At 47.0% G+C, this 70,927-nt stretch overlaps 2 protein-coding genes across 6 annotated transcripts in view; both read left to right on the forward strand.

Annotated features, from left to right (window-relative positions):
- Positions 1–8,245: 8,245 nt before the first annotated feature.
- Positions 8,246–22,181, forward strand: SERPINB6 (serpin family B member 6). Of its 5 annotated transcripts, none has more exons than XM_055263043.2 (7): positions 8,246–8,365; positions 10,675–10,849; positions 14,420–14,566; positions 15,365–15,482; positions 17,168–17,310; positions 21,274–21,429; positions 21,644–22,181. In XM_055263043.2, the coding sequence occupies exons 2-7, from the start codon at positions 10,685–10,687 to the stop codon at positions 22,043–22,045; spliced, it is 1,131 nt and encodes a 376-aa protein (XP_055119018.1). In that variant the 5' UTR covers positions 8,246–8,365; positions 10,675–10,684; the 3' UTR covers positions 22,046–22,181. The 5 variants fall into 5 exon arrangements, with proteins under 5 accessions (XP_055119018.1, XP_055119015.1, XP_055119016.1 ...); XM_055263040.1 differs by having other exon boundaries at positions 8,349–8,774; XM_055263041.2 differs by lacking the exon at positions 8,246–8,365 and adding an exon at positions 8,522–8,651.
- Positions 22,182–58,279: 36,098 nt separating this feature from the next.
- The window catches only part of SERPINB9 (serpin family B member 9), a 15,952-nt gene continuing 3,304 nt past the window's right edge, over positions 58,280–70,927 (forward strand). The window contains exons 1-6 of the mRNA XM_055263422.2: positions 58,280–58,579; positions 61,474–61,651; positions 65,990–66,127; positions 66,657–66,774; positions 68,604–68,746; positions 70,717–70,872. Coding sequence (XP_055119397.2) covers positions 61,484–61,651; positions 65,990–66,127; positions 66,657–66,774; positions 68,604–68,746; positions 70,717–70,872 — 723 coding nt within the window. The 5' untranslated portion in view covers positions 58,280–58,579; positions 61,474–61,483. The remainder of the gene's footprint in view (positions 58,580–61,473; positions 61,652–65,989; positions 66,128–66,656; positions 66,775–68,603; positions 68,747–70,716; positions 70,873–70,927) is intronic.

Here is a 70,927-nt window from a genome sequence, read left to right on the forward strand (position 1 = left end):
TTCTGAACATTAAACACCAATGAATCACCAAGTTCCATGCAATAACAATTGCGAGTGTGATCGTCTGCAAACGGACGAGACGCCTGCCTTCAGCTCTCTAGTGTCCTCTAACAGTGGTGTTAACCTCTCCTCCAGCCACCACCTGGCACTGATAGCTTAGAGGCACCCTGAACTCAGTTTTCAAGACAGCTGCCTGGGAAATTTCTTGAGTGAAGGCGCAGTCCCTGAAAAGTTCTGAGGAAAACTAAAATGAGACTCAGAAGTCCATTGATTCACCCCTGCTCATCTTTCCTTCCTCACTCTGGGTCCAGAGAGAGGGCAAGGCTCTCCACCGGGAGGTTAACCCCAAGGGTATATTGCATGATTGACCAATTCCTTATTAAATGAGAAAGACAGAAAAGACAAAAATATAGAAGAGCCTGAATGTTACCTTCAGGCAGGAGGCTCTGGAGACGGGTTTTCCCGGGGTCTTTTTTGGAGAATGCCAGCATCCCCTCTCCTTTCCCCTCTGAAAATGGCTAAAGAGGGGAAGAAATGGCCTGTGCGCATTTCCAGTGGTGCCACATCAAACTGCTTTTTCACGTTTGATTACAGACAACGAAAACCCAGGCCTTTGTCCCATGAGCATCAGAACCACTCATCAGAGTAGTTCTCCAACTGTGCACTCATCTCATTTATTACTAAAAACGTGGTTACTTTTGGTTTTGGTTGCTTTTCATTATAAGCCTGTTAGAATACGATGTAATGAAAATGGGATAAACATGTATGAAACAACTTTATGCCAGATATGTCTCTCTAGGAGGATGCTGAGCTCAGAATTATTGACCTACGTAATTTGGAAATAGTTCTTCAACCTTATTTAAATCCAGGCGGGATGGCAGAGAATGCCAGACTACAGAACCCCTTCCTAGGTCTCCCTGCCCAGTAAACCTATTTTGAGAAGAAGCCATTGAGGTTAGGAATGACTTGCCCTTTGCTGAAGCCATATGGGCTCACACTTTCATTTCGTAGATACTAACACAATTGGTCAGGCAATGTACTCCATTGGTATCAGCCAATGCAATCAAACAAGGGAAAACGATTAGAGAGATGAACACTGGAGAAAGAAGTACAACTATTTATATTTATAGGTGATATAGTATAGCTATAGATGACTTAAAAGAATCAATAAAAAATACGAATAGAAAAAAAATTCAGTAAGGCAGTAGATTATAAATACATAAAAACAATTAATTTTCTCATCCACAAACAAGCTAGTTGGAAAATATAAGAAACTTGCTTACATACAATATCAACAAAGAGATAAAATAACTAGAAATAAACTAAACAAGAAATGTGCAAATCTTACATGAACAAAACTGAGAGGTGACAGCATGCTGACAATCCTCACAGCCCTCGCTCGCTCTCTGCGCCTCCTCTGCCTGGGCTCCCACTTTGGCGGCACTTGAGAAGCCCTTCAGCCACCACTGCACTGTGGGAGCCCCTTTCTGGGCTGGCCAAGGCCAGAGCCGTCTCCCTCAGCTTGCAGGGAGGTGTGGAGGGAGAGGCCCGAGCGGGAACTGGGGCTGCGCGCCGCGCTTGCGGGCCAGCTGGAGTTCCGGGGTGGGCGTGGGCTTGGCAGGCCCTGCACTTGGAGCAGCCAGCTGGCCCTGCCGGCCCCAGGCAATGAGGGGCTTAGCACCGGGGCCAGTGGCTGCGGAGGGTGTACTGGGTCCCCCAGCAGGGCCAGCCCACCGGCGCTGCGCTCGATTTCTCACCGGGCCTTAACTGCCTTCCCGCGGGGCAGGCCTCAAAACTGCAGCCCGCCATGCCTGAGCCTCCCACCCCCTCCATGGGCTCCTGTGCTACCCGAGCCTCCCCGATGAGCTCCACCCCCTGCTCCAGGGGGCCCAGTCCCACCGACCACCCAAGGACTGAGGAGTGCTGAGCGCACGACGCAAGACTGGCAGGCAGCTCTACCTGCAGCCCCGGTGCGGGATCCACTGGGTGAAGCCAGCTGGGCTCCTGAGTCTGGTGGAGACGTGGAGAATCTTTATGTCTAGCTGAGGGATTGTAAATACACCAATCGGCATTCTGTATCTAGCTCAGGGTCTGTGAATGCACCAATCGACACTCTGTTTCTAGCTACTCTGGTGGGACCTTGGAGAACCTTTGTGTCTAGCCCAGGGATTGTAAATACACCAATCCGCACTCTGTATCTAGCTCAAGGTTTGTAAACACACCAATCAGCACCCTAAGTCTAGCTCAGGGTTTGTGAATGCACCAATTGACACTATGTATCTAGCTACTCTGGTGGGGCCTTGGAGAACTTGTGTCCATACTCTGTATCTAACTAATCTGGTGGGGAGGTGGAGAGCCTTTGTGTCTAGCTCAGGGATTGTAAACGCGCCAATCAGCGTCCTGTCAAAACAGACCACTGAGCTCTACCAATCAGCAGGACGTAGGTGGGGCCAGATAAGAGAATAAAAGCAGGGTTCACAAGCTAGCAGTGGCAAACATGCTTGTGTTTTATTCTGCGTGGTGGGAGTTTTTTTTTTTCCTTTTTTTTTTTTCCTTTTTCTTCTTGTCTTTTTTTTTCCCTTTTCTCTCTTCCTCTCTTTGCAGTAAATCTTGCTGTTGTTAACTCTGAGTCCATACTACTTTTGTGAGCTATTAAAACTCATAGCAAAGATCTACGGTTTCACTTCTGAAGCCAGGAAGATCACAAGCCTACTGGGAGTAAAATGAATGATTTCAGAGGTGCCACCTAAAAACCTGCGACACTCACCATGAAGGTCTGCAGCTTCACTCCTGAGTCAGCAAGACCATTAAACCTAACAAAAGGAAGAAACACCACATTTGAACATCAGAAGGAATGAGTAACTCTTAATGTGGCACCTTAAGATCTGTAACACTCACTGAGAGGTGATAGCGTGCTGTCAGTCTTCACAGCCCGTGCTTGCTCTTGGCACCTCCTCTGCCTGGTCTCCCATTTTGGCGGCGCTTGAGCCCTTTAGCCCACCACTGCACTGTGGGAGCTCCTTTCTGGGCTGGCCAAGGCCGGAGCTGGCTCCCTCAGCTTGCAGGGAGGTGTGGAGGGAGAGGTGCGAGCAGGAATAGGGGCTGCGTGCCACACTTCCAGGCCAGCTGGAGTTCCAGGTGGGCGTCGGTTTGGTGGGCCCGTCACTCACAGCAGCCAGCTGGCCCCTGGCAATGAGGGGCTTAGCACCTGGGCCAGCGGCTGCGGAGGGTGTACTGGGTACCCCAGCAATGCCAGCCCACGGATGCTGTGCTCGATTTCTCACCCAGCCTTAGCTGCCTTCTCCCGGGGCAGGGCTCAGGACCTGCAGCCCGCCATGCCTGAGCCTCCCACCCCCTCCATGGGCTCCTGTGCTACCCGAGCCTCCCCGATGAGCTCCACCCCCTGCTCCACAGCGCCCTGTCCCATCGACCACCCAAGGGCTGAGGAGTGCAAGTGCACAGCGCGGGACTGGCGGGCAGCTCCAGCTGCAGCCCCAGTGCAAGATCCACTGGGTGAAGCCAGCTGGGCTCCTGAGTCTGGTGGAGATGTGGAGAACCTTTATGTCTAGCTCCGGGATTGTAAATACACCAATCAGCACCCTGTGTCTAGCTCAGGGTCTGTGAATGCACCAATCAGCACTCTGTATCTAGCTGCTCTGGTGGGGCCTTGGTGAACCTTTATGTCTAGCTCAGGGATTGTAAATACACCAACCGGCACTCTGTATCTAGCTCAAGGTTTAGCAAACACACCAATCAGCACCCTGTGTCTAGCTTGAGGTTTGTGAATGCACCAATTGACACTCTGTCTGGCTGCCCTGGTGGAGGCTTGGAGAACCTTTGTGTCAATACTCTGTATCTAACTGATCTGATGGGGATGTGGAGGACTTTTATGTCTAGCTCAGGGATGGTAAATGCACCAATCAGCGCCCTGTCAGAACAGACCACTCGGCTCTACCAATCAGCATGATGTGGGTGGGGCCAGATAAGAGAATAAAAGGAGGCTGCCCGAGTCAGCAACGGCAACCTGCTCCAGTCCGTTATCCACACTGTGGAAGCTTTGTTCTTTCACTGTTTTGATCTATGCTGATTTTTGTGAGCTGTAACACTCACTGTAAAAGTCCGTAGCTTCATTTCTGAAGCCAGTGTTAGACCATGAGCCCACTGGGAGTGAATGAACAACTCTAGACCGGTTTACCTTAAGAATTGTAACACTCACCATAGCAGTCTGTAGCTTCACTCCTGAGCTCAGCGAGACCGCAAACCCCCTACAAGGGAAAAACTGAACGCATCCAAATATCAGAAGGAACAAGCTCCGGTTATATACCACCTTTAGAACTATAACACTCACTGTGAGGGTCTGTGGCTTCATTCTTGAAGTCAGTAAGAGTAGGAACCCACCAATTCCAGGCATGTGACTGTTAAGGGTTTGCACCTTCATTCTTGAAGTCAGTAAAACTAAGAATCCACCAATTCGACGCAAAACTTCAAAGGAAAAAAATTACTTGAATGAATGGACCCAGCATGTTCTTGGGTAGAATGACTAAATAGTACAAATGTTAATTTATAACAGGGTAATATGTAAATTTAATGTTTCTAATAGATTACCAACAAGATGTTATTTTTATTTTTTTGAGACGGAGTCTCACTCTGGTGATCACTCACCTCTGCCTCCCAAAGTCCTGGGATTATAGGTGTGAGCCACTGCACCTGGTGTGTTTTGCTATAGTTTTATTTTTTTTAATTACATTTTTTTTGAGACAGGGTCTTGCTTCGTCACCCAGGCTTGAGTGTAATGGCACTATCTTGGCTCACTAACTTCTGCCTCCCAGGTTCAAGCAATTCTGCTTCAGCCTCCCGAGCAGCTGGAATTACAGGCACACCCCACCAGATCCAGCTAATTTGTATTAGTAGAGATGGGGGTTTCACTATGTTGGCCAGGCTGGTCTCGAACTCCTGACCTCAAGTGATCTGCCTGCCTTGGCTTCCCGAAGTGCTAAGATTACAGGTGTGAGCCACCATACCTTGCCAACAAGATTTTTTTCTTTAGAGCTAAACAAGTTGACTCTGAAGTTTGTATGGGAGAGGCCGGGCACAGTGGCTGACACCTGTAATCCCAGCACTTTGGGAGGCTGAGGAGGGCGGATCATGAGTTCAGGAGTTTGAGACCAGCCTGGCCAACATGTGAATCCCCATCTCTACTAAAAATACAAAAATTAGCTGGGTGTGGTGGCGGGCGCCTGTAATCCCAGCTACTTGGGGAGGCTGAGGCATGAGAATCACTTGAACTCAGGATATGGAGGTTGCAGTGAGCCAAGACTGCACTCCAGCTTGGGTGACAGAGTGAGACTCCAGCTCAAAAAAAAAAGTTTGTATGGGAGAAAAAGCAACAAGGATAGCCAGGAAAATCTGAAGCAGAAGAGCAGTAAGGAGAACGTGCTGCACGAGATATTAAATCATATGAGAAAACCTTTATAATTGAAAGAATCTGACCAACAAACCAAATAGAAAGTTCAGAATCAGATCGAAGTATATGTACCTATTTGATACATAACATAGGTGGCATGTGAAGACATTAGTGAAAATGGTTCTTCAGTAAACAGGTGGAAAAACCGAAAGTCACTTGAAAGCGAGTTAAAATTGGATCTATATTTCCCATACACCAGAATAAACTTTAAAGGGATCAGCAGTCTAAATATAAAAAATAAAACTGTACAAATACTAGAAGAAAACATTGGTGAACTCTATAATCTGGAGAATTTTTTTGTTTTTAAAGAGATTGCTCCTTGTGAATAGAGAAAGTTTTTCTAACGATGACTCAAAAACAATAAAGGAAAAATCATTAAAGTTGACTACATTGAAAGAGTGTATGCCAAAATTACCAGAAGCAATGTCAGAAAACAGATGACAAGCTGGGGGAAATATTCGCAATTTATATCACTAAAGACTAATTAAGCCACAACTAGGGAGGGGCGTGTGGTTTGCTACTGGCATCCACTTGGTGAATCTCTGCCAGAGATTTTGTGAAACATCTGTGATGTCAGGACAGCCCCCACAACCACAAGTTATCGTGTTCATGTGGTCAACAGTGTCGATGTTGAGAAACTCTGCCTTAGGGTAAGGACAGAGGGAGTAAAAGAGCTTGAGTTCTCAAAATTGAACTCATGTAAAACACCTGGCTAGCATTTTCCGTACTTCCATTTACACTAGATGTTTCTGTTTTTCAAGACTGCTCCGTCTGAGATGGCAGATGGAGTTTTCATACCTACTTGGCTAACCTGTCAGTACTCTGGGGTCTAATTCCTATGGGCCTGGAGAGAACTGGAAGTCCTTGAACACATGGCTCAATAGTGTGGGCTCTGCTCATTTATATATTTATTTTTAAATTTAATAGATATATATTTTAGTTTTTTATTTCCATAGGTTTTTGGAGAACACGCGGTATCTGGTTACACGGCAAGTTTTTTTTTTTTTTTTCTGAGAGGAGTCTTGCTCTGTTGCCCAGGCTGGAGTGCAGTGGCATGATCTCAGCTCACTGCAACCAACCTCCGCCTGCTGGATTCAAGCAATTCTCCTGCCTCAGCCTCCTCAGTAGCTGGCACTCCAGGTGTGCACCACCATGCCTAATTTTTTATATTTTTAGTAGCGACTGGGTTTCACCATGCTGGCCAGGCTGGTCTCGAACTCATGACCTCATGATCTGCCTGCCTTGGCCTCCCAAAGTGCTGAGATTACAGGCATGAGCCATCACGCCCTGCCAAGTAAGTTCTTTAGTGGTGATTTGTGAGATTCTGGTGCATCTATCACCTTAGCAGTATACACTGAACTCAATTTGTAGCCTTTATCCCTCACTCCTTTCCCACCCTTTTCCCCCAAGTCCCCAAAGTCCATTGTATCATTCTTATGCGTTTGCATCCTCATAGTTTAGGTCCCACTTATGAGTGAGAACATACAATGTTTGGTTTTCCATTCCTGAGTTACTTCACTTAGAACAATGGTCTCCAATCCCATCCAGGTTGCGAATGCCATTAATTCATTCCTTTTTATGGCTGAGTAGCATTCCATCGTATACGCATACCACAGTTTCTTTATCCACCCTTTGATCGATGGGCATTTGGGTTGGTTTCATGTTTTTGCAATTACGAATTGTGCTGCTATTAACATGTGCAAGTATCTTTTTTGTATAATGACTTATTTTCCTCCGGATAGATACCCAGTAGTGGGATTGCTGGATCAAATGGTAGTTCTATTTTTAGTTATTTAAGGAATCGCCATACTATTTTCCACGGTGGTTGTACTAGTTTACATTTCCATCAGCAGTGTAGAGGTGTTCCCTTTTCACCAAATCCACGCCAACATCTATTATTTTTTGAGTTTTTGATTTTTTGATTATGGCCACTCTTGCGGGAGTAAGGTGGTATCCCATTGTGGTTTTGATGTGCATTTCCCTAATCATTAGTGATGTTGAGCATTTTTTCATGTTTGTTGGCCATTTGTATATCCTCTTTTGAGAACTGTGTATTCATGCCAGCCCACTGTTTGATGGGATTTTTTTTTCTTGCTAATTTGTTTGAGTTTCTTGTAGATTCTGGATATTACTGCTTTGTCGGATGTATAGATTGTGAAGATTTTCTCCCACTCTGTGGGTTGTCTGTTTACTCTGCTTGACTATTCCTTTTGCCTTGCAAAAGCTCTTTAGTCTGCTTTTTTTTTTTTTTGAGACGGACCAGACTGGAGCGCAGTGGCGACATCTCGGCTCACTGCAACCTCTGCCTCCTGGGTTCAAGTGATTCTCCTGCCTCAGCTTCCCCAGCAACTGAGATTACAGGCACACGCCACTACACTCGGCTAATTTTTGTATTTTTAGTAGAGACGGGCTTTTGCCATGTTGGCCAGGCTGGTCTGGAACTCCTGACCTCCAGTGATCCGCTGCCTCGGCCTCCCAGTGTTGGGATTACCGGCGTGAGTCCCGCGCCCGCCCCTGGCTGGCTTCTTTGCCGCAAGCTGTTTTATCAGCAAAGTCTTTGTAACCTGTCTCTGGTCCGCTCATTTTTAAATGCGTGTTCTGCACTCCCCAATGAATGGCCATGGATCAGGAGCTGGCCCCTTTCTGGAAAAAGGCAGGCATTCAGTCTCTACAGAGGCACCATAAACACGCTGGTGGGGCCCTGCACAGTCGTCAAAGTCAAGGCCTCCAGGCAGCACTCGCGGCCCCTCTGGCCGGCGGGTGGGGTTGACCCGCAGGTCCCGCCCCGCCTCTCCCTCCGCGCTCCGGACGGGCGTCGCTAGCTCGGGACCCGGGACTCCGCCCGCCTCCCCGCGGGTATTTGAGGTCCGGGGCGGCTCCGGCGTCGCTTCCCGCTCTGGAGTACGTGTCTGGCTTGGGAGCCGCTCGGACACGCCAGCTTGGGTTTGTCGCTCCCAAGTCCGGAAAGCCGGGGGCGCGAGGGGGGAGGGGGTACGGTGGGGGTCGCGCGGGGCCAGGAACGCACGCGTTGGTCCACGGCGCGCGGGGACGCAGGAGCCCCGAGAATGGGGCGTGGCCGCGCGGGGCTGTGACCCCAGCAGTCCCAGCGGGGCGGGGGCCCGGGCGAGCGTCCGGCTTGGATTCCCTTCCGGAGCCTCGCAGCGGCAGAGAACGGCGACGCGGCCGGGTGAGTCGTGTGTGGCCGCGAGCCCGGTCGGTGACGCCGAGGACCCCGGGCGCATAGGCCCAGCGGCCACGGAAGAGGCGGCCGGCGCGGGATGGGGGCGGCGCAGAGCCTTCCGGGCCACAGGTGACCCCAGTCGGCCCCGCGGCCTCGGTGACCGCTCGCCCGCTCCGCGACCCGGAGGACGCGTGCTCAGTCTAGGGGCGCCGAGTGTTGGGAGCCGGGCGGGAGGCGGAGAGAGGCAGAGGGGTCGGCGCCAAACGCGGTCATCCGGGCCCCCTGCGTGTGTTCACTGGACTGGCCGTGCTGGGCTTGGCCGATTCGCAGCGTTTTCCAGACCTGTGGAGACAATCGTGTGGACCAGCCGCGATCTCCTTACCCCTCTGTGTTTGAGTTAAACTCCCTACAGGCAAACTATTACAAGCTTTGATGTCTTCAAGGCAAAGAGGAAACTTTAACTACAAATTGGCATTTAAATTATTTTCTTCCTTTTTTTTTTATTTGTCCTAAAGATTGGCTTTGGAAAACTGAGGTACAGAAAATTAATAATTAATGTTCACATGCTGTCAGGAATACTCAGATGCGAGGGGTGGGGGCACCTGAGTCCATTTTTTGGGCACTTTTGCTTTCTGGGATGCTCTCGTGCCTAAGGACAGCCCTGCAGCTGCTGCATCCTTTCTGGTGGGGGTCAGGCCTGATGCGATGAGATCTGATGTGTTCAGTGACCTTCTAGTTAAGGTCCTGGGCCGGCCTTGTATTGCTGGGGCTTTTATGTGTGCTGGGATTAACACCAGTGACTGCTGTTATCAGCATAGAGGGCGTTTGTTCTCATTTCAGGACCGTATCTGAGTAATTGCATCCATTGTGATGTGCCACCAAAGAGAAAAGTACTTTGGTCATACTCGACTATGTAAACTAAGTATTTTAAGTTACGGCCAATTCCAATGCATTTTATTACAATTCAGCATGAAACACTTAACACAGACCAGTAACAGTAGAGTGAAATTAGAATGAATAGAACCAACATTCTTTTCCATATATGTAATAATAAGGGCACCCAAGCAGATGTTGTACGGTCCCGTGGAAGACCACACACCTTACATTTCCAGGCTTACTGCACTTCGGATTAGGCCAAGGCATCCAAAGAAAGAAAATATATATATATATATATATTTTTTTTTTTTTTTGCCGGGCTGGAGTGCAGTGGTGCAATTTTGGCTGACTGCAGCCTCCGCCTCCCAGGCTCCATATCTGGCTAATTTTTGCATTTTTAGTAGCGATGGGGTCTCACCATGCTGACCAGGCTGGTCTCAAACTCCTGACCTGGTGATCTGCCCGCCTCGGCCTCCCAAAGTGCTGGGAGTACAGATGTGAGCCACTGCGCCTGGCCTGAAAATAATGTTTAACTCGCATTTATATGTTACGCTGCTCAGATATATTAAACACACACATACACAACACACACACACACACAGACACATACACATTGCACAAGGAAACAGAGGGACAAAGCAGGAAGTCCAAGTTTCCATTAAACCAGTCTTTAAATGGTTAAAATTAGTAGGCAATAAAGGCATCCTTAATAGAAGTTGAGAAGCACAATTCAATAGTGACAGCTAAAAAAATTTTTCAAATTAAAACAGTACATTTAAGCCCACAAAACACAGCAAAGAATACAAACATAGAAGCAAAAGTCATACATGCCCCTTCTATAATTCCGCCCCAAGGAAGTGACTCCAGGAAAGGGTGCCTCCTCCCGCACTTTCTCCACGCGCGGGCAGGCGTGCAGGGAGGAGTCCTCACAAAACAGGGCTGCATTTCACATAGAACTCTTTCGTTTTCCACACTTAACATTAGAAACACACAAAATAATGTGGAGGGTCCTAAAAAGAAACACCCAGAGTTCTGTGTGTGTTTCTGCTTGCCCGCCGAACCACAGCATCGGCGGTGACTGTCAGTAAGGCGCGTGAGATGCAGTCGCGTGGAAGCTGTGCTTATGTGATACTGATTTTAAATCTTGTTCCAGGTCTGCCATCATGGATGTTCTCGCAGAAGCAAATGGCATCTTTGCCTTAAACCTTTTGAAAACGCTGGGTAAAGACAACTCGAAGAATGTGTTTTTCTCACCCATGAGCATGTCCTGTGCCCTGGCTATGGTCTACATGGGGGCAAAGGGAAACACCGCTGCACAGATGGCCCAGGTACAGCTTCAGGGCAGCCACAGGTGCTGTTACCTGTCAAGTGAGCTGGTCCTCCACATTGCAGATCCCAAAGGGATTGCTCGAGATGGATGACTGTGCAGTATTGCGGGGTGGGGGTGGAGAGTTTACAGGGAAGGGCATGCCACCCAGGCTGGAGCACCCTGGGGACAACACCCTGAATGACCCACTGGGGTGGAGAGGGGGTGCCCAATTCAGAGGAATGAATGATTTCATCATCACATGGCTTAGCTTGTTTGCGAGTTTGTAGATGGTTGTAAAGTCACAAGGTTCAGGTTGAGTCCTGTGATGATCTTTGGGTACTGTCATCTGCTTTTTGGTGGTTAGGAGTCTTTGTTTTCTCATTTATGTGTAAAGCCTTCTTAGAATGGCATTTGTCAGCTAAACATGTTTTCAGTAGTGTTCTGGTTAGTTGTGTAACCAGCTCTCCCAGCTTAGCAGCTTTCGGGTTGTTGAATCCGGGCGGATTGAGTGGTGCTTCTGCACCACTTGGCACTGGATGGGTCCCTTGTGGGGCTGCGTCAGCGGGGGCTCAGCAGGGCGCTGGGGTGTTCTTCTCTGTGGCCTTCTCCACCGGGGCCTTCCACATGCTTCCTTCAGCAGGGTTGCCTTGGCTCCCGTAGGCCAGGCGGCTGGGTTCTGAGAGGAGGTGCTCGCAGAAGACAGGCTTCAAACAAGTGCCTATCAAGCCTCCACGTGTGCCCTGCTTGCCAAGGCCCCACTGCTAAAGGCAGGCGCATCTCCGCACCTGAGAGGGGCTGAGCGAGGGTGTGCACACCAGAGACGTGGCTGGTCGGGGCCACCCGTGACTGCTGTGGTCTGCCCTCTGGACCTGGTGGTTTCCTGGGAGTCTGAGATCCAGGTGTAGGCAGGGTTGGTTTCTCCTGCAGCCTTTCTCCTCGGCTTGTAGACACTGTTTTCTCCCTGTGTCGTCACGTGATCATCTCTGCGTGTGTGTCTGTGTCCTCGTCTCCTCTTTCTTATAAGGACATGAGTCCTATTGGATTAAAGCCCAACCTAACAGCCTTATGTTACCTTAATCACCCCTGTAAAGGCCCTATCTGCAAATGCAGTTCCATCTTGAGACACTGGAGTTGGGACTTCAGTGTGTAAATTTGGGGGGACACATGCAGCCCATCACAGTAGGTGTGGGAGGCATGTGGCCGTCACCAAACAGTGGCAATTCCCAAACCCAGCCTGGCACGTATTGTCCACCTCTGAGCCCTGGGTGCAGGGCGTTCCTTGATGAGCCTCCACTGCAGCTTCCCAGAATTGTCCCTTCTCCGCTGCTGCCCTGGCTGTGCTCTGCCCTCTGTGTCCTGGTGTTGGCTCTTGGCAGCTCCTTTCCTGTTCTGTAAGAAATGGCCCGTGCTTGCTGCCCTCCCAGCCTACCTCCCACCTGTAGAACGTGGGCACCCAGAGGCCTCCCTGCACTTTGAGCCGTCTCTCCCATTTAGTCCAAGCTGTTATAAGTGCTTGAAAACCACTGTGGGATTTCTATCAACTTAAAATTCTGCTTCCCTGGACAAAAGCACCCCCACTGAACCCCACCCCCATCCTGAGTGCTCCGTGTTGGGTTGGGAGTCAGGGTGCCAAGGGAGAGCCTGCCAGATGGTCTGTAAGATGCTGTCTGAATCTTCTAAGGTTTAACAAAGTGGATTTGGACCTCACCCTTGAGGCCATCAAATCTGGGATTTGATCTTTGCCCTGAGGCCATCTCTTTTAGAATCTTTTGCCAGCTGGAGAGGCTGCGAAGAAGAAACATTTTTATTCTCCACCCAGTACATCCTGGATTGGAAATAGTTCCTTTAAATTCTGCTTGAAAAGGGAACAGTTCCTTCATCTTTCTCTTCCCATGTGTTATCCTAGGCAGCAAAAAGAAGCCAGATTCCTCCATCTTTCTCTTCCCATGTGTTATCCTAGGCAGCAAAAAGAAGCCAGCTTCCTCCTGAACCCCTTAGCCAAATGCAGGAGTTCACGGGGGAAACACTCCATCCTCCCTGTCACTGCAGGTGACCTTCTTTCCACTTCTTCAGCTGGTACACACACAGCCCTCCTTTCTCCAGCCCCCAGGAGTCATTTCGTCCTGTCCGTCCAGACTCTGCCAGCTGCCTGGGTCCAAGGCCGGGGCCACATGTTTTAGGTTTTGGTTATGGCAGAATTCCACTTCTGGATGGCTGCATGTGTCAGCTGTTGTCACAAAACAAACCATCCCAAACTTAGTGGCTGGAAATAACAGTGATTGATTATTTCTCAGATTCCGTGGCCTGAGTGGGCAGGACTGCTCCCAGGAAGCAGTGCGGGTCACTCATGCAGCAGTTTCAGTGGACACCTGGCCCAGAAGGTTCAAGAAGGCCTCTCTCACGCCTGAGACCTCGATTCTTTTTTTTTTTTGAGACAGAGTTTTGCTCTTGTTGCCCAGGCTGGAGCACAATTGCATGATCTCGGCTTACAGCAACCTCCGCCTCCCGGGTTCAAACTTCAAGCGATTCTCCTGCCTCAGCCTCCCGAGTATCTGGGATTACAGGCATGCACCATCATGCCAGGCTAATTTTGTATTTTTAGTAGAGATGGGGTTTCTCCACGTTGGTCAGGCTGGTCTCAAATTCCCAACATCAGGTGATCCACCTGCCTTGGCCTCCCAAAGTGCTGGGATTGCAGGTGTGAGCCACTGCACCTGGCTGTAGGCCTTGATTCTTCAAGCAACTCTCCCCACAGGTGGTGGCACCTTCTCCAGGGCTTTCCATGTGGCCTTCGGCAGGATAGCTTGGACTTCCTTTTGTCGTGGTGGCCAGGGTACAAGAGAGTGAACATGGCAGCTGTCAGGCCTCTTAAAAAGGGCCTAGGCCTGGAACGGCATCACTTCTATTGAATGCTACCTACTGTATCATTAGTCAGAGCCAGTGACGGGCATTCCAGACCCATGAGCAGGAGGGAGCCTGCCCCTTCTGACACCAGGAGTGGCCTGCATTTGCATAGACAGGAGGTCTGGTTGGCACCCTTGTTTGCCACCAGACTCCAAGTACTGAGCATCAGGAGCCTGGGTTTGTGGAGGGCATTGCAGCTCATGCCAGCACTGACAGGGTACAGGGAGGGGCTTTCAAGACCCTTCTGGCCTTTAATCGGATGGATCTGTTTTTTTTTTTTGAGACTGAGTCTCACTCTGTCGCCAGGCTGGAGTGCAGTGGCACGATCTCGGCTCACTGCAACCTCCGCCTCCCAGGTTCAAGTGATTCTCCTTCCTCAGCTTCCCGAGTAGCTGGGATTACAGGTACGCACCACCAGGCCCAGCTCATTTTTGTGTATTTAGTAGAGATGGGGTTTCGCCATGTTGGCCAGGCTGGTCTTGAACTCCTGACCTCAGGTGATCCTCCCGCCTTGGCCTCCCAAAGTGCTGAGATTACAGGCGTGAGCTGCTGCGCCCAGCCTCAGATGGATCTTTTAAGCAGTAGTAAGGGTCTGGATGGTTGTTAGGCTGAGTTTGGGGTTGCCCCATTTCCTGAAGTCAGAGCATACAGAAATGATGTGTTTTCATTCTGTTTTTGATTTCAGGTACTTTCTTTCAATAAAAGTGGTGGTGGTGGAGACATCCACCAGGGCTTCCAGTCTCTTCTCACCGAAGTGAACAAGACTGGCACACAGTACTTGCTTAGGATGGCCAACAGGCTCTTTGGGGAAAAGTCTTGTGATTTCCTCTCAGTAAGTCATACTTGCTCTTATTCACTAAAGAAATAAAGGTGGCCAGGTGGTGGGGGCTGGGGTCCAGCAGGAAGTGTGTGGCTCTAAATGCCATTATGCCATACGTAGGCTTTTGTTGTTTGTTTCTTTTCACCTGCCAATATGTTTTAAATTCTCTGCATTTCAGTAAGGTGGATCTACTTCACGCTTTTGAACTGTCTTGTCAGCATATTCTCAGGCAGCTCCTTGATGCATGGCTGCTCCCTTAAAGGATCCAGCAGTTGGTGGAGTTTGTTTGATATTCAGAGACTGATTCAACTTAGTTTTTTTTTTTGAGGCAGAGTCTCGCTCTGTCACCCAGGCTGGAGTGTGGTGTGGTGGCCTGATCTCGGCTTACTGCAACCTCCGCCTTCTTGGATCAAGTGATTCTCCTGCCTCAGCCTCCCGAGTAGCTGGGATTACAGGTGCATGCCACCATACATGGCTAATTTTTGTATTTTTAGTAGAGACGGGCTTTTGCCATGTTGGCCAGGCTGGTCTCGAACTCCTGAGCTCACATGATCCACCCGCCTCGGCCTCCCAAAGTGCTGGGATTACAAGTGTAAGCCACAGTACCTGACCTTGACTTAGTTTTTAAGCTAGAATTAAATATAGCTAAAGGTAGGAAGTTGTATTTTAGGTTAAGTCTTCATATTTATTTGTAAATTATGTATGTCAATCATAAAATTATAGATTTTCTGATTTGGTGCAATGAAGAAGTAGGCTGTTGGTGTTCATCATTTTTGTAGCCAGGCAGTTATGTCACTCTGTCTATCCTAGTCTTTTAGAGATTCCTGCCAAAAATTCTACCAAGCAGAGATGGAGGAGCTTGACTTTATCAGCGCCGTAGAGAAGTCCAGAAAACACATAAACACCTGGGTAGCTGAAAAGACAGAAGGTGAAAATGTATTGTTATTCTACTTTTATAATAACATCTTAATCCATTTTATTGTCAGTTCCTTCACAAGACTGTCAATTGTAAACAGGAATTTTTTTTTTCTCTGAATAACTGCAAACTTAAAAAATCTGCTTCTGAAATCAGTTGCCATTATTTGACATTTTGGAAATGCTCAATGTGTTCTGTTCTTTCTGGTTTCTCCCTGTTTCCTTGGTGTACCCGTGATGTCTTTCAGTGTTTGGTGCACCTCTTCTGGACCAATCTACATTTTAATTTTGAGGAGGGAGTTAATGTGTTAATGTTAAGTTTTTCCTTTCAAAAATAACATAAAAAATTCACAGTATGGATCTCAAGCTGCCTCCCTCTTGGGTAGTACAGTCTACAGTTTTCATGCATTGCTGTGGGACACTGGGTCATGCCCTGGTCCATCTGTGGTTCTTTTTTTTTTTGAGACGGAGTCTCGCTCTGTCGTCCAGGCTGGAGTGCAGTGGCGCAATCTCAGCTCACTGCAAGCTCCGCCTCCCGGGTTCACGCCATTCTCCTGCCTCAGCCTCTCCGAGTAGCTGGGACTACAGGCGCCCGCCACCACGCCCGGCTAATTTTTTTGTATTTTTAGTAGAGATGGGGTTTCACCGTGGTCTCGATCTCCTGACCTCGTGATCTGCCCGCCTCGGCTTCCCAAAGTGCTGGGATTACAAGCATGAGCCACTGCGCCCGGCCCATCTGTGGTTCTTAAACTTTTTTTTTTTTTTTTTTTGAGACAAGTTCTCCCTCTGTCACCTAGGCTGGAATGCAGTAGCACAATCACAGCTCACTGCAGCTTCAATTCTTTTTTTTTTTTTCTTTGAGATGGAGTTTTGCTCTTATTACCCAGGCTGGAGTGCAATGGTGCAATCTCGGCTCAATGCAACCTCTGCCTCCCAGGTTCAAGTGATTCTCCTGTCTCAGCCTCCCAAGTAGCTGGGATCACAGGCATGCACCACCATGCCCGGCTAATTTTTGTATTTTTTAGTAGAGACGGGGTTTCACCATGTTGGCCAGGATGATCTCAATCTCTTGACCTCGTGATCCGCCCACCTTGGCCTCCCAAAGTGCTGGGATTACAGCCTCAATTCTTGGGCTCAAGCGGTCCTCCTGCTTCAGTCTCCCAAGTAATTGGGACTACAAGTAGCACCACCATGCCCATCTAATTTTAATAAATTTTTTTTTAAGAGACAAGGCCTCACTGTGTTGTCCAGGCTGGTCTCAAACTCCTGGCCTCAAGTGATCCTCACACCTCAGCCTCCCAAAGTGCTGGAATTATAGGTGTGAGCCACTGTGTCTGGCCTAACTGTTCTTTAAGCTTGTAAAGAACATCTTTTGACTGCCCACCTTTTTGATAATCCTTTAAGTTCCTGTCTTTACGTCATAGGCACCCATGATTGCTTCCTATCTCGTGTTATGAACTCATCCTGCATAATTAACATGTATTTGTTCACTTTGTGTGTTTTATTCAAATGATCATATTTTTCTTACCAGGAGATTTTGTTGCTTTGCTTTAAGGACACGTATCCCTTTCTATTTGGGGGACAGTGGAACTCTATCCGTGCACTTGACTGCTGAAGGAGAAGGCCCCAGCCAATTCCTGATGTGTTGAGAATCAGCAGCCGCTCCTATCTAACGCGGTCTTTAATTCTTCCGCTCAGGTAAAATTGCGGAGTTGCTCTCTCCGGGCTCAGTGGATCCATTGACAAGGCTGGTTCTGGTGAATGCTGTCTATTTCAAAGGAAACTGGAATGAACAGTTTGACAAGGAGAACACTGAGGAGAGACTGTTTAAAGTCAGCAAGGCGAGTAAGGTGCCGTGACAGGAGCAGCGCCTGTGTTCACACGAGCGTCTCCGACTCGCAGGCCGGCCTCTCGCGTCTGCACCCGTGGGGCCTTTCTGTCCCTGCCTCTCCTGCTTGTCATCCATCGGGTGGCCTCGTGTCCCTGGGCTCCTGGCATCCGCCCTGCCACCTACAGGGCAAGCCTGAAGCTGCAGCCCTCAGGCTCGATCAAGGTCTTAAAGCTCAGACTCCATATATGGTGTGCCATCTTCTAGCGGACATTTCCTCCTTTTCTCTAGCTTCATTCCCATCAGGACCTACACACTCCTTTCTTTCTGGAGGCGTCCCGGGAAGCTACCGCGCCTCCTGCTGGCCTCCGTGCCACACTGCAGGAGCGGAACAACTCACCCTGCTGAATTGAGGCTGAGCAGGGAGGACTGTCTGACAAGTGCCAGACACGTAGCTGGTGCTTAGTAAATGCTGAACCAATGAGTGATATTCAGTCCTCTCTTGATAGTAAGGATAAGTACAGATGTTTGTTTTAAAACCACCAAACCAAACACGTAGACACTGAGATTAACCACCTCCACTTGGAAGATGTCATTTGCTGATGGCCCTCTATCTTCCTCTCACTGAATCTTCTTTATTGTCTCTTGTTTTGTTTTTCTTTAACTATAGAGATTTTTGAACATAGACAAAGTAGACAGAATAGATTAATTACAGTGTATTCTTGATCATTGACCATAGTTAGATCTTTCAGGCTAACTTGAACTTGAGCCTTCAGTTTCTCAAGAAATTTATTTTCATTGTCTATTCTCCACGCAATTCAGAAAGAATTATTTTCTTTGAAGCTTTATTCTGAAATGAACTGTCCTATTTTCCCCTGGCAAAATAATTTCTCTCTTTAAAATTTCATGATTAACAAGATGTACGAGGGCTTTGTTTGATTACAGATAACAGAAACCCCAGTTCACCATGGTTTAGCTCCTAGGAGCTCACCTCCCCTGCCAGGAGGTCTGGAGGCAGGTGAGACCTGGGCTGGTCTGGCACTGGGGTGATGATCCCAGGGAGCTGGCCCCACCATCCTCACCATGTGGCCTTCTTCCTCATGGTCACAAGGTGGCTGAGCTGGCTTCAGCAGTCCGAGCGGCAGGGAGGGGGAGGAACAAGGGGAGGGGAGGAGAGCCTAAACCTTCCCCTTAGTGGTTCTGGCTTTCAGAAAGGGAAAGCTTCTTTCTATATGGTGTAGGTCAGAACTATAGGTCTTGTTTTTTGGGGAGATGTGGAATCCTGTCATGCTTTCCGAGCTCTGCAGTGAAGAAGGGTGAAGGAAGGGGCTGCAGTATTGAGTGTACCAGCCTGAGGGCAGGGGTGTACCTCCAAGGGCACAGATTTTGAGTTGATACAGATTCTTATTTTAATTTCATTTCCTTCCATATAAACTGGAACTTGTCTATATAATTGTGTATTTAGAGAATCATTCAGTCACTAAGGTTAGATCGTTTTATAAGATTGGAGGCTTTGGACCCTGAAGGGGTGCAGGGAGGAATTACTGAAGGCAGGGGCCAGCAAACTTCAGCCTACAGCAAAGCCAGCCCACCACCTAATTTTTTTTTAAAGGTTTATTGAAACACAGCCATGCTTATTTTTTTTTTTTTTATTTTTATTTTTCCAAGACAGGGTTTCTCTCTTGTTGCCCAGGCTGGAGTGCAGTGGTGCCATCTCGGATCACTGCAGCCTCCGGCTCCCGGGTTCAGGTGATTCTCCTGCTGCAGCCTTTTGAGTAGCTGGGATTACAGGTGTGTGCCACCACGCCTGGCTAATTTTTGCATTTTTAGTAGAGACGGGGTTTCACCACGTTGGTCAGTTTGGTCTCGAACTCCTGACCTCAGGTGATCCACCTGCCTCGGCCTCCCAAAGTGCTGGGATTACAGGCATGAGCCACCGCGCCTGGCCCATGCTTATCTACTTACTTATTTCATTCTGTAACAACATTGAGTCATTGTGACAGAGACGGTATATGTAGCCACAAACCGGAAAATCATTCCTGTCTGGTCATTTATGGAAGAAACATGCCTGCTGCTGGCCAAGGAAGTGAGTGGGGCAGCCGAGGCCCAGGAGACTGCTCTAGCCAAAGGCTAAGGGCCAGCCCAGGCGAGCCTCTACCACGGGAAAGCAGAAAGCTGCTGCCACAGTGTATTTTGTTTATTCCATTTAACAGAAGAATGTGCTACACCAGAGACTGGGGACCATATGGCGTCTTTGACTGTGCCTATTGCAGGGTATTTCCTCAACTCACAGGAGCAGCTCGGAGTTAGGAACGGAGGAGGATTGTTGGATGCGGTGTGGCTCCTGGCCTCTAGTCTTTCTCATTGGCTGGCTGGGGTTGCTGGCCAGTGCAGGTTTTTCTGGTGAGATGTGTAAATGTTGCCTGGCCTTTTCAGCATCCCAGCTCATTAATTTGTGTATGCATTTATCATTTATTCAGCGGAGATTGACTGAGTGCCTTTTTTTTTTTTTTTTTGAGATGGGGTCTCAGTCTGTCTCCCAGGCTGAGTGCAGTGGTGCAATCTTGGGTCACTGCAACCTCTGCCTCCCGGGTTCAAGTGATTCTCCTACCTCAGCCTTCCGAGTAGCTGGGATTACAGGAGCACACCACCACGCCCAGCTAATTTTTGTATTTTTAGTAGAGGTGGGGTTTCACCATGTTGGCCAGGCTGCTCTCGATCTCCTGACCTCAGGTGATCCGTCTGCCTCGGCCTCCCAAAGTGGTGGGATTACAGGCATGAGCCACCATGCCCAACCTGACTGAGTGTCGTCTATGCATCAGGCATGGTGCTAGGTATTTTTCAGTCGTGCACAAAACCAGCAAAGCATGCTTGCCCTGGTGAAGCTTATGTTTTCTTAAGGGAGAGACAGCAAGCATACATAAGAAAATAGGAGCGTATTAGACAGTGGCAAATGGTACAGAGACATACCAAGGGAGGGGATAGGAAGCTGTGTTTGGGGTAGGGGTGTAGTGTCAGGTTAGATCTATCAAGAGCAGCTTCTCTGCCAAGGTGATTTTCAAACAAAGACCATAAAGAGGCAGAAGCTCACTCTCCGGGTTCTGGAGGACAAGCTTACTGCATAGAGATGAGATGAACTGGGTTTGCTGGCAGTGCAGTGAGGAGGCCTCAGTGACTATAGCAGATAAGCAAAGGGAGAGGGAACCGGGGACGAGCTCTTATCACAATTCCAGGCTTTTTAGGGACTTTCAGCTCCTGCTCCGCGTAAATAGGGAGCCAGGGAAGGGTGTCCAGCCAAAGAACAATGTGATCTGCCTCAGGTTCTACCGGGTCCCTCTGGCTGTTGTGCTGGGAACCATCACAATCATATTATCACAATATTCCAGGGCTAGGCTGGTAGCAGAGGCGGAAGGAACAGGTCAGATTTTGTTATATTTTCGAGGTAGAGCCAATATAATTTGCCAGTGAGTCAGACACAGGGTGTGAGAGAAAGATAGGAGTCAGGGGCACTCCAGGGCTTTTGACCACTGGACGGTGGCACTGTCTTCAGCTGAGATGGGCAGAGTTGTAGTAGACAGAGCCGACTTGGAGGATCTACGGAGTGCCGCATTACAGGTGGCATTGGGAGTTTCTTTTATGTCCAAACGTAGGTGTCAGGTGGGCAATAAAATGCAGGAGTCCCAAGGACAGGGTGGAGGCCCAGGCTGGAGGTAAGTTTGGTATGATATTGTGTTTAAAGTCATGAGACTGAATGTGATCAATGAGAGGAAAGACATGCTGGGTTTGGGCCCTGGGCACCCCAGTTTCTGGAGGTTGAGGTAGTGAAGACCGCAGAGCAGGCGCTGCCGGGTGTTCTGGAAGCTGGGGAGAAACCGAGCTCCGTTTCTCCCTGCAGAGAGTGGCCGGCTCCGACAAATTTGTCCCATGTGTCAGTGGGGTCTTGTTTCAACTTAATGTTTATCTGTTTTCTTTGTAGAATGAGGAGAAACCTGTGCAAATGATGTTTAAGCAGTCTACTTTTAAGAAGACCTATATAGGAGAAATATTTACCCAAATCTTGGTGCTTCCATATGTTGGCAAGGAACTGAATATGATCATCATGCTTCCGGACGAGACCACCGACTTGAGAACGGTAACAGCTAAGCTGCGAGCGAGGCGTGCTGGCGAGGAGCCACTCGGGGGTGTCTGCTGTGGCTGCTGTCCCCACTTTGCGGTCAGCCGTTTAACACTGGACCGCTGCTGACCATAGCCATGCTGCCGCTGGCGTCTGGCATCCACAGCATAGCACAGGGCCCTGCTGGGCAGCAGCACCCTAGGTCTTAAAATCTTCAACTCTCTCCCTCTAGGTGGAGAAAGAACTCACTTACGAGAAGTTTGTAGAATGGACGAGGCTGGACATGATGGATGAAGAGGAGGTGAAAGTGTCCCTCCCGCGGTTTAAACTGGAGGAGAGCTACGACATGGAGAGTGTCCTGCGCAGCCTGGGCATGACTGATGCCTTCGAGCTGGGCAAGGCAGACTTCTCTGGAATGTCCCAGACAGACCTGTCTCTGTCCAAGGTCGTGCACAAGTCCTTTGTGGAGGTCAACGAGGAAGGCACGGAGGCTGCAGCCGCCACAGCTGCCATCATGATGATGCGGTGCGCCAGATTCTTCCCCCGCTTCTGCGCGGACCATCCCTTCCTTTTCTTCATCCAGCACAGCAAGACCAACGGGATTCTCTTCTGCGGCCGCTTTTCCTCTCCGTGAGGACAGGGCAGTCTGTGTGCAGCCCCTCTCCTCTCTGTCCCCTGACACTCCACAGTGTGCCTGCAACCCAAGTACCTTATCCGTGCAGTGGTGGCAGTTGAAAAATAAAGGACCCAATTGTGGGATGCCGTGTTCACTCCGTGCGTTTGTGTCTGTGTGGGAGATGTTGCCTAGGATCTGAAATTGCTGCTCTGGGTCTGGGTTATGTTAGTAGGGGCGGCAATGACCACTTAGCTCACCCTTGCTTGGGGGAGGTGTTGCCCACCCCCCACAGCCATGGGGACCCCACAACTTCACTGTGGGCAGACAGCTGCCCTTGAGGTCGGTGGTGTGGTGACTCTTCCTGGGCACAAGAAGACAAATGGTGCTTCTCTGTCTCCTCTACTCAGTAGTGGAGTCTCATCCCACTTCTAGGGAGAGAATGGGGTGCTACAGGGAGGTGCAGGGAGCTCAATTCCAAAATTACCGCAAGCTCTCCGGAAGCCTGCCACGGAGGTGGGGGGAGCAGGTGAACCAGACGAGGGTGACAGCAGTCCCCTTCCCTGTGGGTGTTTCTGCTTCCCTGGGGAGTGGTGGGTCACATGCCTGTTCACACACACACACTGCCCACTTCCAAAAATGTCAAATGATGGTAGTGTTCCCTTTATAGCAACGGAGTTTACAGCGACTTCACGAGTCAGCACCAGGTGCCTTTCTGTTTTGCTGAAGTATTTCAGACAGAAAAGACAGCTAAGGTTTCTGGGGCCATTTGAGTTACTTGCTGGAAATGCGATCCCTGCACCCAGCCATTCAGGAGCAGAAGGACGGGTCAGGCTCAAATGGAGCCGCATAGTGTTCCAGGGAGGCAGGAAGGACTTCTTTTGCAGGCAGTGGGAGGCTGGCCTCTCCTCCTTTACCTGGTGCAACTGTGCTCTCATGTGCTCTCACTCTTCCTGGTCCTCTTTCCACTTAGTGTCCAGGCTGGGGTGACGGATGGCACTCAGGAGCAGCAGGAGACGTGGCAAGGATGAGTGGGAGAGCAGGGGAAAGAAGGGCCAGGCAGTGCTGGTTTTGTCCCTCATACTCCCTGCTCTGCACAGCATTCTTGTTTTTTGTTTTTTTTTGTTTTTTTGAGACGGAGTCTCGCTCTGTCGCCCAGGCTGGCGTGCAGTGGCGCCATCTCGGCTCACTGCAAGCTCCGCCTCCCGGGTTCACGCCATTCTCCTGCCTCAGCCTCTCCGAGTAGCTGGGACTACAGGCGCCCGCAACCACGCCCGGTTAATTTTTTTGTATTTTTAGTAGAGACGGGGTTTCACCGTGGTCTCGATCTCCTGACCTCGTGATCCGCCCACCTCGGCCTCCCAAAGTGCTGAGATTACAAGCGTGAGCCACCGCGCCTGGCCTGTTTTCTGTTTTTGTTTGTTTGTTTTGAGATGGAGTCTCGCCCTGTTGCCCAGCCTGGAGTGCAGTGGCACAATTTCGGCTCACTGCAAGCCCCACCTCACAGGTTCAAGCGATTCTCCTGCCTCAGCCTCCCAAGTAGAGTAGCTGGGATTATAGGCATGCGCCCGGACAATTTTTGCATTTTTAGTAGAGACAAGGTTTCACAATGTTGGCTGGGCTGGTCTCAAATTTCTGACCTCAGGTGATCCAGCCCGCCTCGGCCTCCCAAAGTGCTGGGATTACAGGTGTGAGCCACTGCACCCGGCCTCAGCTAATCTTTTGTATTTTTAGTAGAGACAGGGTTTTGCTATGTTGGCCAGGCTGGTCTTGAACTCCTGACCTTGTTATCCACCCACCTTGGCCTCCCAAAGTGCTGGGATTATAGACGTGAGTCACTGCACCTGGCTCATTCCTGTTTTTTTTTTTTTTTTTTTCTCTTATTGAGACAGTCTCGCTCTCTCGCCCAGGCTGGAGTGCAGTGGCATGATCTCAGCTCACTGCAAGCTCTCCCTCCAGGGTTCACACCATTTTCCTGCCTCAGCCTCTCCAGCAGCTGGGACTGCAGGCACCCATGACCACACTCTGCTAATTTTTTGTATTTTTAGTAGAGACAGGGTTTCACCGTGTTAGCCAGAATGGTCTCAATCTCCTGACCTTGTGATCCTCCCACCTCGGCCTCCCAAAGTGCTGGAATTACAGGCGTGAGCCACCGTGCCTAGCTCATTCCTGGTATTTTTTAAAGAATGGGGACAAGGGGACTTGAAACAAAGGCTGAGGGTGGGGCAGGATCCATTTATGTGATGCTTTCAGCATGATGGAGACAGCTTCTGCACTGCAGCTGGCAGCCACTGCCGTGTCCAGCTCTTGGGCTGAGGCACAGGGTCCACATCTTTGCTTAGGGCCAGGGAGTGGGGTAAATGGAAGTCTCTAATCCTTCAGGTATCATTCCCTTTCCCCAGTTATAAGGATGGTATCACTAGTGAGTTAAGATGAACATTCAGGATCCTATTTGGTGTAGAATTAGTGGGTTTATTAGTCTCAGTGACTTCAAGAATGAAGCCACAGACCCTCACGGTTGAGTGTTACACTTTTAAAGACAGCGTGTCCTATGTTTCTTCCTGCTGGCGGGTCTGTGGATTTACTAGCTCAGAAATAAAGCTACAGACCTTCGGAGTGAGTGTTACAACTCTTAACGCAGCATACCTAGAATTATCTGTTTCTCTTACTGGGATCATGGTTTTGGTGGCTTCAAAAGTGAAACTGCAGACTTCCATGGTAAGTATTACAACTCATAAAAATCAACATGGAGCCAAAGAGCAAAACAACAAAGCAGTCATCACACAGAAAGAGAACCGAGCAGTTTACCACTGCTAGTTTTGGGCAGCCTGCTTTTATTCTCTTATCTGGCCCCACCCACGTCCTGCTGATTGGTAGAGCCGAGTGGTCTGTTTTGACAGGGCGCTGATTGGTGCGTTTACAATCCCTGAGCTAGATATAAAGGTGCTCCACATCCCCATCAGATCAGTTAGACACGGAGTATCAACACAAGAGTTCTCCAAGGCCCCACCAGAGCAGCCAGACGCTGAGTGTTGATTGGTGCACTCACAAACTCCGAGCTAGATACAGGGTGCTGATTTGTGTGTCTGCAAACCTTGAGCTAGATACAGAGTGTCAATTGGTGTATTTACAATCCTTGAGCTAGACATAAAGGTTCTCTAAGGCCCCACCAGAGCAGCTAGATACAGAGTGTCGATTGGTGCATTCACAGACCCTGAGCTAGACACAGGGTGCCGATTGGTGTATTTACAATCCCGGAGCTAGACATAAAGGTTCTCCATATCACCAGACTCAGGAGCCCAGCTGGCTTCACCCAGTGGATCCTGCACCAGGGCTGCAGGTGGAGCTGCTTTCCAGTCCCCTGCCGTGCGCTCGCACTCTTCAGCCCTTGGGTGGTCGACGGGACTGGGCGCCGTGGAGCAGAGGGTAGCGCTCATCGGGGAGGCTCCGGCGGCACAGGAGCCCATGGAGGGGGTGGGAGGCTCAGGCATGGCGGGCTGCAGGTCCTGAGCCCTGCCCCGTGGGAAAGCAGCTAAGGCCCGGTGAGAAATCGAGCGCAGCGCTGGTGGGCTGGCACTGCTGGGGGACCCAGTACACCCTCCGCAGCCGCCGGCCTGGGTGCTAAGCCCCTCATTGCCCTGGGCCGGCAGGGCCAGCCAGCTGCTCTGAGTGAGGGGCCCGCTAAGGCCACGCCCACCCGGAACTCCAGCTGGCCCGCAAGCGCCGCGTGCAACCCCGGTTCCAGCTCACGCCTCTCTCTCCACATCTCCCTGCAAGCTGAGGGAGCCGGCTCTGGCCTTGGCCAGCTCAGAAAGGGGCTTCCACAGTGCAGCGGTGGGCTGAAGGGCTCCTCAAGTGCCACCAAAGTGGGAGCCAAGGCAGAGGAGGTGCCGAGAGCGAGCGAGGGCCGTGAGGACTGCCAGCATGCTGTCACCTCTCAATATGTGTTACTGATCTCTGACAGGGGAGGAAAACAACCAAGACCACACATCCCGCTCTGGAAGGCTCCCTGGTCCCTGCTGAGTTACCGCCCCTTAGCTGTCTGTGACATCACCTTTGAAGGGTTATCTGTCACTCTTAATTTGATTATAATACAGTAAAAGGCACAACCATCTGAGTAATGCCTCTACGTCTTTTAGGAAATGGCACGAGAAGACATTGGGGGGATTTTAGAGACAATCTTGCTTCATCATGTGGGCTGGAGTGCCATGATTCAATCTCGGCTCACTGCAACCTCTGCCTCCTGGGTTCAAGCGATTCTCATGCCTCAGCCTCCCGAGTGGCTGGGGTTACAGGCATGCACCACCACGCCTGGCTAATTTTTGTATTTTTTTCAGTAGCGATGCGGTTTCGCCCTGTTGGCCAGGCTGGTCTAAAACTCCTGACAAATGATCCTCACAGGCGTGAGCCACCGTGCCTGGCCAGAAAAATATTTTTCAACTGTGTACAGGGAAGTAAGGGTTTCTATTATACGCAAATCCCGTGGGATTGTTTGTGCCAGGGAGATCTGTTCTTTCTCTGCAACTCACTATATCCTCACCTGCTCTTCCTCATATGCCTCCCACCCTTACCCTTCTCTCCCCTGGGTTCATGCTGTTCTTCTCATTTCGATTCACTCTCCCTGAAAGGACTCAGCCTTCGCCAGTCTGTGTAGACATGGTTCTGGGCTGGATGGCCCTCTGAGCCCGGCCAGGAGGCTGACCGTGGTCATGCAGATGGTGGCAGGATCCTTGGGTGCACTCATTTTCAATAAGGGCCTTGGACCTCTTAGCGTTCCTCCTGAAGCTGCGGTGGATAGTCTTGGGGAAGGAGAGTGGAATCACTGGCTCAGGCCTGCCTAGATTGCGCACACACTGGGCCTTGCTTCTATTCACTCACGCGCTGAGACCGTTTGCATCTGGGTGAACAGGGCACACATCCAGTTCCCACGTGGATACTGCATGCGGCTCTCAGGGCACAAATCATTCCAATCTTAACAGATGCAAGAAATAAAAGAGAGGAAACACTCTTTAGTTCATTGCATATTGACGAGCACAAGCTTGGTAAGGTTGTGTTTGGAAATTATGTATGGGAAGGGAATGATGTATGGGAAGTAAGCTTAACCCAGTAATATGAAGTGGATGCAGCATGATAAAATGCATGCCACATCTGTTCCATTATAGAATAAAGAAGCAAGATCGTAGGATCATATCCCTTGATGCAGAAATAGCTGTCTCATTCTAAAGGAGAACACGGCAGCTGATAGACACAAGCCACAGTCCCATTAATTGATAGGGTTGTTTTTTCAGTCAGCCCTGCCAAATGCAAAGGGCTTTACATACACTGAATAACATTACATTTCCAAAGCAACCTTTTGAGGTGGATATCAGCTCTATTATTGTTGTTTTTAATCTGTAGACAAAAGTTTGGATGAATTTTTTTATCCTTCCAAAAGTGTTCCCAGTCTAAGTAATTAACCTATTCTCTTAGTCATTTAGATACTTTTATAGAATCAAGGGCAATTATATTACCATTATTCTCGAATTTCACAACTATAAAATTGTACACTTGGGACAGAAAACTATATCTTAAAGGGAAGAATAAATGAAACGAAGTTTGATTTCACTTTTCTGTGTCATTTTTGGAGACTTTCTGGAAGGACAGGCCAGCCATTAGGCTAGTAATCGTGTCTATTCTGGCCGTTTCATCTGGCCACGCGTACAAGTTCAAGTTCAATTTTTGGCAAACTTGAAAACACAGTAACTTTATGTATGTTTCTAGTAAAATATCCTCTTTTTTTTTTTTTTTTTTTGAGACAGACTCTCACTCTGTCACGCAGGCTGGAATTCAGTGGCACGACCTCAGCTCACTGCAACCTCCGCCTCCCAGGTTCAAGTGATTCTTGTGCCTCAGCCTCCTACATAGCTGGGATTACAGGCCTGGACCACCACACCCGGCTAATGTTTGTATTGTTTTTGTAGAGACAGGGTTTTGCCATGTTGGCCAGGCTAGTCTCAAACTCCTTGCCTCAAGTGATCCACCCACCTTGGCCTCCCAAGGTGCTGGGATTACAGGAGTGAGCCACTGCGTCTGGCCAATTTCCCCTTTCTTACTTAAAACCCAGAACCTCCTAATTTAGCTCTTAAAATACACCCGCTTGATGGTCAAGGGCAGCTGGGGATTTAGCTCCTCAGGCCCTCCTATGCTTGCCCCCCAGCCCCTGTCTCTCTGCACAGGGCAGCCAGATGCACGCTCATGAGACTTTGCTAAAAGGTGACGGGCTGCAAAGGGAAATTCAAGTTGAAAGTAAGTGCTATGGCTTCTCAGTGAACTTGGAGGTCATTTAAAATATCCTTTTTAGAAATAACACTTCCTTTCCCCCTTATTCTTAGAGGAAACAGATAAGCGCTCAGCGGAAATCTGATTAAAGAACAACCTGCATTTTTTTTTTCTGAAAACATAGTCAGAACTTGTGTTTTTTTCAGTATGCGAACCCTGTCACGGGTGAGCAGCACCTACCAGGGCCATAGGTGCTGGAGTAGAAGACAGTTGTAGGTAAAGAAAGGCAGATTTATTAGAGAAAGTATGATATACGTCGTAAGGTCAAAATGGGCAAAATCAGCAAGAGAGCTCAGTGCAAGGGAACAAAGGCTTGCTGAGGGTTTTAGAGGATGGTTCTCGGGCTGATTGATAACTCCAAGGCAGTAGGGAGCTCGCTTGCATTCTTCTGTCAGCAGAGGTGTTTGATGATAAGTTGAAGTGTTTGATGATAAGCAGGAAGTTTGTGAGTTATGTACATTATTTGCACAGGTGGGTCATATGTTTTGGGCCATAAAGAAAAGCGAACCTGTAGCTTATCTGCTTTCTCTCTTTGCTTTCCCCTAGTCCTGCCAGCCTAACTCCTTTTTCCTCATTAGGAATCCACAATTCATTAGGATTCATTAGGAATCCTATATGGCACCTACACAGTAGTTACCAGTTATGGAAGGTTTCACTTTCCAGTGTTTCAGTTACCCATGGTCCAAAAATAGGTGAGTACAGTACTGTGGGTGTGAGGGAGAAAGAGAGATCATATTTACATAACTTATTTTTTTGAGACGGAGTTTCGCTCTTGTCCCCCAGGCTGCAGTGCAGCGTGATCTTGGCTCACTGCAACTTCCACCTCCCTGGTTCAAGCGATTCTCCTGCCTCAGCCTTCCGAGTATCTGGGATTACAGGCATGCGCCACCATGCCCGGATAATTGTGTATTTTTAGTAGACACAGGGTTTCTCCATGTTGGTTAGGCTGGTCTCGAACTCCCGAACTCAGGTGATCCGTCCGCTTCAGCCTCCCAAAGTGCTGGGATTATATGCATGAGCCACCGTGCCTGGCCAAAAAATAAAATTCTAAGCCCCCCAAACAAATGGACCCCTCCTCTCAGCCAAAGGCATTCTAAAGTAAACCCGAAACACTAGTTCAGGCCACGATGTGAAATACGGAGGAGGGGCTCAGACATGCCTCATTCTACCTTCCTCCCTTTGGAATTCAGGCACAGCTGACCAGCATTACATTAAAACAGACCTTAACACTGACAAAACAGACTCTATCTAGCAATAAGCTACCGACATGACCGATAACGGGCCCTGAAAGAAATTGAATTATTTTACCCCAAAACATATTTCTTTGACATATTTTGAAATGGCCCTGCAAAGCTGCCTCTTGTGGGGAAAATCTACAGTTTTGTAGAGAATCTCCATCCCTTTCCGGGTCTTTCTCCTGATCCAGGAGAGTCTGATAAGAGACATTTACAATAGATGCTCTCTGAAGCCTGCTCTCTGAAGCCTGGAGGCTTCATCTGCAGAATAAGACCCTTGGTCACAACACCTTATCTTAACCCACACACTCCCTTCTATCGATTTCAGGTCTTTAGATGAACTTTCAACGAGAAAATCTTGGAATCCACCTGTGATCTGTAAGCTCCCCCGACCACCACTACCTTGGGCACATGTTCTCAGGATCTCCTGGGGCTGTGTCACAGGCCATGGTCACATTTGGCTCAGAACAAATCTCTTCAAATACTTTAGAGTTAGACCATATTTCAACTTTATTGCATATATTATATTGCATATAACTCATTTTGAGTTGTTAATCTCTTACTGTGCCTAATTTATAAACTATCATATAAATATGTAAGGAAAAAAATAGTATATATAGGAGTCAGTACTATCCATTGTTTCAGGCATCCACTGGAGATCTCTGAACATATCCTTTGCAGATAAGGGGGGATCTGCTGTGTACTTCTATATAATGTGCTGCATGTGAAGTGTAGTCAAAATGGGAAATCTGAAAATGAAAGGGGAAAATGAACAGAATTAAGGTTTTATTTACTTTGAGATGGGGGCTTGTTTTATTGCCCAGGCTGGTCTCAAATTCCAGGGCTCCAACAATCTTCCCACCTGAGCCTCCCACATAGCTGGGACTACTGACATGCCAACACTCAACTTCGGTTTTATCTTTTAAATTTACTTATTGTTAAATCATGCTGCTTGCAAGTAAAAACATATACTTAAAAACAACTAAGATTTGAAATGTTCTTGTTAACCACGTGTGTCCACAGCTATCTGGCGGAACTTAAGGGTGGTGACTTTGTAGGAATCTTAGACCTTTATGTGTTCAGAATTGGTGGGTTCTTGGTCTGACTTCAAGAATGAAACCACGGACCCTCACGTGAAGTGTTACAGATCTTAACGTGGCACACCTGGAGCTTCTTCCTTCTGATAAACTGGCGGTTTACGCTAGTTCAGGAGCAAAGCTGCAGACCTTCACAGAGTATTACAGCTCATAGATGCAGCGCGGACCCGAGTAGTGAACAACAGCATAGAGGTATCACAAAGAGAGCAAAACAACAAAGCTACCACAGTGTAAAACTGAACCCAAGCAGGTTGCCACTACTGCCGGGGGAGGCGGCGGTGCGCAGCCTGCTTTTATTCTCTTATCTGACCCCACCCACATCCTGCTGATTGGTAGAGCCCAGTGGTCTGTTTTGACAGGGCGCTGATTGGTGCGTTTACAATCCCCGAACTAGACACAAAGGTTCTCCACATCCCCACCAGATTAGCTAGATATAGAGAGTTGACACAAAGGTTCTCCAAGGCCCCACCAGAGTAGCTAGATACAGAGTGTTGATTGGTGCATTCACAAACCCTGAGCTAGACACAGGGTGCTGATTGGTGCATTCACAAACCCTGAGCTAGACACAGGGTGCTGATTGGTGTGTTTACAATCCCTGGGCTAGACATAAAGGTTCTCCACGTCTCCACCAGACTCAGGAGCCCAGCTGGCTTCACCCCGGGGATCCCGCACTGGGGCTGTAGGTGGAGCTGCCTGCCAGTCCCAAGCCGTGTGCCCGCAGCTCTCAACCTTTGGGTGGTCGATGGGACTGGGTGCCGTGGAGCCGGGGGCGGTGCTCATCGGGGAGGCTCTGGCCGCACAGGAGCCCATGGAGAGGGTGGGAGGCTCAGGCATGGCGGGCTGCAGGTCCCAAGCCCTGCCCCGCGGGAAGGCAGCTAACGCCCGATGAGGATTCAAGCGCAGCGCCGGTGGGCTGGCACTGCTGGGGGACCCAGTACACCCTCCGCAGCCGCTGGCCCGGGTGCTAAGCTCCTCATTGCCGGGGGCCGGCAGGGCCAGCCAGCTGCTCTGAGTGAGGGGCCCGCCAAGCCCACGCCCACCCGGAACTCCACCTGGCCCGCAAGCGCGGCGCGCAGCCCGGGTTCCCGCTCGCGCCTCTCCCTCCACACCTCCCTGCAAGCTGAGGGAGCCGGCTCCGGCCTTGGCCAGCCCAGAAAAGAGCTACAGTGCAGCGGTGGGCTGAAGGGCTCCTCAAATGCAGCCAAAGCGGGAGCCCAGGCAGAGGAGGCGTGAGAGCGAGCCAGGGCTGTGAGGACTGCCAGCATACTGTCACCTTTTTCTTTTTTGAGACAGAGTCTCGCTGTCGCCCAGGCTGGAGTGCAGTGGCACGATCTCGGCTCACTGAAGGCTCCGCCCCCCGGGCTTTACGCCATTCTCCTGCCTCAGCCTCCCCGAGTAGCCGGGACTACAGGCGCCCGCCACCTCGCCCGGCTAATTTTTTGTATTTTTAGTAGAGACGGGGTTTCACTGTGTTAGCCAGGATGGTCTCCATCTGCTGACCTTGTGATCCGCCCGCCTCGGCTTCCCAAAGTGCTGGAATTACAGGCGTGAGCCACTGCGCCCGGCCCACTTTGTACTTTTAAAGGAAAGAATTCAAATGAGAGACAGGCACGGGAACGTTTATTTTAAGCAATGTGAAAGTTTATTGGAGAAAGTAGGCTTGGAAGAGGGTCAAGCAGGAGACTTCAAAAATCAAGTGCTTCTTCCGCTTCGATTTTTTTTTTTTTTTTGGACGGAGTCTCGCTCTGTCGCCCAGGCTGGAGTGCAGTGGCGCGATCTCGGCTGACTGCAACCTTTGCCTCCAGGGTTCAAGCGATTCTCCTGCCTCAGCCTCCCGAGTAGCCGGGACTACTTGCAATAAGGTAGGGGTCTGATGAAACTGGTTAACACAAGCCACCTATGGATGGCTTAACTAAAATAACACCCTGTAACACATGCTCAGTGGGGCTTCAGGAGGTGTAAACATTCACCCCTAGACACTGCCGTGGGGTTGGAGCCCCACAGCCTGCCTGTCTGTATTCTCCCCTAAAGGTTGGAACAGCAGGACACTGAAGTGAGCCACACCCCCATCACATGTCCTGTGAAAGGAACAAGGAAACTTTCCCCGTTTCACTACCATGTATCCATATATCAAAACGTCACATTGCAAAAGGCTATTCAACTTTCACGTGTCAATTTTTTAAAAATTGACTGCGATTTTCATTAGAGGATCTAAAATTGCCAAATAGTTCTTTAAAAGTACGTTTTTTAAAAAAGTTTTTTTTATCAAAAAGTTTAAAAATAAATATTTTAAAAGTACAGATTTACTTGCTATGGAGTGAATTGTGCCCATCCCTCCTCCACAAATTCGTATGTTGAAGCCTTAACTTCCCATGTAATCGTGTTGTTAGGGCCCACAAGGAGATAACCCAGGATGAGGTAAAGATGGGACCCTAATGTGATATAATTCACAGCTTTATAAGAGAAAGAGTCTCTATCCGTCATGTGAGAACACAGTAAGAAGGTGGCCAAAAACAAAGGTATCACCAAAAACCACTGTGCTGGGGAGGGGTGTGGAATATAGTGGGTTTGTTGGTCGCACATGACTTCAACAATGAAGCCACAGACCCTTGCCATGTTAGTTATAGGCAACATGTTCTATGTTTACCTCGTTCTGGTGGGCTTGCGATCTCACTGGCTCAACAGTGAAACTTCAAGACATATCATAGTGAGCGCTAACAGCTCTATAACGTGGCACGCATCCGGGGTTGCTCGCTCACTGCAGGTGGGTTAGTGATCTTGCTGGTTTCAGAAGAGAGACTACAGCTCATCCCAATGAGTGTTATAGCTCATATTGGCAGCATGAACCCCAACAGCAGAAACAGCATTTATTGAAAAAGAACAAGCAAACAAAAGCTTCCACAATATGAAAACATATCTGATGCAGGTTACCGTTGGGCGGGGAGGCGCAGCCTGCTTTTATTCCCTTATCTGTCCCCACCCACATCCTGCTGATTGGTCCATTATACAGAAAGCTGATTGGTCCGTTTTGCCAGGGTGCTGATTGGTTCATTTACAATCCCTGAGCTAGACACAAAAATTCTCCAAGTCCCCACCAGATTAGCTAGACACAGAGCACTGATTGGTGCATTTACAAACCTTGAGCTAGACACAGGGTAATGATTGGTGCATTTATAAACCTCGAGCTGGATACAGAGTGCCGATTGATGTATTCACAATCCCTTAGCTTGACATAAAGTTTCTCCGAGTCCCCACCAGCTCAGCTAGACACAGAGGGCTGATTGGTGCATTTACAAACTTTGAGCTAGATACAGAGTGCTGATTGGTGTACTCACAATCCCTTAGCCCGACACAAAGATTCTCCAAGTCCCCACCAGATCAGCTAGACACAGAGTGCTGATTGGTGCATTTACAAACCTTGAGCTAGATACAGAGTGCTGATTGGTGTATGCATAATCCCTTAGCTAGACATAAAGATTCTCCAAGTCCCCACCAGATTAACTAGATACAGAGTGCCCACTGGTGTATTTACAATCCCTTAGCTACCCATAAAGATTCTCCAAGTCCCCACCAGATCAGCTAGACACAGGGTGCTGATTGGTGCATTTACAAACCTGGAGCTAGATACAGAGTGCTGATTGGTGTATGCATAATCCCTTAGCTAGACATAAAGATTCTCCAAGTCCCCACCAGATTAACTAGATACAGAGTGCCCACTGGTGTATTTACAATCCCTTAGCTACCCATAAAGATTCTCCAAGTCCCCACCAGATCAGCTAGACACAGGGTGCTGATTGGTGCATTTACAAACCTGGAGCTAGATACAGAGTGCCGATTGGTGTATTCACAATCCCTTAGCTAGACATAAGGATTCTCCAAGTCCCCAGTAGACTCAGGAGCCCAGCTGGCTTCACCTAATGGATCTCGCACCGGGACCGCAGGTGGAGCTGCCTGCTGGTCCCACGCCGTGCGCCCGCACTCCTCAGCCCTTGGGCCGTCGATGGGACCGGGCGCCGTGGAGCAGGGGGCGGCCCTCGTTGGGGAGGCTCAGGCCGCTCACGAGCCCATGGCGGGGGTGGGAGGGAGGAGACTCAGGCATGGTGGGCTGCAGGTCCCAAGCCCTACCCCGCAGGGAGGCAGCTAAGGCCCGGTGAGAAATCGAGCACAGCGCCGGTGGGCCAGCATTGCTGGCAAACGCGGCGCACCCTCCGCAGCTGTTGGCCTGGGTGCTAAGTTCCTCACTGCCCGGGGCCTGCAGGGCCGGCCGGCCGCTCCGAGTGCGGGGCCCGCCAAGGCCACGCCCGCCCGGAACTCTAGCTGGCCCGCAAGCGCGGCGCGCAGCCCCGGTTCCCGCCCGTGCCTCTCCCTCCACACCTCCCCGCAAGCCTAGGGAGCCGGCTCCGGCCTCGACCAGCCCAGAGAAGGGCTCCCACGGTGCAGCGGCAGGCTAAAGGGCTCCTCAAGCGCGGCCAGAATGGGCGCCAAGGCCGAGGAGGCGCCGAGAACGAGCGAGAGCTGCCTTTATGCTGTCACCTCTCACTGGCATCCTGATTTTCGACTTTCTGGTCTCCAGAACTGTAAGCAAATACGTTTCTGTTGTTTAAGCTGCCCTGTTTATGGTATTTTGTATGGCAACCTAAGCTTATTAAGACATTATTTTTGGTCCATATTCATATACTGTAATTCATTTATTAACTGAATCTACCTCTATCAAACATCACTGGTATTTTTCTTCAATAAGGTATTTTTCAATAGGATCTTATTAAGAAAGCTTTTATAAAATGCACTTTATTGTCAATAAGTGTAAAATTACTATCATGGTCAGTTGACTCTTGTCTGTTGACCATAGCTCCTGTGTGACCTATGCAGCCATGCAGGGCCCCACATTCACAGGGACACTTGGATGGATGTTTTACTGTCATCATTTTGAAATTATTTATAGTTTTTGAACAGAGGATCCTGCATTTTCATTTTGCAATGGGTCCTGTAAATTATGTAGCTGTTCCTGCTGTTAGACTATGGAATTTTTATGGAGAAAACATCCTTCAGGAGCTGAGAGACGTGGTAAGCCCAGAGCAAAAATGACAAATGAAGAACTGTCTCAATTCTAATTTTTCTCATATTAAAATGTACAAGTATTTCAGTCTGAATATTTCCACAGTTACAATCTTTGCCTGCATACAATGTGTTTCTTTTCCAAATACTTTTATCAGACAAAGCTTATCAAATGACTTACTTAAATAATCCTTTTGAAGTTTTCACCAAAGTTTTGTGCAGCAAACTTTCTGGACATCCCAGTTTCACTGCATTCTAATATAGCCTATAAATTTATCCAATTAAAAATAGGAAGTCCATCTAAAGATTCTTCCTCCAAGTCAAGATATGCCAAAATTCAATTATAGAATTTCAGAAAGTTAAGTCCTATTCACTATTAAGCTGATGCTGTTTTATTAGTTTCTCCTTTGTTTTTGTAGAACTTTGAATATCTTCCTGTTTGCAAACTTTGTTTTCAGTGATTTCAAGTAACTAAAAGCCTCCAAAATTACATTTTTGGGTGCTTCATTCTGAGTATTTTGACTAAATATTTCTAACTGATTTTGAATAAAATGCACCCGAAATTTAGAGGACTCAGTTCAAAGAAGGTTAATAACATTACAGAACATTTAGGCTGATTTAAAATCGTTCTCCAAAAGAGCACACACAGCTGCATTTCAATTGTTCGTGGGCAGCAAAGAGGAAAAGCAGGTGCTGCCATCAATACATCATCAATATCATATAATACTTGTATTTCCCAGCAACTTCATCACAAATATTTTGTAGTTGTAACTATATAAATAAAATTTATAAATTTTGATAACTACAAATGCTATTTTGAACAGAAGAATATTACAGCTTGATTAATAAAATTCAAAATTTGTGTTCATCTTAACCAACTCCTAGGTTGTGACTCATCAAAATTTGATTTGTATGAAAATCTTCCCCGATACACATTTTAACCAATTTTTTTTGAGATGGAGTCTCACTCTGTTGCTCAGGCTTAACTAAATTTTTAACAGCATTTATTCACAACATAATATATATTTTCCCTGTGGGAAAGGGAACTTCTAAAAGCGTATTTTTAATTCTATCCATGAATTAGATGAAAAACTTACACTGCTTTTTAATTTGAAACATCTGATGAAACCTATTTGAACAAAATGAAAGTTTTTCTTCTGCTAGTGGAGCCAGTTCTTCCATGTATTGCTTTACTTTTTGAAAATGACAGAAATTAACTTCAAATAGCAGTCATTTGATCACATGAACAGCCTGCTTTACAAACTAGTATATAAATATATCCTCTGCAATGCACTTGATAGATTGTTATCTTTGGACAGAATTTTCTTTTTTTCTTTTTGGAGACTGAGTCTCACTCTGTCGCCCAGGCTGGAGTTCAGTGACGTTTATCTTGACTCACTGAAACCTCCGCCTCCCGGGTTCAGGCGATTCTCCTGCCTCAGCCTCCAGAGTAGCTGGGACTATAGGCATCTGCCACCACATCTGGCTAATTTTTGTATTTTTAGTAGAGACAGGGTTTCACCATATTGGCCAGGCTGGTCTCAAACTCCTGACCTTGTGATCCACCTGCCTCAGCCTCCCAAAGTGCTGGGATTACAGGGGTGAGCCACCACGCCTGGCCAGAATTTTCTTAAAATAACTTCTAACTTTTGAAGGAGGTGCTAGTATTTCCTTATAGATTAGCATCTTACAGTTTTTACATGGTCAGAGATAGCCCTATGGTACCACTGGTGGGTGGTAAGCAGCAACATTTTGTGCACACTAAACATTCCACCGCTTGTGATATGAAAATTCAGTACTTAATTTTTGAGCTCACTGTTTGCTAAAAGGATTTATTGAAAAATTAAAGTATAGCCAAACAGGCTGGGTGCGGTGGCTCTTGCCTGTAATTCCAGCACTTTGGGAGGCCGAGGTAGGTGGATCACCTGAGGTCAGGAGCTCGAGACCAGCCTGGCCAGCATGGCGAAACCGTGTCTCTACTAAAACAAAAAATTAGCCAGTCATGGTGGCGGGCGCCTGTAATCCCAGCGCTCAGGAAGCTGAGGCAGGAGAATCGCTTGAACCTGAGAAGTGGAGGTTGTGGTGAGCCGAGATGGTGCGACTGCATTCCAGCCTGAGTGACACAGTGAGACTGTCTCAAAATAAATAAAATTAAGTAAAAAAGTATAGTCAAACAATAGAATAAATAAATGGCTGTAGATTTTCCTATATAATGAATAACAAAACCACTGTAGCAAGAGAGTTTGGGCTTATTTCTATAATAATTTATAGCCTCTATTTCCTCTATTTAAATATGCTTCTATTTTATATAACCTCTTTAAATATGCCTAAATTATAGTTTAAACTATGTACCTAAACTACTTTTCCACGTTTCCAACTGACCCTGCCAAATGATGGCTTCTCAAAAGCCACAGCATGAGCCACGTTACAACCAAGTGGCTGTCAGGGGAAAGCAGTCCCAAATAATTATCTCCTCAGTACTAGAGTCCAGAAGGACGTAGCTGTCCCTAGCTGCCTGTGAACAAGGATTAAGTTGTTTTATCAGTGAGTTCCTTATGTCCTGTCCTTGAAGGGGGAGACTTCTGGAAAGGATCAGACTCACAAGTTGCCTGTCAGATTTAACCACAGATTACAGTGAGCGTCCTACACCTGCTGAGTCACTTACCAATTTATTGCCTCTTGGCTCTAGAGCCTCCTCTCATGACACATCTGTAACCCTGGAGTTGCCATCACTTCCCTAGATGGCACAATGCTACGCTTCGTCACTAGAGGACGCCAGTGAGACACTGCCAGGAAAGCCCAGTAGAAAGACACCTGTCCTTCCAGGTTCTGGTTCTCCTGTAACCACTCAGTGCAGGGTCCAGCAGCCCACACAGATCATCTCTAGCCTCATGCTCATGTTTTCTCCACGCAGCAGCCATTTCTGCAGTCGCAACAGCTGTAACCTCAGGCAGCTGTGTCCCTACCTGGCCTTTTGCTTCTGCAGACGGCTCTGGCCTGCCACACCCTCTGGCAATGGCAGACAGCTCCTGGCAGCCCACTCTGACCCATGCCCTCTGCCAGCGGCAGCTGCATGTTTCTGTGGCAGCTGCATCCTCTTCAAAAAGATCTGAGTTTCAGCCCGAGGTGGGGGTGGGGTAAAGATCTCCTAACACTTTAGTCTTTCCTCATCCACTCTCATTGGGCCTGTGGGTAACAGCTGCCCCTTTTTCACATGCTGCTTCTGTGCCCCTTTTCCTAACTAACAATCCTTTATATTCTCCTCTGTTCACATAACTGATGTGGCTTGGTCTCCTGAGTGGACCCTGACAAGTGTAACTGTAGTGGGAGCTCACAGTACAAAGTAAAGGCCTGCCAACCCCCCTCCTGTAGCTGTTACTAACAATACTTCATTGAAAATGAAAAGCCTGTGACAAATGCTGACCCAGGCAGGACACCAAGGCAACAGGTATAACTGGGACTGTCCCAGACAAGGTTAGTTGTATGGTCATCCTACTGACATGCCGTATTCCAAGAGGAGATGAGGATTATATTTCCTATTTAATTTTCCTGTCTGCATTGCATGCAATCAAAGCACCCCAAAAAGGAATGGATACATTTAGAAGACAAACAGGCCTCCGTAACTGCCACCCAACTCCTTGTCATTTAATACTTCCAGGTAATGCCCCTGGAATTAATAGGGTTTCTCATTCGACAAGGCACTAAGGAGACACACTAATGGCAGCTTCCAGGTGGGATCATGTTCGAAACACTTGTTTCTCTCACAAGCTCCTTCAAACAGAAGAATCAGACAAACTAATTAATGTGATGCTTTTCGAATTGAGGTCCACTGGGTTCCACACATTCCTGGGTCAGCAAGCATTCTCCAACATTTCTCTTTAGTGGCCTGCTTTCATCTGCTAATGATCTTTAAAAAGAGGGTTGGTTAATTTGATATTTACATTTTTTTCTTTTTGAATAGCAAGAGTTCCAAATGTAATGACCTGTTCTGTGAAAAGTGGTTGTTAGTAGAATACCTAGCAAATATTTTTGAAAAACTATAATTGATTGCCCTTGTAGGTAAAGATGCATCTTATCAAGAACTGCTTTTCGAAAGAGGGTGGAGTGATCATTTTAAAACACCTATTTAAAAGTTTTTCTTTCCCTTGTTAAATGATGTTATTGCTACAAAATGATGTTAAAACTCATATACTCATTTTTAACACTTGGAAGTGTAATTTTATAACCTTTAAAAAACTCTTCCAAGGGCTGGGCGTGGTGGCTCAGGCCTGTAATCCCAGCACTTTGGGAGGCCGAGGCGGATATTGCCTGAGCTCAGGAGTTCGAGACCAGCCTGGGCAACACGGTGAAACCCCGTCTCTACTAAAGTACAAAAAATTAGCCCGGCGTGGCAGCATGTGCCTGTAATCCCAGCTACTTGAGAGCCTGAGGCAGGAGAATTGCTTGAACGTGGGAGGCGGAGGTTGCAGTGAGCTGAGATTGTGCCATTGCACTCCAGCCTGGGCAACAGAGCGAGACTCCATCTCAAAACAAAAACAAACAAAAAACTTCCAAAAAGAAGAGGTTTGGTTGGTTTCAAATAATTAAAAATATAAACATATAAAATCTTAAATATTATAATTAGACATAGATTGACAATCAAACATCAAGGCTTAGTAAGCTTTTATCAATGTTTTTATCTTACTTAAATCAACCCATATAATCCCAGTGCTTTGGGAGGCTGAGGTGGGAGGATTGCTTGAGTCTAGGAGTTTGAGGCCGAAGCGGGCTGTTGTTAGGGAAGCAGGAGCCCAGAAGAGCCAGAGTAAGGCCATTTTAAGTTCAGCTTCATCTTGAGACTAACGAGGCACATTCCTTTCCAGTCACCACCCATAGTCGTAAGATATTTACACTTAAGGAAACAGCTTAAAGACACCTGCAGGGACACAGTCCTACAGCAACAGAAAGTCAAGGTGTCCCAATGCCCATAGCAATATATGCTTTCAAGATAATTATTATTATTGTTTGAGACAGAGTCTTGCTCTGTCGCCCAGGCTGGAGTGCAAGTGGCACAATGTCAGCTCACTACAACCTCTGCCTCCTGGGTTCCAGCGATTCTCCTGCCTCAGCCTCCCTAGTAGCTGAGACTACAGGCGCGTGTCACCATGCCTGGCTAATTTTTGTATTTTTTAGTAGAGACAGGGTTTCACCATGTTGGCCAGGCTGCTTTTGAACTCTTGACCTTGTGATCTGCCCGTCTTGGTCTCCCAAAGTGCTGGGATTACAGGCATGAGCCACCACGCCTGGCTGCTTTCAAGATACTTATATTTATGCTTTTATGTACATACACACTAAAACTAAAAAAAAAAAGAAGGATAGTTTTCTTTAAATCAACAGAATAATAAATTTTGTCATGCTGTCAACCTACCCACACATAGACATGGCTTAGCTTAGTTTTACAGAGACAAGACCTGCTACATAAGACGAACTTAATGATAAATTCCTCCTCTTGCATTCTGAGGACGCTGTACTCTGTATCTGAATAGCTTTCAATAAACAATGTCTTCTCACTGCACCCTGAGACTTGCCTTGAATTTCTTCCTGCATGAGATCCAAGAACCCTCTCCTGGGGTCTGGATCAGGACCTCTTTTTCTAGTGACACTATGATCGCACCACTGCACTCCAGCCTGGGCCACACACTCTTGTGGGTTGGTGTATAATTGTGTGTTGTGTATGTATCTGGGAAAGTGAGTGTCTTTTTTTTTTTTTTTTTTGATGGAGTCTTGCTCTGTCACCTAGGCTGGAGTACAGTGGTGTGATCTCGGCTCACTGCAACCTCCACCTCCCAGGTTCAAGCAATTCTCCTGCCTCAGCCTCCCAAGCAGCTGGGACTACAGGTGCGCACCACCTCTTGTGGTGCATTTTCAGTAAAGACAGAGTTTTGTCATGTTGGCCAGGCTGGTCTTGAACTCCTGACCTCAAGTGATCCACTTGCCTTGGCCTCCCAAAGTGCTGGGATTACAGGCGTGAGCCACCGCACCCAGCCAAGTGAATGTCTTTTGTGGGTACCAGACAGCAGGATTGGCTGCTCTCAAGTGAGAAATTCCAAAGGAATTTTTGTTTGCGGATTGATCAAGCCCAACCAATGGAGACAGGAAGCACCAGCTGGTCCAGCTGCTTCAGTTTGGACACTTGGGGCTTGTTTGTTGCTGCATCAGTTGGATTGTGTTTTGGGGATTGTTTGGTGTGTATCGATACAGTCATGGGAAATCTGAATTTGATAAACTAATATTCTTTTGTAATACTGTTTACTGTTTAGCCCCAATAGTCTTTGGGATCTGTAATTTGCTGTTGAATGAGAAAGTGGGATGGAGGTCCCTGTATCCAGGCGTTTACGTCTCTAAGCAGGGTTGGGCCTGGTTAGCAGGTTTCAGGTGATGTTCTTCTGTGGGGCTGTTTGCCCCCACTGTTCTTTGAAGTCTGAGGAGGTTTTGGCCTTTAAAAATCAAACTGCCATGAAAATTGCTTTACTCAAAATTTTGGTTCACGGCCTTCGTTGGATTACCTATCCAGGAAAACAGGTGTAGCCATGGAAACCAGTGAGTTTATTTTGCTATCTCATGACTAGAGTTCTGAGGTAAAAGCTATTGGATTTTTGTTTCTGTGTGTGTATATATGTCTAGATGTGTTTACGTATGTACATTTATTATATTATATGTTGTGTCTACCAAATTGGCTTATAAATGAAAGAGCGCTCATAAGTAAATCCAAAGTATTTTTTCAAGCTTATGTGACTTAAAAAAAATCTTTACTAAACAAGTTGGCTTTAAAATGTCTTCAGAATTGTCAGCATACATTTCTGCCTAGGTTTTATGTTTGTCTCTGCTAGATATTTTGAGGTGTCACAGTTTGATATAGAGGGTTATAAAACCATAAACCCAGCCAAAATGAAATGATCTTGGTTTGTGTGCCTTTTTTGATAAGACTAATTTAATGTTGTTAGCTAAATCTTCTGAGTTACTGGCAAAAATATCCAAATATTTAACTTTAAGGTTCTTACTTCTGTGAGCACCTGATGTTCACTGGCTATTAAAAAAATTATTTGCAAGGAAATTACTAACTTTAAATGATGACTAGCTGTGTCTAATATCTCAGTTTTCAGAAGTAATCTAGGTAAAGTGTTTAAAATGAAATAACTGAGTACATGTATATAGGATAAATGTTGTAAGTGGTCTTTTTTTGTAATTTAAAGTCTTAAAATTATTTTGGTGCTCATTGGATGTCTGGGACATTTCCAATTAAGAAGAGGTTATGATATGGGGAAACATGTTTCTAAAAATTGTTGTGGGGAAAAGAAAGAGACATCAGATTATTACTGTGTCTATATAGAAAAGGAAGACATAAGAAACTCCATTCTGATCTGTACTAAGAAAAATTGTTTCTGCTTTGAGATGCTGTTAACCTGTAACTTTAGCCCCAACCCTGTGCTCATAGAAACATGTGCTGTATTGAATCTAAGTTTAATGGATTTAGGGCTGTGTGGGATGTGCCTTGTGAACAGTATGTTTGCAGGCAGTATGCTTGGTAAAAGTCATCGCCATTCTCCATTCTTGATTAACCAGGGACACAATGCACTGCAGAAAGCTGCAGGGACCTCTCTGCCTGAGAAGGCCTGGGATTCCCTCCACTGAGACAGCCTGAGATATGGCCTCATTGGAAAGGAAAGACCTTACCATTCCCCAGGCCGACACCCGTAAAGAGTCTGTGCTGGGGACAGTAGTGAAAGAAGGAGGCCTCTTTGCAGCTGAGATAAGAGGAAGGCTTCTGTCTCCTGCTCGTCCCTGGGAATGGAATGTCTCAGTGTAAAGCCCATTCGTTCTGTTCTGAGATAGGAGAACACCACCCTGTGGCTAGAGGCAAGATAAGCTGGCGACAATACTGCTTTGTTACCCTTTGCTACACTGAGATGTTTACGTAAAGTGAAACACAAATCTGGCCTACGTGCACATCTAGGCACAGTACCTTTCCCTGAACTTATTAATGATACAGATTCCTTTGCTCACATGTTTCCCTGCTGACCTTCTCCTCACGTGTTGCCCTGCTACACTCCCCTCATAAGATAGTAAAAATAATGATCAGTAAATGCTGAGGGAGCTCAGAGGCCGGTGCTGGTGCAGGTCCTCTGTATGCTGAGCGCCAGTCCCCTGGGCCCACTGTGCTTTCTCTATACTTCGTCTCTGTGTCTTATTTCTTTTCTCAGTCTCTTGTCCCACCTGACGATAAATAGAGGTGTGGAGGGGCTGGGCCCCCTTCAAACTGTCAAATGGTTCTCATCTATAAAATGCTAATATCTGATAGGCAGCTCAGGACTTCTTGCTTCCTAGGTTTTCACTAAAATTTAAGGTTACTGAGGATAGGAATTATAGTGAATATATAATTCTGTATATAAAATGTGCCAGAGAAGATGTGTTCTTAGTGAGACAATTTTGTCTGATTTAGAAGTTATCTAAAGGTTAATTCAAATTATGGACTTGAAAATGTTATTTATGAAAAGCGTAGTAAGGAACCAGTAAGTAGGGAAGAGAGATGGGAAGAAAGTTATGTATGTGAAGATGTTTTGTTAAGGAAGGTTATAAAGAAAAATAATAATTTTGTATGAGAAAGGATCTTGTATGGTGAATTTTTGTCCTAAAGCAAAATGACTAATTATTAAAAAACAGAGAGAAAATTTAGGACAAAACAGAAAATCCAAGCATGTTATAGATGGTCTGTGTAAATCATATGTAATTTTTTCTGTTTCTCTGTGTCTGTCTTCATGCACATACCAAAAAAAAATAGAAAGTTGAAAGAGTTTAGATAATAAAATATTCTTTAAAACCTGATAGAAAATTGAAGACATTTGGCTAATTAACATTGTTCATAGTTAAAGCTCTTAGTCTTGATGAAGGTAAAATAAGAAATATTATAAAAAAATACCTTGCCAGTTTGGCAATTCTTTTTATTTTTACTTATTTTTATTTTTTTGAGACGGAGTCTCGCTCTGTCACCCAGGCTGAAGTGCAGTGGCGCGATCTCAGCTCACTGCAAGCTCCGCCTCCCGGGTTCACGCCATTCTCCTGCTTCAGCCTCTCTGAGTAGCTGGGACTACAGGCGCCCGCCACCACGCCCGGCTAATTTTTTTTGTATTTTTAGTAGAGACAGGGTTTCACCGTGGTCTCCATCTCCTGACCTCGTGATCCGCCCGCCTCGGCCTCCCAAAGTGCTGGGATTACAAGCGTGAGCCACCGCGCCCGGCCTGCATCCTGTTTCTATTTATTTTTTTGAGACTAGAGTGCACTGTAGCACCAGGCTAGAGTGCAGTGGCGCAATCATGGCTCACTGCAGCTTCGACCTTCTGGACTCAAGTGATCCTCCCACCTTGGCCTCTTGAGTAGCTGGGACTACAGGCGTGTGCCACCACGCCTGGCTAATTTTTAAATTTTTGTTGTTGTTGCAACAGGGTTTTGCTATGTTGTTCAGGCTGGTCTCAAACTCCTGGGCTCAAGCAATCTACCTGCCTTGGTCTCCCAAAATTCAGGGATTACAGGTGTAAGCCACTGCACTGGGCCCTGCATCCTGTTTTATCAGCAGGTCTTGGTGACATGTGTCTTGTGCTGGCCTTCGGAGAAGGCCTAAATTCCTGGGAACGCAGCCCAGTAGGTGTCAGCCTCATTTTACCCAGCCCCTGTTCAAGATGGAGTTGCTGTGGTTCCAGCTCCTCTGACACTACCTATATTTATATTTGAATGTCCTGGGCTGTCCTTGCTTACAGGTGCAGCTGGGATGTCCCACGTGCCTCCAGTGGAACACCCCACTCCCACTGGGCTTCCCTGGGTGTAAATGTTGCTGGAGCCTCTCAGAGCAGTCCTCGCCTCCGCCCGCCGCTGACCTGTGCTAGCCGTGGCAGCAGCTCTTGTCCTAATTCTCCAGCTGCATCCCGGCAGCTGCAGGTCTATGGCCGTGGACTGCTGACAGGCGCCCTAGCTTTTCCACATCGGACGGCCGTCCATACGGTTTCCCTAAAACTCCAAAGTAATTGCATCCAACATTTGTTTAAAAGCACTCATGACTCTCCAGACAGGAGATAGAGTTCAGATGCCTGAAACCGGCTGCCCTGCCAAGAGGGTTCCTGGGAAGTTTGGGGCTTCCTGAGGGTCTCGCCACTGCCCCTCTGACAGGAGACAGCAGACACTGGCTCCCCCAAAGCTGGCTCTTCCTGCTGTGGGCGAACATGTGGCTGACCCGCAACGGCGAATTCCTGTATGTGCCCTCCCCTCTGGTGTGAGTTCCAGATCATTTTCTTCCCCCACAAAAATGTAAGGGAAGGTCTGCATCAGTGCTCTTGGAGTAAACTCATCAGCAGGAGTGTGTGTGGGCGAGAGGAGTGCAGCCACCTTGTTTTTTTATGTGTAAAAAGGAAACTAGTTTGATGCCAATGTACGTATTTATTTGTTTTTTAGAGAAGGGGGTCTCATTATACTGCTCAGACTGGATTTGAACTCCTGGACTCAAGTGCTCTTCCTGCCTCAGTCTCCAGAGTAGTTGGGACTACAGGCTCACCCTACTGCACCCAGGCTGGAATCTCAATGTCAAGTTCAATGGCTGGAAATCAAACTTTTCCTATTGCAGTATATTTATGGTGCCATAGTGTTGTGGCATGGGCACCCACCAGTATTGTTTTGTATGCTGTTGGAATGAATGCCTTCTAGATTTATTGGGAGAGGTCCATCCATGTCCAAAGTTCCAACTCTCTTACAATCTTTAATATGCAAATGGGAGTGGAGTACCAGGAAGAACCTGATGGGGATGGAGAAGAGAGTCACCCTGTTGTCTCCTTCCAGTGTCAGCCTAACCAGTGTGAGCTGGGACATACCCCCAAGGCACACTTGTGTGTGTGTGTGCATGTGTGTGTCATTGCTATGGGGTAGATAATGACCAGTACCTACAGGCTGGAAAGGAAAGAGCAGGAAGTGAGAGGGAGGAAGAGGGAAGACGGGAGAGGTCAGAAGTACGTGAGGAATTAAGAGCAGTTTAATGAAGAGTCAACATTGATGGGTACTCCAGTTCATTCCTTTGCCTGTTCCGACAGGATGATTCCACACACGCACACACACACTCTCCAGCCTAGGTTTCCGACTGCCTCACCTGGATGGCAAAGCTCCACTTGCAGGTAGAGTCAAATTCAAATGGTATTTGGGTCTCTGTCAACTCTATTTTCTCTTCCTCATTGAGTCTCTTTTGCTAATGCCATCCCTGGTGGGCCAGTGCCCTCAGTGTGAGTGTTCCTTCTGGCTTCCTAGCTTTTTATTTCCTTCAAGAGTAAGGTGAAATTGAGCATGGCAGAAGCAGCCTGGACACAGACCAGACCCTGCTGTGCTGGAAACACTACAGACACCAACCTTCTAGCAGCTGCTGCCCTGGAAGGCTCCCCAGAGGCTTGATTATTTGAGGACAATGGATGAACTTTCACATTTTGTTCTAGAATCATGACCTATTATGTGTAGGGTACTGTTTTGCAAATATCACTAGATGGCATTTTCTTGGCTGACATTTCCACGCATTGAAATGTGAAAGAATTTGCACTTATTGGGCTGTTTGTTTTTCTGTATTTAAAAATGGCCTTCACACCTTTTTTAAGTGTGAGGCACTCCCTTTTAAAAAATATTTTAGCAGGAAGCTAAAACAAAACATCTGACAGTGGAGGTGCACTCTTTGAAATAATTGTCTCCCATCTCCTGCCCCATCCACTCAGCTCCTTTTCCTTCCCACCGTGCCCCTGAGAGACTCAGAAGACCCCTGCTAAGGCTTAAGGTAGTATAGCCTCACAACTGCAGGGTGAGGCACTGTGCAGTCCACTGGGGATGTGGAAGAAGCAAGATCAGGGGATGATACACCTGTTTATAAAAGTCAGCACATGCATGATGATCCTTACCTCTGCATGGAGTTTTCCGTAATTCTTGCTTTGCATATTTTCTAATTTTCCAAATGGAAACATATATTTCTTATGTGGCTTTAAAAAATGTGAGCAAAATATACATGCATATGAAAAAAGAGGATGACATAATATAGAAAAATAGCTTGCAGGGTTATTGGATTGTGGATGATTCGTCTCTTCATTTCCTAAAATGTCCTCGATAGTAACAGCAAAGAGACTTTGGGAAACAGAGGCACATAGATGAACTTTAATATTTTATTGAATAGTGACCCAGCCAAAGAGAATCCTACTCTACTATTATTAGGTAAGGCTTAATAGAAAGATATAATTAGGCCAGGTGTGGCTCACGCCTGTAATCCTAGCACTTTGGGAGGTCAAGGCAAGTGGATCACTTGAGGTCAGGAGTTCGACACCAGCCTGGGCATCATGGCGAAACCCCAGCTCTACCAAAAATACAAAAATTAGCTGGGTGTGGTGGTGCAGGTCTGTGGTCCCAGCTACTCGGGAGGCTGAGGCAGGAGACTTGCTTGAACTTGGAAGGCAGAGGTTGCAGTGAGCCGAGATCGTGCCACTGCAGTCCAGTCTAGGTGACAGAGCAAGACTTTGTCTAGGAGAAAAAGAAATAATTAATGTTAGACTTATAAAAATTTGCTAAAATTATAATAGCTGATAGTAACCTGTAGTAACTTTTAATTTAGTAATAAAGTTTCTCTCAGGCACATCTTTTCCTTCTACCTTCCAGGGTACACATGGTTTCCAGCCATGGAAGCGTACCTCCTGGACCTGCCCCAAGAGATATGTCCACTGGCCCCAGATCAACACCTCCAACTCAAGTTTCCACGTGGGATTTGGGCTTCATATTTGATGTCTATGCCAAGGCTGCCCTGGACAGCTCGCTAGCCTAGTTTCAGCAGCTCCGGGGGAAATGGTACCTCTCTGTGGACTCTCCCAGATTTAAAGTAACCGTCTCGTCAACATAGCCCTTATTTTACATCTCAAATGGACCCTTCAGATTTGGTGAGATCTGTCCAGCTGTTTCATATGACATGGTGACAGAAATGTAGTTTTTAGTTTTATTTTTTAGAACTGTAGCTTTGGCCGGGCACGGTGGCTCACACCTGTAATCCCAGCACTTTGGGAGGCCGAGGCAGGTAGATCACCTGAGGTCAGGAGTCCAAAACCAGCCTGAACAAGATGCTGAAACCTCATCTCTACTAAAAATACAAAAATTAGCCGGGCCTGGTGGCGCATGCCTGTAATCACAGCTACTTGGGAGGCTAAGGCAGGAGAATCACTTGAGCCCGGGAGGCAGAGGTTGTAGTGAACTGAGATGGTGCCACTGCACTCTGCCTAGGTGACAGAGTGAGACTGTCTCCAAAACAAACAAACAAAAAAAGATGTAGTTTTTATTAACAGAGAATTACATTATTTATTCACAGAACAGTGGTTATAAATTATATTAGTGACATCAAATTGAGAAGGAGCTAGCAGCAATCAGGGGATTTTATGGAATGATCAAGGATGCAGGCTGTGGAATCAAATCACAGTTTCCAACCCTGACTTCATTGACACCGGCCACCTAGGAGATCTGGAACAAACTCAGTCTCCTCATCTTGGTGGGTACTTACTGCAGGGCCTCAGTGTGTGATAGTGAGGGTTAGCTGAGAGGCACGTGAAGAACTTAGGGCAGTGCGTGTTTGCACTAGGGGCGGGCACAGCTAGCTGGTCTCTGAGGGTGCCTGTGAGCCCTGCCGCAGTCCTGTTGCTGAGGCCTCGTATTGGCTACTCTGACTAAGCCAGTGTATTCGTTTCCTGTTGCTGCCATCACAAATTACCTCACACCTCAAATGGCTGAAAACAACCCAGCTTTACACCGTACAGCTCTAGAAGTCAGAACTCCGAAACGGGTCAGCTGGGTGAGTTCTTCCGAAGCCTCCAGGGAGAATCTGCTTCCTGGCCTTTTCCAGCTTCCAGAGGCCGCCTGTGTTCCATGGCTTGTGGCTCCGGATCACCCTGACCTCTGCCTCTGTCCTCACGTCTCCTCTGGCTGTGACCCTCCTTCTCCCTCTCTCATGAGGACCTGTGATCACATTGAGCCCACCCAGATGATCTATAAGAATGATTTGTGATCCTAATGTCTAAAAGTGGAGTGGCTTGTGTTATGTCTGTAAACCAAAAATAAAATTCTAAGCCCTCAGTCCTCTATATGGACCCGTCCTCTTGGCAAAGGCATTCCAAAGCTAACTTGCAAAACTAGTTCAGGCCATGATGGGACGGGGAGCTGGACATGCCTCATTATGCGCTCTTCCATTTTGGAATTACTGATAGAGCAGACTCTTTAAGTCTGATAAGAAACATTTACGGTTTATTATCTCTCACACCTGCTGCCTGGAGGCTTCAACTGCATGATAAAAGCTTGGTGTCCACAACCCCTTATCATCATCCAGACATTCCTTTCTATTGATTCAAAAAATCTCTGGGTTTGCCTATGACCTGGAAGCCCCTGCTTCCAGTTGTCCTGCCTTTCCAAACCAAACCAATCTACATCTTACACATATTGATTGATGTCTCACGTCTCCCTAAAATGTATAAAACCAAGCTGTGTCCTGACCTTGGGCACCTGTTCTCAGGATGTCCTGAGGCCGTGTCATCGGCATGCCCTTAACCTTGGCAAAATAAACCTCTAAATTGATTCAGACTTGCCTCAGATACTTTTTGGTTTTCAAGTGGCATGAAGCCACAGTGAAGCTGTTTACTCCTTAAAGTGGTAAGCGTATGTGTACTAGACTGAGCCTGAGCTCATAGTTATTTTTCTTTAAGGCGATAAACATGTGTAACAGATGAGATTACATTTGCTGTGGCATGTACCACCTCAGACCTAAAAGCAACCGATAGAAAATGGAGCCAAAAGGTGGCTGAGATGATGATGACGGACACACCCGGGGAAAACCATAAAAACAGCAAGGAACTGACACTGTCAGAGGCACCTTGAGAATTCCTGCCTGTAGGAATTTAGATGCCTCCTCCTGGTGAGACGGGCTGCCCAGAGGCTCTGTGTGAGAGGAATGTCTGCTGTGCTGGCCTGAGCCACTGCCTGGGTTTGCCATTCCCCTCATTACTGCCTTTAGTAATTGTGTCATGTCATTCCCATCACTCACAGGAAAAGAAGCAATGAAAAAAAAAATTGTATTGTGAATGTTTGCTTGATCGATTGGGTATGTGTGAGTCTCTGGCAATAAACCATATTTAAGCATTGCAAATTGGCTACCAGGTCATTGTGAAACCTTTTGATATAAGTTAGCACACAGGCCACAAGAACCTGATTACTATAACAGAATGAACATAATACCAGATAACCAGCACGTCTCCCATCTCAAGATTCTTAACTAGAGGGATCACATCGGCAAAATCCCTTTTGCCATGTAAGACAGTCACTGGTTTTGGAGATTAGGAGGTAAGACATCTTTGGGAAGGGGCATTATTCCGCTGGCTACACCCCAGTGTGCACTGACTGGGGACTGATGACTAGGTGGCCATAGAGGGCTTGGTTGATGTGTTTCTGATCCAGATCTTCCCTGATGGATGAATTCAGGTGCAGATGGCACTTGTTTTTTTTTTGTTTTTGTTTTTTTTGAGACAGAGTCTCACTCTTTCACCCAAGCTGGAGTGCAGTGGTGCGATCTCAGTTCACTGCAACCTCCACCTCCTGGATTCAGGTGATTCTCCTGCCTTAGCCTCCCGAGTAGCTGGGATTACAGGTGTGCGCCACCACGCCTGGCTAACTTTTTGTATTTTTAGTAGAGACGGGGTTTCACCATGTTGGCCGGGCTGGTCTCGAACTCCTGACCTCAAATGATCCACCTGCCTCAACCTCCCAAAGTGCTGGGATTACAGACGTGAGCCACTGTGCCCTGCCCAGATGGCACTTTTGCCATCAGTTCATTAAGGAGGAGGGTGTTGAGAGCAGCTCCTGAAATGTGTTTTTCTTGCCCCTGAGCATCTCCTGTGCCATGGCCATGGTGCTCATGGGGACAGGTGGAAATGCGCCTATCACATGGGGAGAATGATGGCATGTTTTTCTCCTGTGCTTCCACAGACGGGCCTTTTCATACCTTCACATCAGCCGGTGAGAGCTGGGTTGGCCTGTAGGTGGCAGGAAGGACCTCATGATAGCAGGGGGCAGAAATGGATAGAAAGGTGAACTGTGCAGGATGGGGAATCTGCTGTAGTGTTTGTGGGACAAATCAAGTGACGAAGTTATTTTCTCTAGACAAAAGCATCCATAAATCACAGCAAAATTGCATCTTTGATTAAGTAAGGTAAAGCTACAATTCTATTCCACAAAAAGACAAAGAATTTCAATTTTACGTTTTAAACTTTTGCTAAAAAATGTGTTTAAAATAGAATTGCAGCTGTAAATGAACATTCCATAAAATGGGTTATTTTTAGTGGATGATAATGAATACGTGAAAAAAGAAAAAAACACAAATGAGAATGTATATCTTCTGGAGCTTAGAGGGCAAATATATTCTGACTGCTCCAAAATGGCTGATGGGAACCATATGTACAAATGAGGTAGTGGGCACTGCTTTAGGGAAGCAGTCCTTAACCTTTCTGAGTCTCAGGTTTCTCTGGTGATCTGGGGCAGTGTCTCCGCGTGTTACCCACCTGTGCAATGTTGTGCAAGTCACATTAGCGGTGTCTGGCTGACCTCTCGAACTGCATCCACAGACCTCAGCTGAAGATCCCCCTGCAGCTGTTTCTCCCAGCTTCTGGTGGAAGGGCCGGAGATAGAGGAACAACCTTAATTTTCACTGTGGCTTGACATTTAAATCATAGTGTTATCTGGAGAACTTCTGTAAAATTACTGGTGAAACATTTTCAGTTTTATGTCTGCTCTTTTTGTGCTCCCTGGGGCCATGTTCGATTTAAACCTGAAGACTCCTGTTCTGTCTTCCTCCCGTTATCAAGGCTTCCTGGCATGAATAAATCTGCCAGACCCATGGTTCTCACCTAGTGGTCAACTGTGCCCTGGCCTGGAGGATATTTGGCAATGTCTGGAGACATTTTTGGTTATCATCATTGAGGGGTAGGTGTGCTTGGCATGGAGGGGGTGGAGGCCAGGGATGCTGCTGAACGTCCTACATTGCACAGGACAGCCCCCAGTGCAAAGAATGATCAGGCTCCACATGTCAGCAATGCGTCGGTTGAGAAACCCTGCGCTAGACAATTAAAGCATTTCATGATAGGAGCCTACCTAATTTTCTGTGTAGAGATTCATTTGGAGGTCCCTCTTTAGGGGAATTAAGAGGGCAATGTTCAAAGTTGGCATTGCTGTTTAATATTACCAGGCACTTTGTTTAAACAAAGATAAAGATGTTCACCAAGACTTCCAGTCACTTCCCACTGAAGTGAATATATCTTAGAATTTGCTGACAGGCTTTGGAGAAAAAAACACATTTTAGTAAGTAGTACAATCAATGAAAAGGAAAATAAAAGAGGAACTACGGAAGAGTAGAGAATACACATAAATTTTACTGCCATCACATGTACTTAGAATTGCACTTGTGTAATTATAATTTATTTTTATTTATTTATTTTTTGAGACAGAGTCTCACTCCGTTGCCCAGGCTGGAGTGCAGTGGTGCGATCTTCGCTTGCTGCAACCTCCACTTCCTGGGTTCAAGCGATTCTCCTGCCTCAGCCTCCTGAGTAGCTGGGATTACAGGCGCATGCCACCATGCCCAGCTAATTTTTGTATTTGTAGTAGAGATGGGGTTTCACCCTGTTGGCCAGGCTGGTCTTGAACTCCTGACCTCAAGTGAGCCACTGGGCCTGGTCTAATTTTGATCTTTAATACTGCTTCTAAATTACATCTCTCTTGTTTATTTTTTGATAACTCTCTTCCGATGTCAATTTCAATATGTCCATTCTCCTGCACCCAAATCTGCGTCTCCTCCTTAAACCCCGTCTTCCAGCATGCAGCACAAGGCTCAGCCATCAGGCCCTCCTCCCCCATCTCACCTCTGGGTGCTGGACTGGTTTCCTCTCAAGGCCTCTTACATTCGCCCCCTTTCTGAGTCATCTCTGCTACTGCTTGGGTTCACAATCCCCCTTTAGCTTCTACACTACCATCCTAACTGCCTCTTAACCACGCTCCAAGCACAGCCTGAAACCTCCCTTTGTCTCATAAACCCCCATTACTGACAGAATAGTTTTTGTAAATAAAAAATCTGTTCTTTAAACTGAGGCTTTTAATTTCAGTGGCTTTTATTTACCTAAACGTGTACTTACAGTCCAGAAAAACCCTTCCATAATGCAATACATGAGGCTCAAACAAATTCTACCAGGTAGCATGCAGGATGGTGTTATCTGAGATCAGTGAGCTGCTTGGGGTGATCCTGGCCACCTGACTAGCTGGATTCCAAGAGTTCTTCTGTAAGATTCAAATACATCCCTGTCATCAGTGCTGCCGGCGACTCTCCTGTGGAGTTTGCCTGCTCTGGGCTTAAATCCCACTGGGGCAGATTCTGGGCCCTTTGGGTGGATAAGCACCAGCGATCCCAGGAATCGTTTTTGAACATTGGCCTGATCTTTGACTATTGGAGAATACCTGGGGACCCAGGGGTCCACCTGCCACCTTTCTTGTTGCCTAGCCCCTTCTCCCCTTTACATCCTCTTCTGTAGAACCAAGATTATTTGAGAACAGGAAGATGGGCAGAGGATGGGAGGCTAGTGCCAAGCCCATTATAGCTGAAACCAGGTGATCATGGAAGGGAGTCAGCGCTGGGCTTCAAATGTTTGCATACAGGCCTTTTTGATTTGACAACATACGTTTCAAGGCTCATCTGCTGCTGTGTTCTTCTTATCCCCCTCCCAACACACGTACTCGAGCACACACACACACACATACACAACCTCGACACACGTACTCAAGCACACACACACAACCTCCAGACCCTTCCAAGTTCATCTTCAGGGAACTTCCTTGTCTCTGTTCTCTCAAGCCACCTCGGTGATGCAGATCTAAAATGCCATTTCCCTGTTTGCCCACTTGTAGATCTCTATTTCTTGATCATCTAATCCCAGTATGAAGCCTCTCAATCATTCAATAAATACTCTTCAACAAATACAGTTGTCTCTTGGTATCTGACGGATTCCAGGATCCTAGCGAACACTGAGCTCTGCGGTTGCTCAAGTCCCTAATATAATATGGTGTAGTGTTTGCATGTAACCTTTGCAAATGTAACCTGTGTAACATCCTCCCATACGCTTGAAATCATCTCTCGATTATGTATAATACCTAATACAATGTAAATGCTGTAAAAATAGCCATTATACTGTATTGTTTTAAAATTTGTATTATGTTTTGATTTTTAAAAATTTTTTTTTCCGAATATTTTCCATCTGCAGTTGGTTGCATCTGTGGATGCGGAACCTGAGGTACCAGGGGCCAAATGTACAGTGTGCTAATATAAAAATTAGTAAAGGAGGGTTAGGCTGTCCTGAGGCTCACAGTCTGGTGTGGGAGACAGAAGATTTAGCAGAAAGTCCCTGTGGAGCTTAAGTGTTGGGCTGGGGCGTTCTGGGGGTGTTCAGGGCACTTTGGAAGTACCTCGGTGTGCTCGCCGTCTCTCCCCCAGACTGCTGCCCCCTTGGACCAGATACTGTGTCTTCAACTTGGTACCAAGTTCCCAGCAAGTGCCAAGCCAAGCCCATGGCAGGAAGCCAATTATTTTTGTTAACCGAATGCGTGAGTCTTAGAATGGAGCCTGGACTGTGTCACAAGCATGATAGGAACATGTTGGGGGCAGGCAAATGTTTTCAAAGTTGTGGAAACCTTTGCAGAATGAGTAGGGCCACGCTCCATATTTTGCTCTTTGCAGGCCTTTAAGGAAGTGTGTCAGATGCCCACACGCAGAGCTGGAAAATGTGGCGTTTGCTAAAGATACAGAAGAGTCCAGAGACGCACAACGGCTGGGTCATTGGTGGTGAAGGACTTTATTTGCAGTGAACTTGGAGCTAGGAAGGAAGTTGCTGCTGGGTGGGTCCTCAGTGACGGAGGTCTGGTTACACATGTTTGCCAGGTTTTCAGGCCAGCAACATGATTCTGTTATTTCTCTTGGACTTGTCTGATCATGAAGTAGTGATTTTTGAAAAATCCTTGGACCTGGTGTGAGGATCAAAGACTCCCTTCCTCTGGACAGTGTTGGAAAATCCTGGAAAAATGCTTCCTCTGGGGCCCTGTGTATCTTCTATCTGGGAAAACCGTTATGAGCAATCAGATGAATAAATATTTGTGATATGTTGTGACTTTCTTAAAGTAATAAAGTAGAAGATATTTTAAATGAAAAATATACGCAATTGCAAAATCTCTTGATTCTTAGCTATTTCTGAACAAAATTTCATGCCCCCCATACAACTTTTAATGGGGGAAAGCGGAGAAAGGAAAGGAAAAACTGAAATAACTTTTGTTTTCATAGTTCTGTTTTTTTATCCTTTGCTAAACCCATTTTCCATCGCTGGTTATATGATTTGGGTTGAAAGTATGTTTCCTCTAGGCCTTGGGGCACAGAGGCAACTACCATGTTTGCACTATGCCATCATGGTCCACGTTTACTCAGACACTTTCTTGCAATGGCACTGACAACGATGCCCCATTTGTTGCCTTAAAATTTATGGGTATGGCCAGGCACAGTGGTTCACGCCTGTAATCCCAGCACTTTGGGAGGCTGAGGCAGGAGGATCACCTGAGGTCGGGAGTTCGTGACCAGCCTGGCCAACACGGTGAAACCCCATCTCTACTAAAAATACAAAAATTAGCCAGATATGGTGACACATGCCTATAGTCCCAGCTACTTGGGAGGCTGAGGCAGGAGAATCGCTGGAATTGGGAGGTGGAGGTTGCAGTGAGCCAAGATCACGCCATTGCTCTCCAGCCTAGGTGATAGAGCAAGACTCCACCTCAAAAAAAAAAAATAAATGAATAAATAATAACAGCTTTTTGTTTAATCAATTCTCTATCATTATAAAGTTTTCTATATCATTGATTTATTCTCTAATCTTTATTATTTCTTCTTTTCTACTGATTTTCTGTTCAATGTATTTATACTTTTTCTAGTTTTTGAAGGTAGGAACTGAGGTCATTGATTTGAAGCCTTTCTTCTCTCCTAATATAGGCATTTCATGCTGTAAAATTTCCCCAAAGTACTGATTTAATAACATCCTACAACTTTTGATGTTTTTATTTTCATTTTTATTAATTTCAAAATACATTCTGATTTCCCTTTTGATTTTATAATATTTTTATAAGTATTATTCAGTTATAAAAAGAAAGTACTGACAAATTCTACCTGGAACCATCAAGAATGACCCTTGAAAACATTATGCTAAGTGAAAGAAGGCAGTCAGGGAAGACCACATATTGTATGATTCAACTTGCACGAAATCTTCACAGTCCGTCAACCCGCAGGGCCAGAAAAGACATCCGGAGGACGGAGCCTCTCCCAGAAGCCAGGGATTGTGGGAAGGAGGAAATGGAGAATAATTGCTAATGGGTATCACAGTTCCTTTTAGGGTAATGAAAACCTGGAGTTAGATAGTGGTGAGAGTTGGACAGCTTTGTCAATATACCAAGAACTATTGAATTGTATGCTTTAAAAGGATGAATATTATGGTCCGTGAATTGTCTTTTAATAAAGGTCTTATTTTAAAAAACAAGCTAGGCACCTAGGGTGTCAAATTGAAGCAGGCTCTGATTCTCAGGGCCGCACAAATGCAGGGTTGGCACCTATGCGTGTGGCCCTTCTGAAACTTTGTGCCTTAGGCACCTGACTTGCCTCTCCCTAATTCAGGCCCTCAGGAGAAAGCTCTAATTCTGGTCAATTTGAAACAGGAGGGCACGGCTTCTGGGAGACGCTCCGTGCTCCAGAGAGCCATTTGTCTGTTCCCTTCCTCTGGATGTCACCGTGCCAACGTGAAATGCTTCCAATTGCGTCCAGCCTGAGATGGAAGGGGGTGGGGGGATATCTGATGACATCATGAACTGCTGCATCAACTCCCCCGAGTCCCTGCCTCTGGACCCCCTGATAGAGGACACAAGGAGTGTCCTGAGCCCGTGTGACTCAGTGTCTCTTCCCATCACTTTGCGGGAAAATGGGGCTGCTTACACCACACCGCGGCCCAAGCACCTGTTGCTAGAGAAGGGCTCGGGTACTAGGAGTGAGGACGCCTGGTTCTGGGCCCAGGACTACTACTAGTTAGTGGTGGGACCTGGAACAAATGCTTTGGTTCTAAGTGAATCCCTCATATTCATGACAAGAGGCGTGGAACACAGACCCATGGGGCCTTCCCACTGGAACATGGAGCTCGGCTGTCACCCGACCTTCGCTTCCTTAAGTAGAAAAGCCCAGAGTTCCAGGCTCTGTCTTTTTTCCCGCAGACCCCTTGTTTCTTGGCGCGGAGGCCCTCGACGCCACAGGCTCCCAACCTACTTCTCTGGGATGTCAGGTTCAGAACCCGGTCCTGAAGAGGCCCTGGCGCTGGGGGTGGGCGAGGCCGGGCGCTGCGCCTTGGGAACCTGGCTGGCCTCAGACCGGCGGGAGCATTCGCGGACACCGCCCTGGGCCGGGAGGACTGGGGGGACCTTGACCTGACCCTGCTCCTAGCTCTGACCCCGGCCACCACGCGCGCCGCCCCCGCTGGTCCCGCCAGGCTCCGCCTAAAGGCAGAAAGCGTGGGAGGCGCCCGACCTGCGGTATAAAAGCGGTGCCTGCAGAGGCCCTAGCGGGAGTCCGCGGCGAGCGCAGCAGCAGGGCCGGGTACTGCGCCTCGGGGATCGGCGTCCAGGCTCGGAGCGCGGCACGGAGACGGCAGCAGCGCTGGACTAGGTGGCAGGTGAGGGCGTCCCCGCGCAGGGCCGGGGTGGAGCACGGGCGTGGCGAGCTTCAAGCCCCCGGCTGCCACCGAGAGATGGGACTGGAGGACAGGAGAGGTCGTTCAGCCAAGAGCCCCGGGGACTCGGTGCCTTCTCGGTGGGGTCAGCAACGGTCTCTGGGGGTGCCTTGGAGCGCGCAGCCGGTCTCCGCCTTGGCGGCCCACAGCCAGCGCGAACACCTCCCTCCCGGATGTCTCCTTACTGCCCTTCCCCGGCCGAAGCCCTCCCCTGCAGCCTCCCCGCCACCTGCCGGCCCTGTTTTCTCACTGCTCTGCTCTACTCTGGGATCCGCAGGATGACGTCTGTCCTGCTTCTTCACTGTCCTTTAAAGTCACCAGTCTCTGCCGGGCGCAGTGGCTCACGCCTGTAATCCCAGCACTTTGGGAGGCCGAGGCTGTCGGATCCTTGGAGATCAGGAGTTCGAGACCAGCCTGACAAACGTGGTGAAAACCGGTCTCTACTAAAAATACAAAAAATAGCCGGGCATGGTGGTCCACGCCTGTAATAATGTCAGCTACGTGCTGAGGCAGGAAAATCACTTGAACTCGGGAGGCAGAGGTTGCAGTGAGCTGGGATTGCGCCACTGCACTCCGGCCTGGCAGACAGAGCGAGACTTCGTCTCAAAACAAAAAAACAAAAAACACAAAAAAACCACCACCCCCACCACCAAAAAAAAATAAAGCCACCAGTCTCGAGTTTCAAATCTGAGCACTTTTATCCATCTTAATTCTTTCAATAATTCAGCTAAACGAATGGGGTCCTGAGAATCTGCGGAGCCAGGCTCAGCCCTCGCCTGCAGGGCCTGTGGTCTGTGGGGCCTGCCAGCAAGATGAGGAATCACCTTCGGAAGGAAGGGTCGTGCTGGGGAGGGTCGCGCCAGCGGGGTTAAGAGAACCTCCTCCAGGGTGGGAATCAGAGCCTCCGGGCCGCGGTGTTTGAGGGTGAGTGGAATTAATCCCGTGATGGACGTGGGGCCTTCTAAGGGGGACCAACAGTGTTTGCGAAGAGGTGACTTTGGGAGGGGTTCAGGATGGCCAGAGGTGGAGGCTGTGACCTGAGTGAGGCTGGATCAAGGGAGGGGGCAGGTGGCGAAGAAACCGTTTTTTGTTTTTTTTTTTCCTGAGATGGAGTCTTGCTCTGTAGCTCAGGCTGGAGTACAGTGGCGCAATCTCGGCTCACTGCAAGCTCTGCCCCCCGGGGTTCAGGTCATTCTCCTGCCTCAGCCTCCCGAGTAGCTGGGACTACAGGTGCCCACCGCCACGCCCGGCTCATTTTTTGTACTTTTAGTAGAAACGGGGTTTCACCGTGTTAGCAAGCATGGTCTCGATCTCCTGACCTCATGATCCGCCCGCGTCGGCCTCCCAAAGTGCTGGGATTACAGGCGTGAGTCACCGCGCCCGGCCGAGAAGAAGCCATTTTAACAAGGTGGCTTTGAGCAGATCCTAAGAGCCCAGAGAGATTTAGGAGGAAGGACAAGACACCGATTTCTGAGGTGCTGTGTGGCTGTGGCGTGGTGGCTGGGGAGAGTGGGTTGTGTTCATTGTCCAAGGCTCTCCAGTGCTTTGCGTGGCGTTTTGGGGAGCACAAATGAGGTGTCCCAAAAATGGGGAGAGTGGCTCTAGGGAGACCAGAGGCTCAGGAGGGGACCTGGGCGTTAGGCCAGGCACAGGACCCGAAGTGGGAAGAAATGTGGGCGTAGAGGGCAGGCCTTGGGGATGGATGTGTGGGAGGAGGGGGAGATGGAAAGGAGTCAGGGAGGTCTCCCAGGCTCACCTGGAGGAGTGAGGGTCTCATTTCCAAGTGCACTGGGAACTGCAGTCTGGGGGTGGGGGTTCATTTGGTTTCAGACCTGTGACCAAGAGACCCACCCCCTCACATTCACACTTTGGCCTCCAGTGGCTTCACAGGCACCACCTCCTTGTTCTCCCCTGTTTTACTCCTCACCTTGGGCTGTTTCTTGCCTTTCCATTCTGGCGTTCTTCAGGGATCAGTTCCTTCCTCTCATGCACAACCTACACTCATGGCTTTTGCTGGGAGTAATGAGTAAAGCTCCCAAATAGATGTTTCTGAGTTAGCAAGCACATTAAAGACAGAACAAAACGAAGCAAAAACAACACACAATTGTCTAAGTCCCACTTTCAGTGTTCAAGGGTCACATGATGTCCAGATGCTAGTGATAGGCAGGAGCTCTGAATGGACTTACTGGGATATCAGGCCGTGTGGGCCTGGGGCAGGCTGGCTGACTGGGAGCAGACTGGCTCCACCCCGGCTGTCCAGGACGCGCTCACTCGCCTCCGTGGACGACAGCTCCTTGCCTCACAGCTGTCTGTCTCTGGGTCAGATTCAGCATCTCAGTGTCTTTTGTGTATCAGCTGAATGACAGGGAGGCCACAGGCTGGTGCTCAGTTGAAAATCTCACAAGGACTCTTTGTAAATGCATATGCAAGAATAAGAACAGCATTTTCCTCCTCCTGCCTGACCCCATTCTCCTCCTCAGATGGGACGATCTGGTCCTTACGGAAAGAATTGGATTGGAGTTCACTGCTTCCAGCTCTGTGTGTGTGTGTGTGTGTGTGTGTGTGAGAGAGAGAGAGAGCAAGCTCCGCAGGCGAGCCAGTTCTGTTGCTATTGCTTGTTTGAGCTGCTGCCATCACCACACTTAGCTAATTACCTTAATATTTGGACTTAGTTTTTGGCCGGATACTAACAGAAAATAAATTTTTCTCCAATTTAAAATACTTATGAACTTTGAGAAGAAAACAAAAAGTACGATTCCAAAATTGCCCTGTAGTAAGTAGGTCAGTAACATTCAGGGAGTGTCGAAACTGCATTTCTCTTTATTCTTCACTTCCAGGCCCTGCATCATGGAAACTCTTTCTAACGCAAGTGATACTTTTGCCATACGCCTTTTAAAGACACTGTGTCAAGATAACCCTTCGCGCAACGTGTTCTGTTCTCCTGTGAGCATCTCCTCTGCCCTGGCCATGGTTCTCCTAGGGGCAAAGGGAAACACCGCAACCCAGATGGCCCAGGTAAGCTTGCCCGTCCCCCAGGAGCCGGAACTGGCCTGGGCTGCGTGCTCTGTCACCAGCTTCACACTCACACTCCAGGGCCACTGAGAAAGGAGGGCAGGAGTGGAGCCCGAGTGTGCACTGGCCATTTCGGGGAGGCGGGGGTCCACTGGGGAAGAAGTGGGCAGGGCAGGGAGGCAGGAACTCTGCTCCACCGAGATTTATTCGGGGGAAACTTCCCTCGGTTAATCCCTTGGAAAAGACCATCCAAGCTGTTTTGTCCTAGCACGGAACCTTTCTTTAGAAAATCATACTGAAATTATTTGAAACATAAGTTGCAAAGACCTACCTCTTTTTTGGAGCAAGAGACTTTGTAACTATAAGCTTTCATTGGTAAGGAAGGTTAATACCTATTTCAAGTTGTTTCTGTACCAACAGCTCAGGGAGGGCATCAACAGCTCAGGGAGGGCATCAACAGCTCAGGGAGGGCATCAACAGAAATTTGCAAGGAGGACCCCAGGGCAAGTGCTTAGTTACAGCTGCACACTGTGCAGGTGCTGCTCAGCTCAGTCTCACCAACACTCAGAGAACCTGTGGAAATGATTCAAGATCAGTGCTTGTCCCCAGACGTTTGTGGAAAGGAGAGGAGACATATACCTGAGATGAAACTGAAAGCTTGCGTCATCCCTGAGCACAGGCCCCTGGACACGCCTTCATCATCGGAGTTGTCCTTTGTTCAGTATGACTGTCTTTTTCTTTGATGACACTTTTCAGTAGTGAATTACTCATTTCAATAATTTCCCAGCTCATTGTGTGAAGAAGGGAAGGTTGATGTGTAAAGGCTACCAGCCTTAATAATAAGCACAGAGAGGCTCTCTAAAAGATATATATATTTGGAAATAGGGCATTGCAATGAAAATACGCATGCCATGGCAAGCTATGTGCATATTCAGGGAGGTGAAATAACACTAAGATTTTTAAAGGAAAAAGTAAAGAGGATTACATAATTCCTTTGAAATAATTATTTTTGGCAAAAAGATCAATAACGAAGGTGATGCCAGTGTGAGGTTGGACGGGGAGTTCCTGGGTAGATGTCCTTGCACAAGTATTTTGTTGTGTAAGGCTGTGATGGTCTTTGTGCAAGAGTGTGGGTTTTTACAGAGTCCTTTGTGATAGTTTTATCAGGCATTCAAGCATGAGGACCCTCTCTTCATGGCCTTCGCTGTCTGTTTGTCAAAGGTTTTTGGTTTTGTTTTTTTAACATTAGTGACTCCATTTTGATTTTGAAGTTCCTTATGCTTAAATCTTTATGATCTTTTTCTGATAAACCCTTGTAGAAAGCTTTTTTGAGAGCACCAAAATTGTCTGGGTACCTTGTTAGCTGTGAGACTGAGCTCTCTCCATGGCTCCAGTGTTCAACTGCATGCTCGTGAGACACCAAACATACTGAGTACACGTTGCTACCTGTAACATGCGGGGAAGCGTTAATGGCAGCAGAAATATTTTAAAGAATTATTTATTTTTCCTTCCTTATATAACTGGTAAAAATCCACTATAAAAATTTTTAAAAACATAAAAGTAGAAGGGAGGAAAAAAAATCCCTATGGATCTATCAAACAGAGACAACCACCCTTGATAATGTAAAGCATCTTCCTCCAGTTCTCCAGTTCGTTTCCCCCATTTTCTTTTTTTTCTTCCTTTTTTTTTTTTTTTTTTTTTGAGACAGAGTCTTGCTCTGTTGCCCAGGCTGGAGTGCAGTGGTGCGATCTCAGCTTACTGCAAGCTACACCTCCCGAGTTCACACCATTCTCCCACCTCAGCCTCCCGAGTAGCTGGGACCACAGGTGCCCGCCCCCACACCCAGCTAATTTTTATTTTTAGTAGAGACAGGGGTTCACTGTGTTAGCCAGGATGGTTTCGATCTCCTGACCTCATGATCCACCTACCTTGGCCTCCCAAAGTGCTGGGATTACAGGCGTGAGCCACCGTGCCCGGCCCTATTTCCCTATTTTCACTTGACATTTTGTACTTTGGTGGTTATATGGTATCTTTACTTTTATAAATGTTTTTTCAGCTGATGTGAGGATTCAGTGAGTCAGTCCATGCAAAGCAAGTGCTCAACATGTGTTGGCTATGAATAGTAATAGTGGTGTCACAGCCTTAGGTGAAATTGGTCTTAGCTTTTGGTTCTGTTCTATTTTTGACAGGGTTTCTTATCAACAGTCTATGAGCTGTCTAAAGTAAATTTAGTAGCTTCCTCTTTTTTCTATGTTATAGAACAGTGTGTATTGCATGAGAAATAGAAATTGCTTGAATATTAGGAAAAAAAATCCCTCAAAAGATCATCTAAGCCTTTTTAGAAGTAATTCTCTCTCTCTCCCTCTTTTTTTTTTTTTTTTTTTTTTTTTTGGTTCATTCATTGTGACTGATAGATTCTGTCTTTTGTTTGTTTTGTTTTGTTTTGTTTTGTTTTGTTTTGTTTTTTGAGATAGAGTCTCACTCTGTCACCCAGGCTGGAGTGCAGTGGTGCTATCTCAGCTCGCTGTGACCTCCAACTCCCGAGTTCAAGTGATTCTCCTGCCTCAGCCTCCCGAGTAGCTGGGATTACAGGCACACGTCACCGTGCCTGGCTAGTATTCATATTTTTGACTGGCATTTGGTAACTTACAATCTGTACTTTACTGAAAATAATTATATAGAGTTTTTGTTCTAACATTCCCTTTGTTTATATTGCTATAACCTCTTTTTCACATATAAGTTTCCTTTGGGGTGCTTTTTCTTACATGTAGTGGGTGGCTGTCTGTTTTGTATGTATTTGTGTTTTATTTTAAAGAACCAGCTCTTGGATTCATTGATCATTTTGTGTTTGTCCCAAAATTCCTTAGGAGTTTTTCTGTATCTTTTCTAACATAATAATTTTAAAGTTTTAGCATTTTATTACTTTCTTGGTAATATTGAAAATAATGCAATGTTTTAACTTATCTGTGGCCAAACTCTTTGGTCGAATATATATCACCCATATTTTGATTATTTTCTAAATCATGTGTTGTATACTTATTTAGAAGAATATTTTTTGTTTGTTTGTTTTTTGAGAAGGAGTCTTGCTCTGTTGCCCAGGCTGGAATGCAATAGTATGATCTTGGCTCATTGCAACCTCTGCCTCCTGGGTTCAAGTGATTCTCCTGCCTCAGCCTCCCAAGTAGCTGGGATTACCGGCAAGCATCACCACACCTGGCTAATTTTCGTATTTTTAGTAGAGACAGGGTTTCGCCATGTTGGCCAGGCTGGTCTTGAACTCCTGACCTAAAGTGATCTGCCCCCCTTGGCCCCCCAAAGTGCTGGGATTACAGGCATGAGCCACTGTGCCCAGCCTAGAAGAACATTTTAAATATTGTTTAGAAGAGGGTTTTTTTTTTTTTTTTTTTTTTGACATGGTCTTGCTCTGTCTCCTAGGCTGGAGTGCAGCAGCTTGATCATAGCTCACTGCAGCCTCAAAGTCCTGGGCTCCAGCAATCCTCCCATCTCAGCCTTCCAAGTAGCCGGGACCACAGGCACACACCATCATGCCCAGCTAATTGGAGATGGGATCTTGCAATATTGCCCAGGCTAGCCTCAAACTCTTGGACTCAAACAATCCTCCTGCCTTGGCCTCCCAAAGTGCTGGGATTGCAGGCATGAGCCACTGTGCCTGGCCTAGAAGAGTATTTTAATTGTTACTTTGAAGAGTTAATTATATTTAGAAAAGTGTTTTCAGTAATAATTTGTAGGTCATTTTCATTTTGTTGGCATTTTATTTATAATGCTGATTTTTTGTTACTACATTGAAGTTAGAGAATATAATCTATACAATTCTGTATTTCAGAATGTATTGAGACTTTGAGACTTTTCTTATGGCCCAATATATGTTATATTTTTTGAAATATTTAAGTAATACACATATAGTCCCTGTAGGGTACAATTTCAATAACCATGTTATTGTCTTATTAATCACATTGCTCATTTAATATCCTTGTTTCCTTTTGAGGATTCTGATGATTGTATTTCTGTCTATTTTTCCTTGCATTTTTTCTGCTTTTAACTTTTAACTGCATCTTTTTTTTTTTACTATAAATTTTAGAGGTAATTTTCCCACCAGTGTGCATTTATATTTTCCTTTGGATGCAAGATTTTATCACAACCTCTTTTCTGAGCTTTTCTCACCCTTGTCATTTTTTTTGTGTTACTCATCTTTAAACGAGCGAGATGCATTCAGGCAGGATGGCTACATCTTTTACTCGCCTGTTTTCTGTCCCCTCTCTCTCCTTTCCTCATCCATCAAAGAGCTATCTTGATAACTTTTAAAATTATTTTTCACAACAGGCACTGTCTTTAAACACAGAAGAAGACATTCATCAGGGTTTCCAGTCGCTTCTCACTGAAGTGAACAAGCCTGGCACACAGTACCTGCTGAGAACGGCCAACAGGCTCTTTGGAGAGAAAACTTGTCAATTCCTCTCAGTAAGTTGAATCAATAGAACAATAAAAGTTGTATTCAACATACCTCGTGATATAGAGTCTGGGAGAAAGACCCTAGAGAAATTGAGAAATTTATGTTAACCAATTAAAAAAATTGCACTATTTTTTTTTCTAAGATGGGGTCTCACTACGTTGCCCAGGCTGATCTTAAACTCCTGGTCTCAAGTGATCCTCCTGCCTGTTGGGATTACAGATGTGAGCCACCACTCCCAGCCTAAACTTCTTTTTTCTTTAAAGACCACAATTCTATAATTATGCCTTGCATTAGTATTGCAAAAGTAGTCTCTACTTTTCTTGAAAGGTAAAATTCTCAAGTTCATTTCTGGTTATTCAGGGTTCAATACATACCTATTCACAAACTCTGATATTTTAACATATCTTCATATGATCACTTTTAAAGAGTTATGTATATTCTTTTTATTAAAAAAAGATAACATATTTAGAATTTTTGGAAGTTTGCTGACATTTGTATTTAGCAATGCAGCCTCACTGAACATTTTTCTCTCCAAAGACGTTTAAGGAATCCTGTCTTCAATTCTACCATGCTGAGCTGAAAGAGCTTTCCTTTATCAAAGCTGCAGAAGAGTCCAGGAAACACATCAACACCTGGGTCTCAAAAAAGACTGAAGGTCAGAATGACAAGTTATTCCACCTTCCTCCCAACCCCTCCTCCTCCTGTGGCTCTTCCTATTCCTCCTTCCCTCTTCTTATATCCTCCCTCCTCCTCCTCTCCCTCCTATCCCTCCCTCTCTCTCTCCTCACCCACCTCCACCTCTCCACTCCGCCCCCTCTAATTTCACGGGTGTTTCAGATGGTCAGAGTAGTGTTGACTGGCAGGGCCTCCTGGCATACTGAACCTTGATGGACTCATAAAGGTTCTGATCAGACATTCAGGTTTTCAGCAACAGAGATTTACTTTTGTCTATTCTCCCAGGACCGGAGTAGCTAATACAAATGTCAAAAGGCGGCCAGGCACGGTGACTCTCGCCTGTAATCCCAGCAATTTAGAAGGCCAAAGCGAGCATATCACTTGAGGTCAGGAGTTCGAGACCAGCCTGACCAACATGGCGGGACCCCCATCTCTACTAAAAATACAAAAATTAGCCAGGTGTGGTGGCCCATGCCCATAATCCCAGCTGCTTGGGAGGCTGAGACATGAGAATCACTTGAACCTGGGAGGCAGAAGTTGTAGTGAGCTGAGATTATGCCACTGCACTCCAGCCTGTCTCAGAAACAAAAAACAAACTAAAAAACAAATGTCAAAAGAATCTTAGGCCACGTTTCCAGTTTAATAACTTACATTCAAATATATTCTCCCTGGCCTGTAGCATTCACATGTCAGGTGACTCCATTGTCTCTGTGAGAAGGAGATTGATGGACAGATGTTGCCTGAGGTATACACTTGGGCTGCCTCTTCCTAGGTTCTGGGGGACCTCCATCACCATTACCTTTACTGCTAAGGTCACTCCTGACTTTTCATGTCTTCCACTTAAGCTCCTTTAGTTTGACTTGATAAGCCTACATTTGGTTGGTTAACTGCAGACCCTCTCTCAGGGCTGATCAGTTCCACAGACTGAAAATACCCTCCATTTGGGGTTGAACCTTATTCATCTACATTTCAGAAAGTGACGTGTTCCCAGTCTTGGCCTCGAAGACCAATGATGGTCTGATGAACCATTCAGACTCCTCTGCGCCAATTACGCTTAGTACCACTGGGAACATTTCCATTTCTGTGAATAAATGAGACGGTAAAGAATGGGAGATGTTCTTCGCTTAAAGTCTCAGCAATTGTTTCCCGCATTCCTGCTTGGAGTATTTACCACGGATGCTCTCTTGAGGCAGTGAGTTAGCAGGGATGCCCTCAGTTCATTGAAACAGCACCACTTGATCTCCAGGGAAAGAAGGGGTGATCTTTGCTTGCCCACATCCTCTTTTCCAGGGATGCCTAGTGCTTTGTTGAGGGGATTCGGCAGGAATATCTCCTCCAAAAGCTTCTGGAAACTCCCCATGTGCCCAATGTCAGCTCTTCCTGCTTTGAGCCGTCCATTCTGGCTGCTTCTGACATGTCCATGTGTAGTCACAGAGTATTAGAACTAGGTGTGATCATGAAGGATTGGATCAAACACTCCAATTAACCACGTGAGACAAACACCCCTTCAGCCTGTCACATTTCCTGCTGGTCTTGTTCTCCAACCTGGTGTAATTTTTCTACTTTCTACCAACCTGCTTTCCTCAAGTGACTTAGGTGTCTTTCACCATCCTTAACTTGGTGGATGTTCTCAAGGTGTCAGTAATCATGAATACCACTCATATGTGCTGTTTTCATTTCTGTACATAACAACCCAAACTCAGCAAATTTGAAAACAGAAGTTTGCTTCTCCACTAATAATCCAGGATCATCGAATGCATCAGGTTCTTATAAAAAGCAACTGAATGTAGTCTCTACTTTTCTTGAAAGGTAAAATTGAAGAGTTGTTGCCAAGTAGCTCAATTGATGCAGAAACCAGGCTGGTTCTTGTCAATGCCATCTACTTCAAAGGAAAGTGGAATGAACCGTTTGACGAAACATACACGAGGGAAATGCCCTTTAAAATAAACCAGGTGGGGGAAGCTTTTTAAATCCTGCTAGTTTGATGAAGTTGAATGGAAAGATTTAACTCTGTAAAAGCGTAAGTGACATAAGCATAAGCCAAAAGGAATTTGAAGCAAAGTATTTCTGAATGAATTTCTTAACTCAGTAGAAAAAAACGGAAGGGATAAAAGATATTTGCTGCATATATGTATATATATATATGTAGTGTTTTATCACTGCTCTTAACTGCCTTTGATAATTTCTCATAAACCATTGCTGCCACCTAGTTTTGGAAACAAGATCTTCCAATAAGCCCAATTTACTTGGCTAGAAAGCAAAAAAAAAAAAAAAAGTGTTAAGGTAGTGTGATATGTGGGAGTGAGAGGCAGTATAGGGCAGGGTAGGGGGAGAGAAGGTGAAAACCTGTCTTTAATTCCTCATTTTTTAAATTTTTTTTTTTTTGAGACGGAGTCTTGCTCTGTCGCCCAGGTTGGAGTGCAGTGGCGCCATCTCGGCTCACTGCAAGCTCCGCCTCCTGGGTTCACGCCATTCTCCTGCCTCAGCCTCTCCGAGCGGCTGGGACTACAGGCGCCCGCGACCACGCCCGGCTAATTTTTTTATATTTTTAGTAGAGACGGGGTTTCACCGTGGTCTCGATCTCCTGACCTCGTGATCCGCCCGCCTCGGCCTCCCAAAGTGCTGGGATTACAAGCGTGAGCCACCGCACCCGGCCAGTTATTTTTAAAATTAAAGTAAGTTTTGATTTGAATTGTTAACTAATTATCATTAATTCAGTATTTACAGCTTTTTAATATTAAAACTTCGTGACAAAGACCTTAGTTTTGACATTGAAGTAAAACTTAATTAAGGCAGGCATTAGAATAATTTGCCAAATCCTCCAGCCCCTAAAAAGATACCATTTTAATGCAATTAAGAAACAAAGGCAGGTAACCCTCCTGCATTTTTTTTTTTTTTTTTTTGAGATGGAGTCTCGCCCAGGCTGGAGTGCAGTGGTGCGATCTCGGCTCACTGCGAGCTCCGCCTCCCGGGTTCACGCCATTCTCCTGCCTCAGCCTCTCCGAGTAGCTGGGACTACAGGCGCCTGCCACCACGCCCGGCTAATTTTTTTGTATTTTTGTATTTTTAGTAGAGACGGGGTTTCACCGTGGTCTCGATCTCCTGACCTCGTGATCCGCCCGCCTCGGCCTCCCAAAGTGCTGGGATTACAAGCGTGAGCCACCGCGCCCGGCCCCTCCTGCATTTTTTGTAAGGTGTACTTTAACTTAAAAAAATTAGTTCTCTAGTTGCAAAGGGTGGGAGGAGGAGAACTCTTCTAACCCTGGTTTTATAACTATTTTAATTTTTATAATAAATGATCTGTATCAATTTTTAAAAGCATTACATTAATAAATGTAATACTTTGCTGAACTTCTGTGTGCATATGGCTCTTCTGTATTTTAAAAAAGTGATTTCCTTAGAGTATCAGAATTGAAAAGATGGGGTTAAAATACATTACTACATATGTAGGTCATTACTCTTTCTGAGAGAGTGTATCCATTTATACTCCCTGTCATGCTGTTGTGGAACTATAAGTTTCATCCCACTTTATGATTTTTTTTCTCATGTGTTGGGTTGGATAAATAGGAAAAACAATACACATTTTTTTCTAATTAAATCAAAACAAATTTGTATTTAATTTCATTTGATTATATTGCTTCTTAGATCTATTTGCTGAGCACAATTTAAATGAGAAACATCTTTCTCCTCTGGAAAATGTAGAGTATCACATTTTATTTTGCAGAATAAAACCTTTCCCAGGGTGGTACTGTGTCTGCTTGCAATGATGATACGGAGGAACTGGTTGACTTTTTTTTTTTTTTTTAGTGTTAACTGGGGCATGAATGTGGCGGTTTCCATCACAGGTGCTGAAAACACTCTTGGAGGCAACTGCAGCTCCTTTGAAACTTTTAATTGCGTCTTTCAATAATCCTTCCCCCAGGAGGAGCAAAGGCCTGTGCAGATGATGTATCAGGAGGCCCCGTTTAAGCTTGCCCACGTGGGCGAGGTGCGCGCGCAGCTGCTGGAGCTGCCCTACGCCGGGAAGGAGCTGAGCCTGCTGGTGCTGCTGCCTGACGATGGCGTGGAGCTCAGCACGGTAAGACCTGGGCTGTGGGAAGAACCCAGGGACACCTTTGCGGGCAGAACTGGAG

The sequence above is a fragment of the Symphalangus syndactylus genome, chromosome 23 (assembly GCF_028878055.3).
Source record: "Symphalangus syndactylus isolate Jambi chromosome 23, NHGRI_mSymSyn1-v2.1_pri, whole genome shotgun sequence".
Taxonomy (NCBI): domain Eukaryota; kingdom Metazoa; phylum Chordata; class Mammalia; order Primates; family Hylobatidae; genus Symphalangus; species Symphalangus syndactylus.

Bases quoted from the DNA above. Each gene is read 5' to 3' on its own strand.
- SERPINB6 (XM_055263038.2), top strand. From the start codon at position 9,078: ATGTCTTCAAGGCAAAGAGGAAACTTTAACTACAAATTGGCATTTAAA. The intron at 9,152-10,674 runs GTCCTAAAGATT...ATCTTGTTCCAG, and splicing joins TCTTCCTTTTTTTTTTATTT to GTCTGCCATCATGGATGTTC. The intron at 14,567-15,364 runs GTAAGTCATACT...TGTCTATCCTAG, and splicing joins AGTCTTGTGATTTCCTCTCA to TCTTTTAGAGATTCCTGCCA.